This window comes from Anarhichas minor, unplaced genomic scaffold (genome assembly GCF_050575085.1).
Source record: "Anarhichas minor isolate MPS153535 unplaced genomic scaffold, ASM5057508v1 ptg000045l, whole genome shotgun sequence".
Taxonomy (NCBI): domain Eukaryota; kingdom Metazoa; phylum Chordata; class Actinopteri; order Perciformes; family Anarhichadidae; genus Anarhichas; species Anarhichas minor.
In genome coordinates this window covers 2727515-2788462 of record NW_027466491.1, presented here as the reverse complement: position 1 = coordinate 2788462, position 60948 = coordinate 2727515, and the positions used below count along the sequence as shown (strand labels likewise).

General features: G+C 41.2%; 1 protein-coding gene across 1 annotated transcript; it reads right to left on the bottom strand.

Annotated features, from left to right (window-relative positions):
- Positions 1-1840: 1840 nt before the first annotated feature.
- On the bottom strand, positions 1841-34250 carry pdzrn4 (PDZ domain containing ring finger 4). The gene is made up of 9 exons (XM_076111816.1): positions 34182-34250; positions 14514-14785; positions 13558-13660; positions 8611-8709; positions 7087-7149; positions 4892-4993; positions 4588-4704; positions 3049-4098; positions 1841-2413 (listed from the first exon to the last, which is right to left on the bottom strand). The coding sequence occupies exons 1-9, from the start codon at positions 34248-34250 to the stop codon at positions 1841-1843; spliced, it is 2448 nt and encodes an 815-aa protein (XP_075967931.1).
- Between the last annotated feature and the right edge of the window lie 26698 nt (positions 34251-60948).

Genomic DNA, 60948 nt, shown 5'->3' with positions numbered 1-60948 from the left:
TTTCTTTATAATCACTCACAAACAGAATCCATGTTTTTTAGAGTGTAGCTGATTGCACAGTATCGATCAGTGGCAGCACTTATGTAGATCTTCCTGCATTATGCAGCTTAGATAAATAACCTGGCCGCTTCTTCTCGTGTATTCCTAGCCGGACACCACACACACACACACACATATGGTCAGATGTGTTGTTCTCTGCAGGAGACAATACATTTTCTTCAGAAAGAGCATGTTTTATTATAGATATAGTGTTGCTGTTGTGCCTCTCACAGCAGTGTAAACTGCTGGCCCCCGCATGCATAATGCATGGTGACTGAGCCACATTTAAACTGAATTACTGAAAACTTTGGAGCTCTGTGTGTTTGACTCTAAGCACTGGGGAGGATAGCAGAAACATGAAACTGATAGTGTCAGGTAAGTTTTTTTGTATTTTCACAGAAAATGTGTCTTTGGCATTGAAAAGGCTGAATAAAAAAAATGTTTGAATAAGATTTCACAGGCTCTCTTAAGCACAGTGGTAGGGCTAAACATCAGCATGACAATGCTTGCAAGCGGGTGTTTAGCAGGTGTAATGCTTCCCAGCTTGGACCAATTACAAGTTTGACCTGATGATGTTGGAAAGGCACTAAATTTCTTTGCAATCCATCCACTAGTTGTTGAAATATTTAAGTCCAGGGGATGAAAAACAAATGTCATTGTGAAGATTTATATAGATATGAAAAAAGACAAAATTATGAAAAAGATGTTTTTTTCTTCATCTTTTTTATCATTAGTTTTATTACAAATACCACCATCAACAAATACTGAACTCAAGGCCTCTTCAATGAACTTTACAGTGAAAAGCAGCAGGTTTGAGTTGATACATTTCCTGGACTTCCCTATGAAGGGTAGCTGCTTAATGTGAAACATTTATCAGACGCACCATACAAATTCATTTACAATAAATAGAAATAACGGTAAAGAATATAAATATGAATCTATTTAACATTTTAAACATAATTCACGCATTTATGGTTTAGTAAGGGTTCAGGGTCGACTCGAGGGTTTTGACTGAGGTAAAACTGTTTCAAAAAGCCTTCCCAGCTCATGAATAATATGAGATTTCGAGATAGCATAATTATATTTTCAGTGCTTTCAATTTTTCAGATGACTGACTCAACAGACGTTATCAACACAATGAAAGAAGTGTTTTATGAGATGAGTTCAGTGATTTCACAAAGTTTCTAATTTCTCTTGTGTTGGTCTGGCATACAGTACAATCAAATAGTGTCAACTCTGATCTTGATGGTTTGGTGATACATAACATAAATAAGATAGCACAAATAAATGTTGACAGAAAATTTGACATTCAGTGTAAAAAAATGCTTACAAAAAGTTTAGCGTTTACAAAGTGTGAAAAATATTGTATTTTCCCCCCGATTATAAAAAAATGCCACTTTGAACGAGGCAAGTGAAGTTGCTTCATATGCAATGAAACAAGAATATGGAGTACGGAGAGACAATACATGAACATGAAGTACATGAAGTTATCGTGTTGGTTCAGCACTTTTTTCTGTGAATCAGTTTGAACCAATATGCTACCAAAAGCATCTCCTATCAAAAGCCAGTGCATTACCAAAAAGTTTTGAATGGCTGAGATCTTGTAATGATAGAGTATTACAATTCAAAACATTCTTGAAGTGATAGTTACAAAGTTGCCTTGGGAATGCTACAGAAGTCCTCCAGCAGTGACATTAATCAAATTTCACAAACAGACAATTCTTTATTACATAAAGCAGTAGTTCCTGAAATGCAGGTTCAGTGTTCAGTACTTAGAAATATGCAGTGCTGCTTGTGTCCGCTAGACAGTTGTGACAGATAGGAAAGCGTTATGTACTTTGGAGCCCTCTGGGACTCGAGCCCCATGGCTCATCAGCTCCTGGATGGTCATCCAGTTATCCAGGATCTTTTTGTTTCGTTTCTTCATCATCTTTTTGTGACTGAGCTCCAAGATATTGACCTCCTTCCTGCCCTCAGCTCCACTGGCTGGCCCCTCCTTTAGACACTCGAGGCGGCTCTTTTGCATGAACTCCCTCCTCTTTCTTTGCTCCCTGGCCCGAGCCAAGTGCTGCTTCCTCTCCTCTTTGCTCCAGTAGCGGCCCATCTTCATCTCACTCATAGCATCGTCATCTGTGGTCATGCCTCCGCTCCTCTCTTCTCTGATCCTTAGCGCCCGCTCCCTCAGAATGCGGTCGCGAGCAGGCCTCCGGGCCACGTAGCGCGTGCCGTCAGCCCGAACTTTGACCTTCCACTCTAAACGGGGTTCCCCAGGGCGTCCCGTCCGGTGAACGGGATCTCGACAGACACTGAGCAGACTCAGCTGACTCTGGGAATACTCCAGGGATGAGTGCTGCTGTAGCAGCTGCATGTAGCTCTGCAACAGAGAGAACATTGTTAGCAGGGCATTGTCTTCAGATGTGCCTCTCTCAAAGGCATATCAGCATTAAGCTTAGTTTATACTCGGCATAATCAAGCCAGCGCTACGTAATCAAGGTCTGGCGCATTGTGCGGGTAGGCCCCGCCCCGCAAGTGGTCGTGGCGCTTCACTGATAAAAACACTATTTACATGTCCAGGGATTATACAAAATAGGTCAATTCGTTTTAGAAGCAGGAGGTCTTAAAACGCTTCATTTGAGTATATATTTTGCCAGCCAAATCAACCCTTGTTTCTTTATAATCTATGTAATACTTGACTTGTTTCTTTACAGGGCTTGTACAAAGGCAATAAAGTATTCCATAAATATGAGATAGAAATTGACAGATAATTACAATCCCTCCTCGGCATTGTGGAGGTTGGTTTTTGGCTTTTTTGCCGATTACACCTACAGTCTATGGGCAAATCTATGAGTTACAATCGTTGTCTTTTTGATTCTTCACAGTTCATTTTGTTTGTACGCCCTCTGGTGTTTCGGAGAATAATGCAGCGCATAGAGTAGACACGGCTTTGTTCATGCTCGGAGCTCCAAACAAAGCTTAAGGGTTGACACATCTCTTCTTGATCAAACCTACCTGAAGTTGCCTGGATCCTCCCTGGCCTTGATAGGGGGTTGTCTGATAACAACCATAGGGAAGCCCCCTCCTCAAATCTCTGCTCATTCCTTTTTTCTCACACCTCTCATCGTCTGCAGGCAGGGAAGGGTCTGACTCAGACCGGGAAGGGTTGCTCTGGTCTGGGCTGCTGGAGATAACAGGGCCTGGCTCTGCCGGTCGGCTACGACAGGGTGTACTCAGGGGATTGGGGATAGGGATGGGGCTGTAGGGTGTGGAGGAAGCCAGTCTTAGGTTTTTCTGGTTGGTGATGCTGATGCGTCTATTCAGAGAATGATCAGGAGATCTCTCCATTCCTAGCGGTGTCGACCGCGCACTCTCCGCTGTGTTGTAGGCACTGGAGCTGTCCTTTTCCCGAATCCTGTCGCTGTCCGATCGCTCAGGGTATTCATGGATGTCGGCCAACCTGCCTTGTCGCTTGTTTCCGTCTTTGGGGCTTTGTCCTGGTGACGCGGGTTGTGAGGGGTCCAGCTGGTGGGCCTGGCGGAGCTGATGCGCCTGCATGATGCTCTGGCACTCAAGCTCAATGCTGCACAGTTCCTCATTTAGCATCCTCAACTCCTGCTCCACTCCGCCAACACAATCTACGCCATCTTCTTCCACTCCTTGCTCAGTGACACTACACTCTATGCTGTGTCGAATGGAGTACACCCCACACTCGCCTCCATTCCGGATTTGACACTTGAGCTCCAGAAGTTGCTGAAAGCGATTCTCAGAACCTAAAACCCCTCCGCCACCATTGCGAATACTGATTACCCCTTCATGGCCTTGGCCTTTGGACAATGTCCTCGGACCCTGGGTGTCCTGTGGCACTACAGTCCCTCGTCTTGAGTGTGGATGCTCTACCCGCCAGCGCTCCCTCAGGCATTGGGCTGGGCTCCTCCTGTGGAGTCTAGCCAACAGTGGTTGGTGATCTGGACTGTCTGTACTGTGACCAAACCCACTGTCTTTGTCTTGATTGTTGGAGGAGCACGTGGCTGTGTCTGTTGTCATATCTTCTTCAGCTAGATGCTGGTGCATGAAGAGAAATAAAAACAGTAAGTCCCCCTTAACGGCACTTGAATTCATGCAAGAACTTATGTTTGTTGCAGATCATGATGTTACAAAGTGCATCGTGAGGGGAGAATGATAAGCCAAGTGTCCCTTGGAATTACATTCATAATGGACAATTCTTACCATTTACATCCAATGCCAATGCAGTAAGTAGTGTGCCCTATATGTAGAGAGCCTGAAAGTCGCGTTGTGAATGTCAGGGTGGTTGATGGGCGTGTAAGCACGTCTGATTTTCATGCTGGAGACCAGAGTTTGTGTCTTGTCATAGACCTGCAGTTGACACTTGCCATTTTGCTTACCGTAACTAACCCAACCTAGTAGCCCAACCGTAATCATGCTTTTTTTTAAGCTGGCACTGGATTTAAAAAACTTCATGACTGAATGTGATCCAGTTGTGTATAATTTTGTCTCCAATTTTGATGCATTTCTCTCAGCTTACGCCCTCACCTCATCTCCCCTGTCAAAGTTACATTCCTTCTTTTTCCTCCTCTCCTCCAGGATTTCCATCTTCAGCTCCTCCACAAGCTCCTGTTGCTCGTCATCCAGCCATACCTCCTCCTCCAGCTGAAATCACAACATCTTGTCAGAAACCTGTCTTTTGCCGTGTGTGTTTGTGTGTTTGTGTGTATAGAAAGAAACTCCAGAAAACCTTGCTGACAGCTCGAAGGAAAGCAGAATGCACTTAGACAGCTATTTGACATGACATAGGATTTCAAGAAAGGGCTGGGAGTGTAGGTGTGTGAGTGTTTACCTGGATTTCTGGTCTTGTCACCAGTAGTATGATGCTCCTTGCTTCTTCACTTGACAACAAGGCAACGGCTTTCTCTCTGTCTTGCACTTCACAGCCATTTATCTGTACATCAAAGACAAGTATAAATGGTCATGTTAAAAGGACTGAACTTTTAGCGAGTCCCAACCACACATCAAAGAAAGGACCTGTCATTTTATCATCATTCATTTAACTGTCATGAATGAAAAGATAAGTGTAATACAACTAGCCCTTGTTCCTTGCAAGACACACCTTGAGAAATCACACATCTCTCCTCTTCCCCTCTTGTTGCTGCCCATTTCCTCCCGTCATTAGTCTCTTTTCACACCCTTCTTTCTCGGATCTCTCCGTCTTTCCCCTTTCCTCCCATCACTTCCTCCTACTCCACACAATCCCTAGGAAAGGCTCCATGCTCGGTAAGGGGAGTCAATTGCAAGTGCGTAGTCCGACCTCACGAGAGTCTGCTGTCAGCGCACATCCAGACACACAATTAACTGTTCTGTGACAGGTGGCGTTCATCTTTTCCTCACTAGAGTAATGGGTCTGTCAGAGGAAGATAATAGGGCCGAGCAGTACAACGGGCCCCGCTCCCCACAATCATTCACACTACCGGGATACAGAAACACTAGTGAGAGAATGGAGGTAATCAGAGTGCCATGTACGATAAATATGGAGGAGAGGTAATGTTGGCACACTGTTGTTCAGACTGGAAGCAAGTTGAGAGGACATGCAGTAAATGTCCATCAAACTATATTTTAGCATTTCAATATTTTTCTCGGAAAATCTACACATATATGCTCAGAGTCATTAAGCTGAACAGTTTAGCTTTACTGCATGATCAAGTTCAACAATATATTTATATTTAATTTGTCTTAGTTTGTGCTATTTATGTTACTTTTGTAATTCTTTATTCAACATATCAGGTACAACTAACATAATGGATGCTCACATAATGATTTTAAATAATATAATAACAAACATGCCGTTGCTATCTAAAGCATGCTTTAAAAACTGTCTTTTCTAACTTGACCAAAATTATGTTTCCATTTTTTAATGTGTAGGTTAAGTGAAGTGCATTGAGTGAACTGAAATTAGAGATATGTTGAGTTTGTCACTGCACATTGTCCTCAGTTATGACCAAATCCACATGGCTCTGTATTACAAGGAGAAGTGCTTGTGTGCTGACCAGGAACTGAAAGACTCGTCAGATGCAAAAAAGGTCTCAAAGCTGTCTCCATAAACTTACAGACAGCATGGCACTAGAGGCTCAAATAGGCTTGCATGTAATAGGTAAGGGCAACAGCCAATCAGACAGAGGGCAGTCAGAGGCAGAAGGTGTTTTTAATGAACCCATTAACTAATAGGGTGAGGTCAGGCCTACAAGTGTGTATCTGCATACACACACACACAAATATGCTCTCAAAAGCAAAAAAAAAGTCATAAATATATAAAAGGGCTGAATTTCACAAATATCAGACATGGCTCACACAACAGAAATGAATATCAAATTGTATAATTAGTAAGGTGAGAGTTGTTTCCACATATGGTTATGTTACAAGAAACAGACAACCTCTCATTAAGTCCTAACGAGGGACTGCTCACCTGTGCGACCTACACCTGGTGCCACTAATTGGTGGCATCAAGAATGCAAAGCCTTACACTTTGTTAACCCTGTATTCCAGTGGGATAACAATGGGCGCTCAAACAATCTTTTATTTGTGGTACACTGGATACACACACACACAATCCAAAGCACAACAATTATTGCAAATAAGGTTGTAACATTTTAACTGTGTGTGTTTTGATAGAACGACGAGGTGTTTTTCGCATGATGATGCAGAGTAAGACTGAGACAGAGCGGAGTGCCAGAGATGATGTACAGCCTGGTGTAACTGTGAATAGGGCTTTAATTTCCCTGCAAAACGAGGTGATTAAATATACATATGTTTGCCAGGACTGGAGACACCTGCTGCTTAGCTATCCTCTAAAAAGGACTGCCCTGCAAGCAGCTTGGAGGACCGAACTAGGCATGTTTGCTCAACACAGACAGATCAAATAGGAAATAATGGGTTTTATTTTTATATATTTTTTTGTTAATGCAGCTGATATCAAATACAGGCACCTGTCATGAGTTCATAATATAACCTGTGTGACTGTACTGCGACGACAATAAGCACCTGTAGAATACGATCTCCTTCCTTGATGCGTCCATCTCTCGCTGCTATGCTATTTGGCTCCACCTGCACAAAAGAACATGAAAATCAATGCTGACAGCCGGTCACTGTGTATTTCTGTTTTCTCCTAAAAACACCACTAATGCACCGCTCCATCACCTCTGCTGTCAGCTAAAACGTCTGTCCTTTTTTTTCATGAAGAAGAGCTTATTTCCTCGTATTTTTCTATAGTAGCTAGTGACTGACACTGACTGAGGTAACATGTAAGTCCTTAACATTATACAAGAGACCATGTGAGTTATAAATAAAAAACTGAAAACAATAAGTCGCAAATGTTTATGGCACAGACATGATTTTATTTTAGTTGAATGAATAAACATCTCGTATTTTTCAAAATGCATCCCGGGTGGATTATGCAGCAACAATACAAGCCCTCAAATTTCATGAACTTTGTTGTTCTTGCATTGAAGATCAAGAGAGATAGCGACATGGGGGGGGGGGGGGATAAACCCTTGTGGAAATAGAGAAAAGAATTAGGCACTTCCTAAAGTTGCTCCGATTCTATCCATTCATACATTTTAATGAGGGAAATTTGCAATTTTATTCTTTTTTTATCAAACATTTTAAAATAGATGCGTGCGTTCGGTCGGTGGGAGACTGTTTTTATAATCTGTTCAGCAGGTTTTATATTAACAATCATTTTCTTTGTCTGGTTCAAGTAGAGCAGGTGAAAACCTAAGAAATAGCTGGCAGAGTTAACAGATTAATTGATATGTAATTCTAAAAAGATTGAAAGAAACTAAATATACTGTAATTCTGTCATTGATATCCCCATAACAGCTCTTACTTTTCACACGCTTGCCTCTTTTGTTAATACTGGGATTGAAACTGCACCTGCAGTGAGATTGAACATTTTAAAGCACTCATAATTTCATCATTCATTCAGTTTGTTTTTCTATGTGGAAAAATCATTTGAATTTGAATAAGAATCTCTGTAATACATCCCATCTTTGTTTCGTGTTCTTGGTATTCAGTGGTGGTACAGTAAATGAGTCATTTAACATACTGTGAGGGGGAAAGTGAAGGTTGCCGCTCAGAGCTAATTAAAAAAACCTTCAATTAAAACAAATCAGAGCAGGAGGAATGAGGAGGAATAAGAATGGCAGGACCGGAATCACATTTCAAACCTGACTTCCTCTTTTGCCATGCATCGCTCATTCAGAGTTGATATTTGACTAGCTAACATGTTTCTCTCCTTCCTCCCTCATTCAGTTCTACTTGCTCTGTGCTTCAGGTTGTAAAGATGGGAATTCAAATGGGATTTCATGCCATCTTTTAATAACTTCCTGCTCCAAAGGAAACTGATCATGGGAACATGTAGCTCTGTCTCTATCAGACCTCATCGGGGAAGTAGGTAATTGCGTAACCAGAAAAAGCAATTACTACTAAACAGTTAAATGTGTTAACACTATTTTTTTACCAATATGTGTAAGTGTAGAACCAAATAACGGGAACATCTGTCCCTACCTGGCTGACATAGATGCCGCTGTCCTCCTCATCGTCGGTCCTGTAGCAAAGTGTCAAGCCAAGCTTCTCCAGGCTGTTCCGCCTGCACAGCTCCACTTCCTGTTTCACACACAAAAAAAACAATACTGTTTTAACCTAGACATGTTTTCCCATGGTGCACCTGTTATGAGTCATTTTTCCCAATGGAAAAAAAAATGGAAAACCCATATTGTTACAAACACAGAGTTTACTCATCTGTTTTGCAGAGCAGCTGAAACAATGCCACCCATGGGAGATGACTTCATTTTTATGCTCTACATCCCCGTCACTAATCACTTTGGGGGGAGGGGAGGGGGGTTCTGCAGTCATAAGTAGTGAGATTGCTTATGGCAAAGATAATCTATGTCAATTTTACTACTGATAATATCCATGCAACCTCAAATGCCTGCCTATCTCTCCCTTTTTTTTATACACTCACACACACTGAAGTAAAAACAAAATAATTATGTATACACTTAAGGTGAAAGTTTAGCAGTTGAATTAAAAATATACTTTTTTTTGGGTGGCATTGTTGCAATATTACATGTTCTTGATTGCCTCAATTTCTCTGTAATTATTTGGAGTCAAGCACTAGACTCTGCTTTTAGCTCTTCTTTGCTCTCCACCAACTCCTGAGGGAACTATCTATATCTTTTGTTGCTTGATGCCAGCTCTGTCAGTTGTTTGTTGGTCCTGAGCAGAGTACAGTGGGTTTATCAGAGCTTACCATGAAAACAGTCGCCTGCTGTGACTGGAAATTAGGTTAAATAGAGCATCGAGAGTGAACCAAAATGGTAAAATGCCCAAAAGCGGGAACCCGCATTGCTATCATTCGAGCTATGTACCAGTCAGGAACGGTTGCCTGCTGCTAGCTGTTGACATTTTTCAAGTAAAAAAAAAAAAAGGAACCAAGTCGATTGTGTAGCACATACACACACAGATTGAGGATTTTAGTTTCAACCTGGTTTAGTCCCTTGGATTCTACTAACTACTAATTAACACCTTAAGTCGCAGTACTCACCGCACTAGAACTCAGCCCAGCACAATGAACATGTACACTTACACAATGGAGGACGACACAGCAAACACACAAACAAAGGCCCCAGCATGTGTTCGGTACATCAATGAAATAGAATCCCGTTCGTATCAAACTGAACCCAGCATGTGTCAACATACAGGGGCAGGTCTTTAATGGCTATAGTAATGGTATCCACTGGCTGGTCCCGTCCCACAGGAAATGTCTCTAAATTTAGCTCGACTCGCTATACTGGCTCCTTCTGATCTCTGCTGTGTGTAAAGGTAATCACATAAAGATAACTCAAGGGGTAATCTTTATTAACCCCATGCTGCCAAATTCATTTCAGTGCTGTGAAGTCGTGAAAGGAGGGGAGTGGGGTAAAATGAGGGATGGGGGCAAGAATTAAGCCCCAGCCCCTATTTTTCTGTCATGGGAAACCTTGATAGCAGAGATTGGCAGGGGAAGTAATTAATTTCCGTGGCATTTAACTCCCTGTGCAGACAGCCCTGACCTTCAAAGGTTGGGTGGGGTGTGAGGAGTTTATAATATTGTTACACCATGTGCTGGTCCTGACTTTCCACACTCCTCGCCAGTTTAGTACACACACTGAGATCAGACGGCACTAACGCCTTTATGTCAGTGCACATTGGGTGGTACGCTGGATAACTGGAGTCAGTTATCGTGCTGTGAAGCCCACTGGTGAAGATGTGTGGAGCCAGGGGTGCTGAAGCTCTATTTGTGATGATTGGATCCTAATCCGTTCAAATTATGGCACAGCTGGCGGAACTAATTTCATGTGGCTTACAATGCATTGTCACAATTGATGGAATTTGTCTTCTAAATTTACAGTATATGGTTTCCCAATTTGAAAAAGGAGAGATCCCATTTACCACATGTTACTAATTTATATAAGAAATGGAGACATGTGACAATAGGTGGCGTGCTGTTTTTCAGAGCCACATTAAACATCTGTTTGTAACATTTCAGTCTCATATGCACTTAACAGTCACTTCAGTTTTCAGTCAAAAGAAATGACTGCCTAATGTTCATTGGCTCATTGCTTCCACATAATGACATCCTTTCAGCTGCCACTATTTTATAATGCTAGTCTTTAAAGTGTAGTGATGATAATTCAGTCAGCCAGGAAAAGCTTACCTATTGATACGGTGCTGTTTTTAGCTTCAATCGGATGTTTCCCTCTACTCCGGTGCTTCTATTCTGTTTGGTAGTACATTGACAACCTCCACACAAACCATTTAGCGGAGGCAGGTCTTTAAAGTGTGGCAAAATAACTCCTGTTAAAAGGGTTATCTTGGATTGGGTTAAAGACTATTGATTTTCAAACGCAGACCTGTGTTAAGAACATGGGGGTGTGGATTTTGTAAGGCATTTATCAAGCAGTAATAAAGATAGTATCGAGTTGCATCATGGTAACTGTGGGATTTTTGGAGCTTGGCCTATACCACAGAGTAAAAGCCTGGATGTCTTGGCCTGTGCTGCATTGATGTCGACCATCCTTCATTTATCTTTTTTTTTAAAACATGGTGGTACGTCTTTCTTCTTTATTCTATCCCCTTTTTTCTACCTGCACTGACGAAGCTGAAAAAGATTCTTTATTTTTGTAGCACCCCTTCCATACCAATATGTTGGGGGTTTTGTGCATTAAAACAACCCAGCCTTTGATGTTTGGTATTGTTGAAAATCAAACAGTTACCAAACAGATACCTGTCTGCTTTCTGGAAGACTGCTGCTGCTTCATTAATCACTGTGTAAACTGATGACCAAACAAAGCATTCATTAAAATATCTGCTATTATTCAACATCATATTCCCTGGTAAGTAGATCTAAATATCCAAAAGGGGGTTGCAACTGTTTATATATGAAATTCAGTATATTCAGTAACTCTGGGCCTTGGGTTTGGAATGGCTTGCTAACAATCAGAGATAAAAAAAAAATGTTGGCTCTGAAACTCATTTGCTGCATCTACTGTCTGCTATATTATACAAAAGTAGCAGGAGCAGTATTATGACAGCAGGAGTACCCATGTGGACAATCCGTTGGAAGTGAAGCCCAACCTGTCAGAAGTAATGTTCCTGGGAATGGCAGCCCTATTCTCTACCATCCAAGAGGAAAGCCATTCGTGTTTCAGTTAGATACACATGGATGGACAGAGGTAAGTGAGGATAGATGATTTGGTGTGTGTACGTCTGGCAGGTGGGGGTTGGGTAGGGACTGTATGTGCGTGTGTTGTAAAGCCAACCTTATTCTGATACTACTGCTATTACTGCACACAAGCCCTCCAACCCCCCATCCCACCCCTGACACACACCGGTGACTATTTCATCCAGATGACGCTATAAGGTAAGGCCACAGCTGGCCGCAGAGGAATCCTAATGACCCACAATGCAGTTCGCTGAACCAGGAAGTGCCCATTAAACCAGGGAGGACCATTGACAGTAGCAAAGGCCACCCATCACTGTCACCTAGCATGGCCTCAAGGTCCACTCTCTGAGTGGCACGATTCATCTGTTACAATGGAGACACTACAGACTGTATGCTAAAGTAAGATGTAAGAAAAGGCTTAACGTTACCTGCTAAACATCAGCCTGTTACAATGTCATCGTAAGCATGTTAGCATGACGACATTAGCGCAAAGAATCGCTAGCATGACTAAAAGGTTTAAATAATCCTGAATAGATGACTCGTCTTCAAAAAAATCTATGTAATTCTGCGCAATATGAACTTGTATTTTAACACATGGTAGTGACATATACTAATAAAATAAAGGTGTATTTGTATTAGAGATACTAGTATTTTGAGTACCGTCTACGATAAACCAGACAAGATAACACTTGTGAAATACACACCATAGATGGCAGATAATTCACCTGCCACAACTGAATATATTCTAGTTGATTTATCTTGGCAAGGTTGATTGACATTCAATAACATTGCTCACCCTAACAAACAATGAGTGCTTGCATTTTACTACATGACATTCACAATTTCTGTTCAGCTCGAAGTGGTTGTCTGAAAAGGGGACACAGATATTTCTGAAGGACGGTGGGACGGTGCATGATGAAAGGGAAATGAACAGCCTGTGACTGAAACACACTCGTGATTCAACAGAGAGGGATTTTCCTTTGGTACGATTAGATGAAGAATGGCCTTCCGTTTTAAACCCAGGGTCTTTGCTGTGCTATGCAGAACAATCTAGCGTAGATGCAGCTTTGACAAGGGACAGTCAATTTCCTTGTACTATTGTGGTAGACAATTTTTCCTGAATTGTTGTGGGACATTGTAAGCATCATACGTCAGGGCGAGCCTTGGATTATCTCCCGGGATTGTTTATTACTGACACAACAGTGGCCTCTTGTCCAACTGCATTCAATCTTGTTGGAATAGCTTGGAAATCCACAAAGTGAGAGATTGCACAAGTGTTGTGCTGCGCACACCCCGTGGCTTCATACGAGTCTGATACAGCATTATCACCATTTAATTCTTCATTTGAAAAATGAATACTCTGCATGTAATTAATAAGCTACCAGTCTGATAAAGACATCTTTTTTCAGCACCCATCAAAATATAATAAAATAAAAGCAACAGAGGAAGGATAATGAATTGTCCAAAATGGAAAGGGTTTGTACTATGGGGAACATACATGTGGTTGGTAAACTCTCATTTTGATAGTTCTGTTTTTTTAATGACTGCATTCATTGGATGGCCAACAGTAGAGAGATGACAGGAGGGGAGATTCATCCTCTGTAGACCAGGAACATTGATTCAGTAACAAAAAAAGTTATCTTGTTCTAGACCAAAGTTGTGGATAGATTGACTTGTTGTATTGTTTCACTACAGTATGAGTACTTTAAAGTACACTCATACAGCAGCAATATACAAAGAAATCTTACCTCGTACTCATACTCTTCAGTCCTCTCCACTTCTGCTGGGATATTGGACAGGTACTCTGGACATTCATAAAAGTCATGCTCCATGGTGTGGATGGAATGACAACTAGAGAGAACGGAGAATAATAGATAGCTATGTTAAAGATCATTAATGTATGTTCCTTTATGCATATGTCTTTGTGGTTCTCATCACTAATTTGGAATAAGCCGCCAATCTATGGAATGGCTTTGGCAGTTTGAGAATGATGCCATCATACCAGTAGGTGCATGTTTTAAATGGCTTCTTTGAGAAAATTAAACCAAAAAATATTGCACAAAACAACATAGCATACCCCTTACATTAAAGTAGTTTTCTTATTTTGCAACAAAACTTTGAAAAGCAATGTAAACATCAACCAATCGCCCCATAAAAGCCATGACCTCTGCAAATTGTCACCATGATAATGACCCCTCCATAATCATTGACCCAGGCTGGCAGATTTGTAGTTTCACAGGACAAATTTATTTCATCTACTGCCCAGCAAAGCCCTATTAATAGCCACTGAATGGACCGAATGCCAGAATGCCCGCTCTATCAGCCCATTGGCTTTTAATCGTCCAGCAAAAGCTCCCATTAAAGAAAATGAATGTAGCACACAGAAGCAATTATTGCATGCGGGTTTGGCTCCGCATAATGATATCACTGGGAAAAAGTACTTAGCTATGCTGGGGGTTTCCACACCATGATACAACTGCTTAATTACTACCATGAAATGAAAGAGAACAAGCCTTGGGGAAGCTTCAGGTACATTTGGGTTGGGAATTTGTTTTTCCTGGTTCCAGCTAACAAAATACGGGGTAATCAATTTCAACCTATCCATTTCATCTCAGTGTGTGTACCATTAACAGTCATGTACCTTTCACCAGATGGATAACTTCTAGCCTTAGCCGTAAACTTCCCTGTGTGTGTTTGCCCTCACCTGTCAGACAACAGGAAGGGACAGATGTCAGGGACGGGAGGAGTAGCCGGCCGAAGCTTCGCCAGCGCCATGATGTGCTCGAAGGTGATGTCCGTTTGTGTGCAAACGTCCACCACACACCCATCCTGTGGCGCGCCGCCGTGGTTATGTGCAACAGCAGCCGTCGCTCTGGTGGGGGTTCGTCGGAGAACCTGGACAACGATGGGGTCTCGCCTGATGGCCTCCACCACTGCCTCCTCATGGTCGACCTTGGAGAAGTTGCGCCCGTTCACCTGGGGGGGGGGGGGGGGGGGGTTGAGGAGACCAAAATCATCAGCTTCATGTTGAATGTTATGGTAAAAAAAGATGCAAACCATAGTCTGAATTCCCTTGTCAGTGACAATAATTACTATTTAAACCATCTCTGAGAAGAGGAGACTCAGTAAAGAGTGAAAGGAGACCTTGTACACTTTCAAAGATCACAGTGCCTTTTATTTTTTTCAAACCCTCATTTATCCAAGGACGATCTGACAGACATGCATACTGTTTCACATTCACACTTGGGAGCCTCGCAGTACTTTTACATGTCTACACAATCAGGTGCTGAACAGCTTCCAGTAAAGAAACTCCAAGTTAAGTGCTTTTTTAAAGGGCACTTTTGCAGTAATTCTTGATGGAAAAATAAAAAAATAAATCTCCCTTGTTTTTACCTTGTCGGTGCACTTTTCCAGCAAGTTCAAACATTTTATCTGCTCCTCATGAATGCGCTTCTCGATCCTTTTGGCTGCTGCCTAATTTACACAGACTGTAGAATGTACTAGATTGCAGCGTTTGCTGAGTGGGAAAAACTCTTTAATGAGCTCATTTCATCTTGTTTTGTTTTCCACCAATTTTCTTCTTCGAATCAATCTAACTCAAATGCATTATTTACACTGTATTCCTACCATTAAGCCCATAAAACGTAGAATAAAAAGAATACTGATTGAAGCAAATGTGGGAAGGAGAAGTGGGGGAAGACAATGATCCATTGGGAACATCAGTTTTAGCAAGCAGCGCCTACTTAATTTGCAAGATCAGGAAAGGTTGTGCCACAAGGGAATCAGTGCAGAAGAGATGTCATACTGACAGCTGTCAATGTGAAAACACTCCCCCACGTGTGTTAATTGTAACCCAATTAGTTTTAACTCTGTATGCCAAGGCTGTGAAGTTCAATTTCAGCCTGAAATTGATTGTTTGCATTGATTTTGGATGTCTGAGTGTGTCAGAGTTTGTCAAGGGCTTAAAATGTTGAAGCATATGCCTAATGTCAGCATCATTATTGGGAGAACAAATTAGAAATATGAAGAGCTACATTCTGAAATGTCTTATAATGTATATTTTAGCATGTCGGAAAGGCTTAGTAGGGGCACGTTGATGGCATTATATGGTTTTCTTCTTGGGATGTCGCATGGGGTATGTAAACAAATTTACTAAATGTTCTAATGGCTTTAGGAACCCATCAGTCCACATCCACCGCCATCTGCAGCTATGATGTCAATTAACTTATGGCTGCATCCAACCTGTGGCCTGATTGTGTTTTTGCCACATAAAAGTTCTCCTCCACACACAGAATTTTATTGTCCCATTTGAACCTATGACCACCTCGGAAAAAGTGCAGAGAAAGTTCCACAACAATGTTGACTTGTAATGAGATCCAGATGGACACATTCATCTCCAATCAGAGAGAATGCTCTGGAAAGCAGGAAGTGATTGTGCGGGTACACCTGCCCGTGTGTTTACCTGCTGTTGTTCCTCCATTCAATCTGCCTGTTGATGAGCTAACTGGGGGCTGATTAATAGCCAGCAGATGTGACAACGACCGGGGATAATGGCTCAAGCGTGCAGGTTGGTTAATGTCTACGTGTTTGTGTGCAACGCGCATTTTGTACATAATATACACATAATTTACAAAAGCATTAAGGATAATTAAACCACAAATGAGGAGATAAAGAGGAGCAGACGAGTTAGAGAAGGGTTTTAAAGCTTTGAGAACAATTGAGATGTGGATTGGGCGAAGTGGTTCACAATCAAAATCATTCACATTTTTCTTTCTTTATGTCCACGTTTAGTATGCTATAAATCGTAATGTAATTACTTCATATTTCTTAGTTGTGTCATTCATTCTATTTTCCCTTTTGATCACACATATTCTGCAATAAACCTTCAGTGACATTGATCCAATATCAAATATTTTCCGTTAGTTTCGTCGAAATATTCTCATCTTCTGTTCTGTGTATAATCTTTTTCTTTGCGGTTTCCTTTGAATATTATTGTTTACCCTTGCAATTACTTCCCCAAAGGGATTCTATTTTGATTTAGTCATAGTATGGGATTTTCAACTCCATCCATGTGTGTGTGTGTGAGTGGGTTAGATGCACGGAAGCTATACGTGTTAGTACAATATCCGTACGGACACATGTAGGTGTGCGGATTCCATCTATATCAAACAGTAATTCCATTTTGATTACAAGTACCCTTTCTCATTTCTCCACTGTGGTCCTGTGACCACGCTGACAGAGAGACAATATCAACTCAATGCATCATCTGATATAAACCATGAAAGCTCCACGAGAACACTAAAAATAGTAGAGATCATGGTAGTCTGCAGGGACGGCTGTCATGAACCAACAATCTAGCGCAGCCTTCATATCCCTCTCAAGTTAAAGGTTACCATTGCCAATAAAAATGGTTCCCAGTAGCCCTAAATCAAAGCTTCTCTTCTCTCCAACCACTCTTCCTTTAAAAGGTCAAAGGTTCAAAGTGGTGTGCCACAGTTTGGGATAGCAGAATATACCATAGCTTATGTGTGTGTATGTTCACTGAATGTAGTGGGTCATCATCGATCTACAACCTTTACTGAAAATGTCATTTGCTTGTTATCGGCCCACTTTGTACTCTGTTTGTTATTACTCCTTGAGACACTTATTGTGTGGTCTTTGTCTTTTTATCCACACTGGTCCGAAAAGGCAGCGACTATAGAAACAGTAAAGTTTGGACCCAGTAAACCGTCAGACCGTCTGACGATGTATTACGACAAATATTCATACAAATTAAAAACCATTTGGCTGCTGAATCTCCAAGAAACGATTTAGCTAAAGTGGGGAAAAGAAGTCCATACAGGGGAGAAACCCTTTAGTTGCTCAGTTTGTGATTAATATTTTATTGTAAAGCAGATACAAAGAGACAAATGAGAAGTCTAATAGGAGTGAGACCACTTAGCTGCTTGGTTTGTGGTAAAACATTTGTTCAGAACAGTTAAATGAGAAGCTCATTCATACAGCAAATGTACTTTTAGTCCTTGCATTTAACTTTTTATGCCGTTTTATCATGTTCCCACTTTTGTTGAAATTAACTGACTTGGATTCTTAAGATTGCCTGTGTCAGATGTTGACATAATTTGCCCTTTCTCAAGTTATAGCTAAATGCTTCTAAGCGTATTCAAATATTTTGGACTATAATCTCTGTACATTGCACATATTCTATTTATACTTTCATACGATCAACTTTTGCACATCCCCTGGACAGCATTTTGCACAAAGATACTACTTTCATTAACAGATATATTGTAACAGACATTTTTTATTGATTTTCATGTTTGTTGTCCTATGCAGGGCTTGCTTTCATTTTTATGTTCTCTTATAGTATGCTTCTGCTTTGTATGCACCAAACAATAAATCAAATTCCTTGTAGGCTGTGTGAAAACCTACTTTGCAATAAACGAGATTCTGATTAAAGGGTGCAGGGGAAACGCAGTATCTACAAAAGAAAATAAACGAATCTATCTCAGAAGCTTAGCTGGCACTTACTGCTTACATTACCCTGCAAACCTAAACTACTGTTTAGACGGATTAGTGTATTTTTCTTTATCTGGATCATGTTTTGAATTTAGCTACCTTGTAATTAATGCGGTATAACAAACTGAAATACTAACATGTTGGATTCATCTAAAATGACTTACAAGAAATAGGTTGGCAAAAGTAAGTACACTCACTTCTAGCTAAAGCTAGCTGTGGCTAACTCACCAAGCCAGCTTTAACGTCGTCTAGTGTTCTTTGCTTTAGCTGTTTGGTCTTTGGAGCCAGAGTTTTTTTGATTTGTAGTTACTGCAAATTTGTACGACATGCTTATTGTCCAGACAACCTGAACTCAGACCACTGTCTCCTCTCTCCCTTTGTCCTGTGAAAAGTCCTGTGCCGTCTTTGATATTCACTTCTTGAAATGGTTCTACAAAGACTTTAAGGTCACACATATAGCAAACGGCGAGTCTCAGCTCCCAGCCAATAATGTCACATTTTGCTGCCTGTGATGCACCAATTACACACATCATTGACTATACGGGTTTACTAGCAGACCGTGGTGTGGAAATGGTTGGTACATGTGTTGAGACGGGGTTGAAAGTAGCACAGTGAAAGCCAATCAGGGCCGGGCCTGCAGGCTTTCAATTTGCTCAAGAGAGGACTCATGTCAACCTTTAAATGTGTCACACAGTTGGATCAGTGGGCCACTAAGATGGCTAAATGTTTCCACTTTTGAATACAAACCGGAGCAATAAGGAAAGCCCAGAGATAAGAGTTTGTGTGTGTGTGTTTGCAGTGCAGAGATAAGAGCGTGATGGAAACCACTCAACCTCACAGCTAAATCTGACAGATACGGTATCATTGTGAGCAAATGGAGGCAGACACACACAAATGTGCACACAGTTTAAACATGACATCAGCTCCCCACAGACTTAAAACAGCTCTACAATGCGGCTGTTTGCATTAGCCATGTTTGACTGAATAATGGCAGTATCTCAGACTGAATAGGCTGACAAAGGCCCACGAAACAATAAGCTGCCGAGAGACCCCCTGCCTATTCAACAACGACCTCGCCTGCCTCCGAGGAAACACAGAGCTCTAGCAGCAAGCTTTCTTCCATAAATCCCATATCGTGGTTTTTGTGAACTTCAGCTCAATACAAGTGAGATTGTTTTGACATTGAAATTGGCATATTGTGATGAGTGAGGAAGCGCAGGTGGCGTGCTCCAATAATCTGTCAAATCTCATTTATTTTACTCCTTTAGCTGCATTGAGATGGTTCAGGAGGTCGCTCTCATGTGGCGAGGGATCACTGTCATAAATGTCTCATTTCAATGATAAAAGTCTCTGACATGCAATATCACCTATGTGCAGCGAATGCAAAGAAGATGATGGTTTCATAGATTTGAGTGGCAGGCTGGGCATCTGGTGGGTCAGGCTCGGTCAACTGCGTCACGCTGATTCTTGCCTTGTGCGGGATGAGAATAACACAATGCTATTGATGCACCCAGGGCGAGCAAGCAAAACAGAATGACAGGGTTGAAATAAACTTTCTAATCTTGATCAGCTGAAGTTCAACATGTAAACCTTTTGCAAATGGTCAATGGACTTAGAGTCAAATCAAGGCAGCTAGTTTGGTTAGCAAGTTGCCCCATTAGTACCTTTCTATGCAGTTAGCGAGCCTGCAGCCAGTTGCTATCCAGGGGGCTAACTTCTGTGTTCCGCTTTGGTTGGATTCGGATACAATATTTGAAATGATCTTAAAACTCAAGTTGATTTGGGAAACTTAAGGATTTGCACTGTCTGCAATTCCCTATGTTAGGACTTCTCACAGGTTATACAAATTTCTCTTTCAGTTACAGAACTTTTGCTTGTTAAGGTTTGCTACTTTTTTGGTAGACTTCAGTGAAGTTTAGTTTCCTTATGACTTTTATATTGAGCTCAGAAGTCAGAAAGTGAAAAAAAAAAAAAACTCAGATAATACCTCTCACTTACTGTACAATTACAGAACCTGCCATTTCAAAGGACATAGAGAATCCTATATATAGGTTTGCGTAAAATTCGCCTGAGAGAGTGGCTAAAAACATGTAATTCACTACAATTATAGGCAATTTCAAGCTGAGTATGATGACTCTGTGGGATAAATGACTGCTGTTATGCGGTGATGTGATCCATTTGAGGAGAGACAAATTGTGTGAGGTAAGGAAAGTTCATCAGTACCCCATTGCAGAAACCTAAATCTGAGTCAGAATTCAACATTTTGACCTCAAGTTACTCTATTAACTTACATTTTCTTCAAAGTTTAACAGTTTAACTTCAGAGAAACCCTGACTCAACTTAAAAGTGCATGAGGAGTTGGTGAGATTTCACATCTGTTTTGCATTTTAAGCCTGATTTGTTCATCTTTCCCAATCAGAAACTGTTCACTATGCATTGTGACGCTCTGCTGTTTTACATTTCTGTATCGCACCAATTAATCAAAGTGACAAGGTATTTAATGAGAGGCAATTAGAGTGTTAACCAAAATGCAAATCAGATTGAGAGAGAGCACGGAAGGGGGTGCTGCGAGAGATGTGTGTTGGTAGTAGTAGTAGTAGTAGTAGTAGTAGTAGCGGCATCGGGTATGCGTACGTGTGTGTTCGAGTGTGTGTGCGATGAGCTATGGCAACGGGTTCAAGGAGATTTCGCTCAGTGCTCCTATTAGAACTCTTATTCACTGGTTTCCTGCCTGTGTTTTTGTGCTCGTCTGCATCCATGATTGCATCTGTGTCCACGCCTGCTAGTGTCTGTACAACTTGTAATGAGTGTCCTTCACAGTTTTTTTTTTTTACAGACATGGGCTCCTGCACAACGGGCAAAAACAACCAATTAGTTCTGCATGGAGAAAGAGCTCACGACAACATGAAACAAATAGCTGCTGTCGGGACGGATGTTAAGTAGCCCGCTCAAGTCAATCCCTTGTACATCACACAGTATCTGTATGCAGTAGATTAGACTGTTTTCTCTTGGAATCGCTCTTCACAGTGCTGGCTTGTTTTTAGCTTTTAGATATTTGCTTCAAAGGGAGCGGTTAAATGTAAAAATGTCTGAACTTTTAGCACAAGAGTGACATGCTTCAAATGTTTTTTTCACAGTCTCGCAGCAACAGCAGAGACCAGTGCTTCCCACATGCCTCTGTTCAACACTATCTGCTAAAATTAACAGGCTGGCGTACTGTCCTTCAACCGGTTATCCTGCATTCAAGCCCCTCATCATGAAGCATCGGCACTGCTGAAGTGTCCTTCAACAAGATCGACTTTGCTGCTCAGCAGCTGATCATACGCTGTTACCTTCCCATGGAGGGCTAAAACAAAAGATTATTTCCTACATTTCCCAGAATCACTTCAGGCAATCCTCATCATAGCCAGAACTCCATTTTGCACCAATAACTCATTTAAAATATCTCATCACTACAACCTCCTTGCGCCAAATCTCCCCCCATAAACTCAAGGTTGGTATCAATGCGGCTGGCAGGGTTTCCTTTTTTTTTTTAAGTTGTGAGAGGAAGCCAAACGAAAGAATGGCTTGCTGTTATCTGGTAAAAGAGAGTGAAATACAACCAACAATCCTTTCTAATTTTCAAAGACCAAAACAATACAAAGACCAACAGAGCGATGAGTCAATCATTCAATAAACCATTCTAGAGGTAGCTCGTCATTTTTCAGCATGCTTGTGAATGGAATTATTGGAATAATGAAACACAAATTTTAGGCATTCCAGTAATGTAGTAATTCTCACTAAATGTCTGCTTGTCTGGATAAAGATGAACTTTAAAGTTGACTTTAAGTAAAATAATACAAAAATATTTGTCAATGTCACAACCCAGTCCTGATGAAACATGATTACTTTCACACCCTATTTTTCATCCAATTTGATTTTCTAATTTATTTATTCTCATTTCTTTAGTGTAATCAATAACAAAATTACTTATATGTCTAACATAATGTGTAATATTAATTATTTTATAATAGCAGTTGGTTATGCCGGGCAACAGGGATTGAACCCACATGCAGACGAGGGAGGCAGCAGGATGACTTCAGTGAATTTATTGGTAAAATAACTTAGGCAGGCAGCTACTGTAAACATACAGATAATAGACGCTCAAACACAAAAGCAGGAAAGCAACAGAGCAACCAGATAAAGGGCCGGTATATACAGTATATGGGGCTGGATCTAATCAGAGGGAAGGAGATGCAGGTGGGTGATTTGGCGATGCAGGTCAGGTGAGGCACAGGGGTTATTGGAGGGCAGGAGGGAGTGGCAGGTTTTGAGAATAAATACAAGGACATGTGAGAGGATTCATATAGTTTCAAGTATTGTTTCTTTTTACCCTTGGATGGAGTACTAATGGTACTAATGTGCCCATTTGACTTCCTCAAAAATATGTCTACTGATGATCATTTATGTAAGCATGCGTATGTCTCCATTGTCTTTAAAATGACTGGAATGAAATTTTTTTAATCTAATAATATTAGTACTTTTATTTCTGTCATCCTCCTTTCTTTGGAGTGACTTTTCTTTGTCTTGCTGTCAAGGGTTTATTTCCTCTTTTGTCTGTCATTCTAACTGCAAGTCAGCCCATTTCATTTAGATTCGATGTGTAAAAACACCGTATATTGCCAAAGCACTCTTAAAACAGACAGTACATCACTTTCTGTTCTATGGGTTTTGTGCATGTCTCGAGAGTTTTCTCCTCTCTAGGTCTTCACATGTCTCTTTTTCCCCACCCCGGTGTGAAACCACCAGCGGTATAAACGTGCGCGCAGACATCAGAGACTGTTGACTTGTGACTGTCATTCCAAGCAGCCATTTCTGATGTAAGTGGGAAGAAATCAAAGGTTATCATCTGTCAGTGAACACATTAAGAACCGTCTCATTTCCTGCTCTTTGTACGACTTCCAAATGCAATGCGGCTTCCTTTCAATTAGGCTTCATGAATACAGATACTTCCCACTGTTACAACCTTGGAATCAAACATGATTTGTCTCGTAGCCTACGTTTTGGAATTACAATATGAGTATGTTTGTGTTTTATTCACAACACAACAGCATATGTGACACTTTCAAGGGAAAAACAGCCTCCCATTGTATCATCACTGAGCTAATCCAAAGCATATGAAGTCCAATTTAAAAAAAAACGGTATACAATAAAAAACCCAATGGCAAAAGTTGAGGAGATTTGCTACACACTGCCTAATTTAATCCACAATTTTACTCAACATCAGTAGCATAGCCTGGCAGTTTTCTTCATTTCCCTTCATAAAACGACAAATTCCTTTTGCCTGGTGGGCTCATACATCATGGCAGGGCCAATGTGTCTGCGTTTAACTAATAGGCTCTGTGTCCTCAAGCAGGCACGGATGGCACGGGTTATGACAAACTGCATCAACAAGACATTCATTACCCTCAACATCCTAGCAACCAAATCACAATTACCCTGATCCAAGAGTGAGCATCCAGCCCCGCTGCCACACTCTTATTCCTCGCACAACATGTCGGCAACGCATAAATTAGCCTTCTTTTGTCACATTGGGGGGTTGGCGGGTATGAGAATTAGCTTAGTTTGTTGTGCTTGTGATGAGTCTGGGTGAACTGATGGCAGATGACTGCCAAACATCTTTCCTGGCAAATCAACAGACACTTTAATTTTTACTCCGCGTGCATCTGTACATGTGTTTGTGTTTGGGGATGTTTTGTGTGTACATTTTACATATATGTATCCTTTATGTGTGCATCCATGCAGATCGTTGTCTTGACTGACTAATGTACTTGGTCTGCGTTGTGCCAGGACTCTATTGTTGCGCCGTGTCCTCCCCACAGTCATTAGATCGCCATTAATCTCTCATCTGCCATTAAAACAACAGCCAGTGAGCTGGGCTGAACAATACAATGGCCCTTCCTCCAGCCCCTCGACACATACTAGCAATGAGTTTGAATTAGGCTCTCGGGGGTCACCGATTAGACCCACATAATTCATCCAGACGGCTGAGTTCACAAAGAGGTTATGTGTTACTCTTCTATATGGGAAAGCTGAACATACATTCCCCATCCAAGCATGTCATCTTTTATTTTTCTGTATTTAGCTAAAAACGAGATTGGTGATGATATTATTCTCAACAATGAAGCGTAGTAGGCGTGAAATACTGTGGCTAATTATTCTGTGCCGTTGACCTCCATTGTTGTCAAAAAAACAACAATAAGCCACAATTTTCATTACCAGGGCACTGTAGTTTATTTTTGAACACCATGCTGCTGCCATAAAAACTCTCCAGTGCACCAAATGTGTTAATGCGCTGCTGAAAATAGTTTCCAACAAATGCAGTACATTCTCCTGTTTGAGTAATGTTAGCTAAAAACTGCAGTGTCCAGCTATATTAGGATATTGTTAGGCCTTTCAGACAAATGAAACTATATATATGTGCCCCCTTTTTTATCTAAAATATTTTCTTTATTGGGAAACAATGGGCATGGGGTTGAGTGTCACAATTTTATATTGTGTATATAATGTCATAGTAAGCATTAAACAATCTATGGTTTAAAGTTATCTTTAGATCATTAATTGAAGGCAGGAATCCTGAGGAAACATTATTGGACTCTGGACTCAAAATCCTTTAGTAATTTAAACCATAAATCAGAGGGATAATGCTAATCTTAAATTTAAATTGAGGAAAGGGGGTATCCTTGCTATACATCTTTGTTATTCACATGAGCATAGTTAGTTCCAGGCAAAAGAGAGCCAGCTCCGGATGCAGGGGCATAATTAGCAAAACATGGTAAAGCTTGGAAAGTGAAAACATTTTACTGGGGAGCAGGAAAATGAAAGATTTATGTGATGCTTTTTGCATAAAATTAAGTATTTCTTTTAAAAAGCCTGGAGTGTGAACTTTACATTTTTTTCCCTCCCCCCCCCCCCCCCCCCACCAAACCTTTTTCATTTTAAAGTGATGCATGTTTATGCTCACTGGAAGCACCTAAGCCATTAGCATTATTCATTACAGGAAGCCTCCGCAGTCCGCCTCTTTGGTGGAGAAGAAAAACGACTTCACACTCCACAAACTGAGCGTGCGAGAAGAGCTCTTCCTTCGATGAAAAATACCTTCATCCAAAAAGCATGGTTGGTTAGTTAAGCGAGAGACACACTGCGGTGCAATTTACCCCTCACATCGACCCGCCACAATCAAGACTTAGACTGTATTCACAGATGAGGTTAAATCTACAATATGACTGAGTGGAACGGCTAATCACCAACGTATTCTCAGTCGGATGATGATTACTGTCTCCGTTCGGGTAATTTTTTGACTATGTCACAGATTGACTCTAAATCAAATCACAGTTTCTCAAAATGGGTCACAGGCCTCATTTGTGTGAGTCTCCACGTAACAAGGCCATGAAGCATGTTGTAATGATGATGGCTGACTGAGAACATATGCCTTCAGGAAGATAAGACTAATTGTTAACTAATAGTGGCCATCTTTTGTATACCCAGATGTTGATATTAGACTCCTAATGCTAGATTTTGTTAAATGTCGACCAGCGCCGACATTTTTTTCAATTCTTGCTTTCTGAGGTACAGGTTTGGAAAAAGGTTGAGGTTAATGAATAAGGTGCACATTATTGGCAATGTGTGAAAGTATAGGCAAACTCCAGTCATGCATAAAATGCAAACTCATAGTTTTTGTGTATGTTATCAAACTTTAACTATAGCTTTGACAGATGTGAAAATCTTCATATGGGTAATTTTGGAAGGCATACACATGTTTTGTCACATATTGTCTTTGGAGACCTTGTTGCACAAAGACGTGGCTTTAAGTTCCTTTGCAAATGATTTCTGTTGGTTGTGCAAAAAGAAGGAACATAGTATTGGTTTGTTCTTTTTTTCCAAACACATATCTCCTGAGGATTTCTGCTTGAACAATTCTCAGCATGAAGTGATTTTTTTTTTTGGGGCATTTTGCTCTGCACTTTAGGGAAAAACACTCAACCCACACCAAGACGGGTGTTGGAGTATAAGAGGATGAGCAGAGGATATCTCTTGACCAACCTTTGTGAAATGTTCAGCCAAGGCATGCAATTCTTCAATTGTCTTAAAAACAACCTTCCTCAAGACACTAATTTGACATTGTACTCGTTGTTTGGAGCCGTTATGCTGCACTGTCTGCACTGTGCTGTGATCTCTGCATTTACAGCCATGAACCATTCATTCATCTACACCGAACAAGATTGAATGAAACTGCACCACAGAATTCATGATCTAATACATTTCCTCAAACTAACAACAACAACAAAGACTTCGGCCGCTCCACATCCTGAGGGCTTTTCCCATATCAACACACGGCTTATGGTTACACCCTGTGCTAAATGCAATAACTCCCCCCCCCCCCCCCCCCCCATGCAGATGGTTTAGTGTTATTCTATCTGTAACTGGACTCGATGCGAGGCTCTGAGTGGGACTAATGACTCCTAGCCCCAAGTTGGTTAAGTGGGAATTCAACACCAGTGGCCTGTTGTAACCTAATCTCTCTTTAGACCACCTGGACCCAGGATCCACCCTGTGGGTTCAGAACACATTTGGCAGTGGCACTGCAACAGTGCATTTTCAAGCATTGAGCTAAAAGCCTTATCAAGACACATACTTTATGCAGAATGATTTAGCTCTACAACATGTTGTAGAGCGGATGTGACATCCATGGCGGTGGCTGTGAGAGAAAACATCATGACCGACAGTACAAGCTGTAAATGTTCACGATTCAGAGCCACTGTTCTTTGAAAGAAGCTGTAACAAATACCCGTCTCCCCCGAATGGTTATGCGTGATGGAGAAATTCTTGGCAAAGAGAAAAAAGAAAAAAGAAAAGGTTTTCTTTTTATAGTTTAACTGACATTTGGTCTCGGATGAGAATTGCACCTTCGCTGCCAAAGAACTCATCCAAAGATCTGACTGAGAGAAATTTTATGCTAATATGGAGGATGTTAGATGTTTTCATGTCTAAGAAGTTGTGTCTTAGCATTTTTTCCCCTGAAACAGCTAAATATCTAGAGGGATATTTTTGTGTGCAGGTGTAGATTTTTGTAGCGCCGTGTTGCAGCAAATGCCTGCAACATATCCATAACGGCTCCAGATGGTTCCTCGTAACATCTGTCTAACCTGACAAAACATAGCCTGCAGCGTGTGGCCATAAGGTGCATTATTGGGTTATTCCGGCACAAGGTTGGCTTCAAACCATATAACCATCATCGGCTGACGGCTAACACACTGAGGCTAGACACAATTAGTGTCCTCCCTGACTGACAGCCTCCGTGTCCTCCATCACTATATCTTTCTTTGCAGGATTTTCCCAGCACGCATGGGAAATTTGGAGCACCAAAGTGTATTAATGAGTCGGGTAGACAGACAGTGACAAACAAGGCAGGAAGACAGACAGGGGCAGTGGAATGGAACAGACTTGAAACTGTGTTTGGCGACTGATAAGTGATGGGAGGAGGAGGAGGGCGAGACATTGTGTTTCGGAAAGGGCGAGGTTAAGAAGGAGAATGGGGGAGTTTAAAGGACTTATTGATGGCTCGTCTTTTCTCGCTCTGGTTCGCTCCCCTCATGCTTTAGCTTACTGTTGCACAATCCTCTCTTTATTTTCTTTCTTCCTCACCTTTCCATTTTTCTCCCACCGCCACCACTCTCTGCCCCCCCTTCTCCCTCTCCCTATACCTCCTATCATCTTGGCCAGGCCACTTGGCCAATTGGTGAGTATGGTAATCAGCTAGAGGCTGATAACAACTGATAAGTCCTCTTGTCAGGCACTGAGAGCTCAAATGACATTTTTACAGAGTCGTAAAAAAAGGAAAACACACCGTAAAGCTGATGAATGGATTCGTGTGATTTTCCTTCCGTGTGGTACATTAATGTACACAGAATGTGCAAATAGGCATATTTACCTCTTTTACAATGCTGTGTAGTTGTGTGTACATGCATCATGTGTGCCTTTTGTGGAGGGGAGACACGAGGGGGGTGGGGGTAGAGGAGTGTCACTCTGCCCACATGGAGGGCTTTCATCCTGGGCTTATCAGAGCCAACGCAGGGGGAGATCGTTGGCTGTTGGAGCGAAGCGGCGACTGTTGCTGTCCCCCCCCCCCCCCTAAAAGCCGGACCCGTCTTCCTCTGACTTTGTGATTCCCCCCCCCCCCCCCCCCCCACACACACACACACACTTGGCAAGAAAAGTGGTGTGTATCTATGTTTTCTTACAGCCAGGCAGACATATACACAAAGAAAGACACCAGCTAGACAGCTAGACATGTACAGAGTGACAAGTTGACTGTCATCATCCCTATCACAAGTAAAAACACGCACAAATGAATTCACAGTAAAAACAAAAATACCACATCAATCCATTCCAACTGTTTCCATATTTTTTATAACAAGTGCACAGACACAACAACACCAGGGTGCTTTTTACCGTGATAACCTGACACTGAAAAATCACCCGTTTCCTGTTGGCCGGCGACCAGGAGACGTGCTACTCACAGCGGCAGTGATGAGGCCATATGCACCTCTAAATCATGCGGTAGCCACCACGCTGTGCTCCGACGAGCAACTATAACCATGATGGAATACACCAGATGATCTGTGTTCAACAGCAGAGTTAATTTACAAAATGCTACGTTAACATTTTTAGTGGGGAAAAGCCATTACCCTAAGTTTATCTTTTAGTACCTCTAAGCTTTAAAAAATGTGAGCGTTAAAGGTTTTTCCTTTTTTTGCAGTAAAATTCATTACCATTATCACAAACTGATTTAAATGCAAGCAATGATGTATGTTTTTAGAAATTTGTTCCATTTTCTGACATGCAATACAAAACTGCATCTCAAAACCACACACGGGTAAAAAGGTCAAACTCACTGACCTGCACAGACAGGAAGACAAGTTGTTGGGCAGAAAAAGGCAGGAAAAAATGGAAAGGTCACTTCATTTTATACTTTCCGAAAAAGCTCGAAAATCCCATCAGAGAAACAGAGACAGGCAGTTCAGGACCAGTGTTGTGCCCCCCCCCCCCCCCCCCCCCGGTAAGAGGACAGCTGATGAATCAGGTGATACCACCTCTGTTCATCCCCTGTTGGTCATCTGTAGCACATTTTATGACCTCAAAATATCATTCAGAGATGAGATCTGGGAGCATTTCTATTGCATTCTAACTTTTGGATCACAGGAATAATCATGCGGTAGCTGCATGATGATGCGGTTTTGTGGATTTTTCCATTTCCACTTCATTTTTCTGCCTTACACGTCTCTCAACCTCTCAGGCTGATGTAACCGATAGCACCGAGATATTCCACATCCTTATCTGGATGAAGTCTAAGGTGACCATATGGAGGTGACGGCTGTGTGGGTCTGACCACAGCTTCCCCTGCTCTGTGTGGCACTCTCTGGACACCATAGGTGGTGGCGGGAGGCGGGCTGACTGTCTAGCCCCCTTCATGCTGTCTAACAGGCTGGACATGTGGCACAGCATCTGTGTCCGGAGGACAGGCTCACACCAAATATTGACCTGGGACACAACCATACACACCCATGAAAGAGGGTGCAATATGTCACAATAATACATAAATATGAAATATGATCCAGACCTGACTGAAAGGCTCTCAACAAGCCATGCTTATGCTTGGTTTGAACCATAATTATTCAGGAATTCTTCCATACCTTACCCTATTACTTAGCAGAAATGCAGGGGAGGATTACACACAGAGCAGTTAGTGGCTCTTGTATTGTGTGATACAACAGTGCTGACTTTGGTATAGCTAAAAGGACAAAACTAATTTGTCCAGTGAGGCTCTGAAGGCCAGAGGCTGTGTCACAATTTAACACAGCCACAAGCAAAATACATGGAATAGCAATTACTAAAGCCAGAATGGGACCCCGCGGTGTGAGTGTGTAGAGATACACACACACACACACACACACACACACACACACACACACACACACACACACACACACACACACACAGTCAGTCACAAATGAAATGTTGAATGTAAATGTCTGACGGAAGTCATAACTCTCTCAGTGGCCGCTGGGCAGCATGGGTTGTGCAGCCAGCGGTCCTGTCAGAATAGTGCGGCTGTGTGAACAGAGATAGCCACTGTGGTGTGGGAGTCACCACGGAAGGCCTGCGGGCTGACAACTGGAATTGGCCTCTGAAATGCTCCGTTACTTTTTCAAAATGGAAAGTGCTGAACAGGTGTGTTCCAAACACTATACATATATTTTTTGGGGGGGAAATCATTACTATAAGTTGAAAATAGCTGCAATCTATTTTGTCATTGTTTCATCCCCAAAAGACATTTTTCCATCTTTAATGAAGAATCACCCGAAAGGACTACTCTAGCTGGCAATAGCCGCTACAGACCAGCCGCCGCTGGGGCGTTATTATGAATCCTACTGATTTTCTTAGCAAGACCCGCCCTGTGTAGCATTGAAGCCCTATGATTGACAGGCGTCCATGCTGTCCGTTTGCCATCAGGATTGTTACATTATTTCAATAAAGAGTCTTATTGGAGAGGGAAAACCGCTCACAGGAACAACAAGCTTGCTCACTGCTTACTGTCAGTGAGCAAGCTTGTTAGATCTCTAAGGGGGCACGCAGTTTATTCAAAAGATATTTGTAACATCAACTCTTGTCTCGTAAGGGTCTTCACTCCATTCTCCTCTGTGGAGCTGTAAATTGGATGGTGCAACATAGCCAATGAGCTACGATTGCTTCCTGCATTTTGGAGCCTCTGTCCCCTAAAAGGTCAGCACTGTCAAGACGTTGTGAAAAACTTGCACTGATTTGCTTTGAGCACCTGGGAGAATCATTTTCAATGCTGGTGTGAGCTAGGCCTTGAAATAGAATTTACATTTTAGCTGCTCTAAAAATTCTGGACAGGAAAGGTCAAACACAGGCAACTGTCTCCCGGAGGTGGAGGTCAAAGCATCAGGACTTGAATTGATGATGCCATCAGATGAGTGAAAATAATGTCAATCTGTTATTCTGAAATGTCTCTAACAAGAAACCACATTGGTCAGGACTCAACGTCCAAGACATAAGGGAGTGAGACAAGAGGGATGCATTACCAAAGTACCTGGACAAACGTCCAAAGCTGAGAGTCAAGTGCCATCTTTTCTATCCCTGCTTCAGCAACACTATCAGCAGCCATTGGTTTTTCACTGGTATAATGAGCAGGTGGTGTCCTATTGTAGCACCGTTGAAAGAACAAAAGCACATTTAGAATATGCAGTGCTGTGCGTGTGCCAAAATAAAGTGAGAGGAGGGGAGAAACAGATTGCTGAGAGAAAAAAGACAGAGGGGGGGAGAGAGACTAATGAAGGTTATGGAGAAGGAGAAAGTATGAAAAAGGAGAGGAGAAGACATGAGTCTGGAATGATAAAAGAGAGGAGTGGCGGAGGGATTGTTGAGGAGTCTCTCTGGATTTGTAGAATCCCCCTCAGCCTCGAGCTTCGGGACAAAGTCACACTGACACACTTACTGAGCTCTCTTTTTCTTTTCTTTTCTTTCTTTCTCTCTTTCTTTTGCACTGGTAATGAGAACCGTAGGTGTTCGCTGACTGTCACATGCTGCAGAGCGCTTAACAGTGCGGGTTTGCTCACACACACACACAGACACACACAATATTCTTGGATGTCTGCCACAGCGCCAGGACACCTACAGTGTGATGCGGAAATAGGAGGAAACCAAGGGTCATTTTTATGTCCTCCACAAAAACACCATGCTTTATGATACAATCATGCATCTGCTATTATACGATGCCAAATTAATATTGCCTGAGTTTTGGATTTTATATATATATAGGCTGTTAGATCTTTTCTTTTCTTTAAGATAAACCAGTGAATACATAGCCTACAGTATGCACGTGGGGCAGCGCACACTCTCCATGTAATTCTTCCAAACTTAAAGGAGACAGTTTTGCTTGCTCTGGCTAAATCTGGTTGTATCTAACTTATGACAAGAAAGTGAATGTGTTTCCCAAAGTGTCAAACTATTCCTTCAAACAATATTATTACATAATATAATTTAATCAGCCACATCCTTTTTTATATGTCAAAACAATTACTTTTTTATTGCTCCCTGTGTTAACATATCTCTTTGTTCTAGCCAGCTTACTCAACTCACCTCGGCGGTATGAAAGGAGCCTAACCTCTTCGGGTTTCCTTTAACTAATAGGCTCATTTTCTTGCACTCCACCCAGGCAGACAACACAGACATCCACCACCATCTCATTATAGCATTGAGGCATTCAGTCAGAGAGCGTAATGAGCTCGAGACTGCAGCGCAGTAAGTAACGTTCATGAAAACAGCGTGGAGCAGCTATTGGGGTTGTGATAATGTATTTCTTACATTTTGCAAAGCCTATAACACAATCATCAACACTGACAACAGCCTTGCAGTCATTGGCCACAATAGGAGTTGATTTCCCACCAGTGTTGTAAATGCACACACTTTTTGACACGACTGCACACATCGGATGGCAGTTTGTGATATGATGCTGGTATGATTCACAAAACAAAACTGACTACCAACAGAACCGTTCGTTCTCATTACGCTGTATCCAGTTTTCGCGCAGTCTGTAACCGAGTAAGATACTAAATGATGAATGAATCCTTGCTGCTGGCCGCGTATTCGCCCGTACTGTACATCAACAACAGAGAAGTACCAGAGCACGTGTTTCCCCACAGTAAGCTCAACACATATCGCTGCCGTAGAAAACATGCACCTGTTTATCTTCCTCTGGATTTGAATTTAGTTCACATTACCAGATGAAACCGTTTTCAGAAAGCAATCAGAGAGAATAAACCCGTAACATCATCTATTTCTAAAAGAATAGCACATTGGAGTTATCTGTTTATCAGTAGATTCACACTTGCTGACACTTCATATCTAATCAACACATTCCAGCCAAGCCCAGTAGTACACGATGACAAGTTAAACATTCATTGTTTTACTCGCTATTATGACAATATGATCGTTTGTGGAGATAATACCGAGAGCTTCAGTCAAAAGATTTCTTCTATTGTTTTTCTGTCTATATCTGAGGGAAATTCTATTAATAAAAGTGCCAAATACCAGAGCCAATCTTTATTTTTATTTTTTTTAAAGCATCAACATCGCAGAAACTTCATAGTATTTATACATGACAGCAGGGTTGAAAAGTGTCACATCAGGTCAGAAGAAACAAAAAAAACCTGTCCAGTTCTGACAGACAACAGAGAGGGAAACAGCAGAACACATTTGCTGGCTGTTCTTTGAACTGTATTGCTTCTAGACAGTCACAGGCAAGAGGAGATGTGATGAATTCCCCCGGAGCCAGCGCGAGAGAAAGAGCTGAACTTGTACTCGCATCTCCTGCTGCTGAGGAGAAATAACTAGCTCCACTCACTTTGAAGGAGAGGAATATACACACACACACACACACACACACACACACACACACACACACACACACACACACACACACACACACACACACACACACTGGCTCTCCGTCTGGCTGCTAGAAAGTAACTAATTTTTGTAGATTTCTCTCATGTCCCTTTTCCATTTTTCTGCTCGTTTCCCCACTCAACCTGCCTAGTGCCTTTTTCAAAATGACTCTGACTTTGCTCAGTTCCTGCTGGTGATTCTGTCTCACTTTCATGCTCAATTCTCAAAATCCTCCCTGCAATGATCATCCTCATTGCCTCTGCTGTCCTTAAGCTCATCACGCTGATGATTCCCACTCATCAACCCCACCGAACCGCCTCCCTCTTTCCTTTTAAGACTCACTTACCTGTGCAATATCATACAGCAGTTTGTAGTGTTCTTCCCGTTTCTGCAAGGTGCACAAATTGCAGCCCATCCTAGTTGTCAGGGAAACCGTGCAGAGTGCCCGCTGGAGTGTGTGCCTTGTCTGCGGTGTGTGGGAGCTCCCCCTGGGGCGAAACACACTCGGGCTCCTCTTCCTTGGCTCCCCCACTCCTCTTTCTCATCCGTGTATCCTCAGAGATCCCCTCTGTTGCTCCAAGCGCAGGAAACTCTCTCTCTCTCTCTCTCTCTCTCTCTCTCTCTCTCTCTCTCTCTCTCTCTCTCTCTCTCTCTCACACACACACACACACACGCCCACTTGTGTCAGCTCACTCCTTCAGTAGAGCTTGTGGCTGTAGTTCCTTTAGTGTGTGTGTGTGTGTGTGTGTGTGTGGGAGGGGGGATGTATCAGTGGTAAGATGAGCAAAAGCACCTGGCTTCTCTTTCCCTATTGCTTGTCACTCCTTCTCTTGATTCTCCCTTGCATGCCTACATACACTCTCTTCTCCACCACCTCCTCTCCCAGTGTGAGCACACACTAGTACGCACACACACTTTTGGCTCATGGAGACACACCTCCTCCTGTGGCAGGCTGCCTACACATGCCTGCTCCTACTCCCGGCTCATGAATAGACGGCGTCCTCATTGGCTGTTTAAGGAAGAAGGGCTGGGAGAAGAGGGAGGGGACTTGTCTTATCTTGGGCATGTTCAGTATCTGAACATCAGTGTTGTAGCTTGCAGGCGATGTGAAGGACGTGCTGTGTCTGTCTGTATTTGTATGGGCAAGAGTGCAGCTGTTTGTTATCTGTGTGTACGCATTCCAGAAACATGCGAAATCCCGATATTTCAATGCAGGACGTTCAATAAAAAAAAAAAAAAAAAACAGGATCCCTGCAGTTAATCAAGTTACTGAGACGGCTATTTGTCTGCGCCCACATTTGACAACTGGATGTGGCATGAAAAAAATCAATCTCATTTGAATTCAATCAGATGGCATTTTGCACTCAGTTGGAGTGTTGGAAGGGTGGTGTTTATTGTCCACCATAGATTTACAGTCAGAGAGTGATAGTCACCGAACAGATACTCCCTCTCTCTGCCGACAGTTAGGCAAGGGCACAGGATTAGGCTGACACACACAGGAAGAAACACAGGCTGGTATTGATTGGCTTCAAATTAGCTTCCAGCCCAACTGGCCCCTCTCCACAGGGGTGGAAGGACAGAGGGGGAGTAAAGGAAAAGGGGAGAGAGGTGGATGGAAGACTCTGGGATGCTGTTAAGATAAACTGAGAGCCCAGTGAAGGTATTACAACCGTGTTACACTAGAAATTATAGCAATTTGATATGGTAAATGTGTTTTGACAGAAGTGCAATGCTGCCCAGATTACCTTTAAATCAGCATAATGTGAAGTTGTCAATGAACATTTGTATGGTTATGTTGAAGAACTGGCAGAACTTGGTTAAAGTTAGGTCTTGGTCCAACATTGAAAAATGGTCAAAGTCAAACTGAAATTTGAATTTTTCACACTTTTTGATACTGCAGCTATTGTACATAATGTTATTAGGCACAATGGATGCCAATAGAGAGTCAATAAGGAGAATTTGTCGTGGTGAACACAAAAAGGTTCAACAGAAACATGTTTTGATAAAACCCCATAAATAGAGGAGGTAAGGGTGGATGGATGGGTCCAACACTTTCACCCAGGAGACCTGTGTTTGTGTACTTTTTTAAACCAAAAGTCAACGTTGAGTTATTTTGAATCAGGCATACATAAGAGTCTTTTTACCCAAACCATGGTCTGAATGTTAAATTGTGTTGGTCATAGCCATTTCATGTATTTCTGTGAGATCCCGTGGGACAAGCACTAATTCCCACTAGACGTTACATTTGGTTCATGTTATTACTCGCTATCTACCCGCTGAGTCAAGTACCCGAGTCAAACTGCAGGATATGCTGGTTTAAAAAACACATGACACGAACCCTGGTCATCAGTGTCAAAGTCTCATACTTCGTACGCCCACCATCTACCTAACTGCCTGGATTTGACTTGCTTCCTGTATAACGAGTTGCAAATGATTCTAATCGAGGCAGCAATTATGTTTCCCCTGAAAACTTAATTTCTATGAGACAATGATGAATATTAATACACTCATGCAGTATAAATTAACATATAGAAGTCTATAATTTGTTCCCCTGGACATGCAAATATCTTGTTTGTGTTCTGTCTCAAACAACAAGATATTTGTTTGTGTTGTGTGTGTGTGTGTGTATATATATATATATATATATATATATATATATATATAGAAAATAGAATAATGCAGCAGTGCATTAGGCTTAAATCAACATCAGCTTAGCTGTGGGGATATATATATATATAATGGAAATGCTCGCATGAATATTACAAAACATATTTTGTCCTTAGAAATGTTCAGTTTGCAAGGACGGCCTTCGACGTCCGTCACAAAGGGAAGCATGGATCTCACTCGCTCAATGCTCAACACTGTGTTTTCTCAACTCAAGTGTTTATGTTCCGTGTATAAGTTTGAGTAATTCTTTCTTGACAAGAGGTTAGTGGTTTACACCTTGGTATCATTCATTTTACAATGACATGCATATGTTTTACTGACCAACAGTAAAAAATCTGTTATCGAACTTCCACCCGGGCTGCATGACGAATAGCCGTCACTGTTAAGACTTCGAGCAGAGAGCACAGATGCGTCATCCTCCTTATCACCAGTCATGCAGGTACAAGGACCATAGTGGTTCAGTCAAGGGCGTCAGAGCAGATCCAGATACAGCCCCCCAGATAACACTTAACCCTTTCTCTCTGACCACTCTCGTCCCTTTCTGATGAGGTCACCGACTTCTCAGGGGTGACATCACCACCCTAATGAATTTTAGGGTTCTTCGATTATTTCCTTTGTTTCTTTTTCTTCTCTTCTGTCAGTCTCTCCCACTCTTTTTCAGCGCTGATGTTTGAAGTCTGAGTATGGGATTAGAAATAACTGGTTGAACTGCTACTGTGACCATCGCTGAAGTCGGATTTGCTGACGGACACAGAGTTAGATGTGTGTCCAGAACACACTCAAAAAATATATATACAGTCTCACCCACATAGACGCAACAAAAACGTGAAATTTTCCATCCTATTCCTCAATTTTTCTCCGAAAGGAAAGGAAATCTGAGATGCAAGGCTTTACTACAGGAGGTGACATCATCATTGTGGTCATTTATGGCCTATCACCATCCTTTTTATTGTTCATATCACCCACTTTCCATCATCTCTACAATGTCTCTCCTTCATTTCATCATCCTGTTCTATTGCCTCTGCGTACATGAGACACTGGACAGATGTCTGGCTCATGTTCTCATATAAAATTGAAGAGACTCGTATAACTTTTAAGAGGTGTGGGATTTGAACCCTGCAGAAATTGTGTGGAGAATATTGCACAAACAAAATGCATTTCATCGTCTTTGATGTCTGACAACTGGACTGGCAATGCAGCAGCAGAGTGGTGTCATACCTGTAAGTTGCACGTTGAATTAATCCTCTGACAGGTGGTTAACTTTAGGGTTGAAGTGGGTTCAAACAGCTGTACTGGTCATTTCATATTTTATGGTAAAGTTCGTCAGTCGGATCTGCCGTCAGTGAAAGGTTAACCAAAAATAGCATGCTGCAGGGGGAAAGTGTTGCACTTCAAAGGAAGCCTGAAACGCCACATTAGCATAATGTCCTATATGGCTGTGATTGAAAGAAAATTGGCCACTCTGCACGTTCCTCTGAAAATAGAAACTTGCTAGGAAAGCTCTGAGCCATTTCAGTCTTGAATCTACAGTAAATCTGAGTATAAACTTTGAAAAAGAAAACTCAGTCAGAGTTTTAGGTATAGCAGGTAATTACAACTGCGTGAATAATTCGCCGAGATGTTCAAAGGCCACAGTACCGTTGGCGACAGACAGAGCAGTGCATCATGGGTAGAGAGTGGATCTAATCAGGAACAATGATCACGCATTCGGTCCGTGCTCTTAGGCCTGCCTTGCAAAATACCAACAAACTGCTGTTAAATAAGTTACCAGTGGAAACTTCTTTCACAAAGTTGCCTCGAACACCTCAATGGGGACACATCCCGGACACGAAAAACAACATGAGCGCAGGCAGACTAAAAACACCTCCAGGACTCATACATCTCGGTTTTATGATGATCTGATGCAATGTCTTTTATGATTTTTTTGGTCTCGGTTGTTGATGTTCAAAACAGCACCGGATTCTACTTCAAAGAAGTTGGAAACAGGGCTGGAAGCACATTTTGTCTAGTCAAATTAGCTGGTTTCACTTGCATTTGGCTGTTGTGAAAAGATGAAATCAATTCTCAACCACTTGTGGTGATAACGTTTGCTTCGAATGTGACTTTTAGATGTCACGTCATGTATGGAAAGATCAATACAAAACGGCAACATTTCTGCTCGCGTAGACAGCTGGGCGTCTCAAAGCCAATGGCGGGAGAAGAGCCTGAGGGCGACTCAATAGCCATAACCCATACATTATTTAACACTCTGAACCATTCATCTAGGTGAAAACATGATTAGAGTGCTACTTACAGAACGCAGCTAAAGGCCGAGGGGAAATGATGGTACGTGATGGTAATTGAAAAGCGGCATCCTTTTCTGTTTTTTGTTCTAGTAATTACATTGTAACTATTCATTACTGTCTAATTACTTTGCAGGAGGCCAGCATTCAGATCCAATCCTCATAATGACTGTCTGTCCTCCACTCATTGTCTCCTGATCCCAATTGTTGAAGCAAAACGACTGACTCTGTAAAAAAAAAAGAGCCCGAGTGACTCCAGTCATTTAATTATCAAATAATGAGCCGAGTTAAAAGAGAAACAAAAGGCGGTCAAGCCCACAAAAGTAAAGGAAAGACAAAACTGGGATCTATTCAACAAAACACAGAGGGACCTTTTGTTCATAATTTTCAGACTGCTAGTTGGGCAAAAATCATTCATTAGTGAGTTGTCGTAGAAACACGCTTTTTTAATGTCCAATCTTAGTTATGTCTCCTTTGAGCAGCCGGGCAAAGCGAGGTAGACGCATGCACACAAATTCACACATATACACAAACAGACAAAGTGTGCGATAATGAAACCGCTCAGAGCTCGGCATCAGATGAACCGTGGCAGCCATTAAAACAAGTCAAATCACTGTTGAATCAGTCGCTAACACTTTCTTTGTCCCTGCTTCATTGAACAAGGCTATTTAGAAAAGCAAATGGAAACGTTTCTTGAACCGCTGTGACCACACACCCTGGGGCTGCGTTTTCCCCCTTCCTTGCTCACTATTCAATATCGCAACTTAACCACCACACAGTGCAGCATCACCGGGGGCAATATGAGACCCTGACAGTCTCTTTACTCAATAAGCTAGCAGCCAAACTGGCGTCTGACCAGCTGACCTCACACCACGTTCGCTGAGCAGGGTCAAGTAGCCCATAAGGACGGAGTTGTCCTCGGGCACTGGGACACAAGTTCAGATTTCCCTCCACAGATTTTCTTTGACTATTGAACACCTTGAATGCACTCAAAATTTAACTTTGAAGCATTAAAGACCTTTGTTCAACTGAAAGTAATTTTACCTGTTGAAAGAAGTGGCAGAATAAGATGAAAACAAGATTTCTAAGTTTAACTAGTCTGAACTGGTTTGTACCTTATATTTGGTTTTGGGCGTGGCTCAAGGGCTGGCAATGGCTTTCCAACACTTGGGTTCAAACTGAAATACTTGGGTTCAAACTGAAATATCGCAAACACTATTAGATGGATTACCATGAAATTTGGTACAGACATCCTAGGTGACCATAGGATGAATCCTAACGACTTTCTTGATCATGCGACTTTTCCTCAAGTGCCACAAGCCGGTCAACCTTTTCACTTATCCATTGAAATATCTCATCTACTTGTTAAACAAAATTCTGTCGAGGTTCATGGTCCCCGGGGGATGAATCCTACTGACTTTAATGACCCACAATCTTCCTCTGGATCCCAAACATGGCTTGATATATTCACAAATTGATGTTGATAAACGTCTCCACAACTATTGGACATATTGAATTGAAATTTGGTACAGATTTTGATATCTTCCTCAAGATGAATTTTGGTGAGACAAAAACTTTTTTGCCCTAATTGTGCACAATCAGGTCAGAAAATGTATTTATCTATTACTTTGGTGTGAGATTTGTTTTAATTATTTTGACAAAAAACAATCAGCCTCAGCCGTACTTTGTGTTTGGTGCTAATTTTCAAATGTTGCTAACAAGCTTAACTAACTAAAATTGGGAAACTGTCAAACATAAGATGTGCCAAACATTAGTATGCTTCACATAGCAGCTACAGCGTGTGTGACTCTTAGTCTGGTTGTCTTTGATCACTTATTTGATTACATCTGAACCAACTGGAGCTCATCTGTCACACAGCTGAGTCTCAGGTTCCACCCATGACCAACATGTGTGTATGTGTGCATAAAAGAGAGAGAGAGACAGTGCCTAGCCTTAGGTGTCAATATACACGGATACCCCTTCTGCTAACACATACATTTACACAAGAGTGTTGCTGGGCTCTGGGCCTGACCCTGATGTGTTAACCCAATAGCATAGCTCCAATAAAACTGATTAAAGAAGTCTTCCCCTGCTGCTCCCAGGTCCTGCTGCTGGACTAATGGCACAAGTGGGCCTCTTAATCTTTCCACAACATCTGTGCCAGTATTGAACCATAAGAATGGATGGAGCACCCGGGCTGAGGGAGCACCACAAGCAACCCGAGGGAGGGAGCAAGATAGATAAAAGAGATAGGTAGATGGACACGGAGGATATAGACCAGTAGATACTTGGATCTGTCCGTCTTATTCTAGTTTCAAATTCTTCATCTGAATGATGTCCCTCCACTCGATGCAGAGCGAGGGAAGACCAGGCCAGCTGTTCCTCCATTGTCCAGTAGCTTAACAGGATTACAGGAGGGCACAAGGCCAGCCTCTTCCACACACACACACACACACACTCACATGCAGACACTGCAAGACTTAACCTCAAACTTCAAAGGCGAGAAGCACAAGGACACATCATACCTTGGCTTAGCGGATAAGGGATGGAGCCATGCTTGACCAAGCATACAGATATTGTGTTATTGGGGTGCTCAGTGTTACAAAAAATGGTGTAAATAAAAGAATACCACATTGCAAAAAATATACATTGAATTCTGTCATTCAACCCTGGGTTCAGTATCATATCTGCATATTGTTATTGAAGAAGTGAAAGGGAACCTGGGATTTACTGAGTATCTTGTGCCACCTTGAGATTGCTGTCTATCTTGAAAAATCATTGTCAGGCATAGCAGATCACTCTACAGTACACAAGTACCAAGTTACTGCCATTTGGTTTAACACAATATACTCACATACAATATAGCACACAGGGTTACAGAAAAGAGTTATAAAGTGCTTCAAATGAAAGGACAATGCTTACGATGTTCACCATCTAAGTTCAGGATGTTAGTATTCTAACATTTCATCATGAACACTAAACACAAAGTACAGCTGAGGCTGACGGCCGTTTATGCACGTATTTTGGTCATACTTTTTTTTTAAATCAAATTTTTGACGGGTCTATAGAGCTAGATGAAAATTCAGGGGATCAAGTTATTACAATTCATCCTCAGTGGGATATGAGTGTCTGTACCAAATGTCATGGCAATCCATCCAATAGTTGTCGAGACGTTTCACTGAAAAAACATGAATGTCAACCTCATGGCGGTGCCTGAGGAAAAGTCAGCAGATCACCAAAGTTACTAGGATTCGTTCTTTGAGTACTATGTATATATTTTCAAAAATCCATGTCAAATCATCCAATAGTTAGGTTATTTCTGTCTGTACCAAAGTGGTGGACCCACCGTTTGAGTCCGACCGACTGACATTGCTATCCATTGAGCCACGCCTCTATCATGGCTACAAATACATTGTCAGGACTAGATAAACCACTAAAGTACTTGTTAAGTCATGTAGTTACTAGGTCTCGCATTTCTTAGAAGTAGTACAGGTACTTCATTATTTCGTCTGAATAAGCTTAATCTACAACTTTAGTGGTTCTCTCTGACATGAATGCACAAACCTCTATTCTTTCTTTTCCCCCTTTCTCTCTTTCTCTGTTCTTTGTGTTTTCCCAGAAGTCTTGCCCGTCTGAAGCACTTTTGATCTGTATCACTCGCTCAGTTTGGTTTTGAAAAGACCCACTATGCTCTTAATTGCACTCAATTCACTCAATTCTGCCTGAGGGCGTAAAAATCTAACTTCTTTCTTCACTCAGACTTACCCCAAAATTGATTGTCCAATTTGTGCTGTAACTCGAATATTGCTTAAAATATATGATATCAACTATGTGAAATTGTTGTCTTTTGTCAACCAAGACCTTGATGTTAAGCAAAAATAACATATCCTAATTATCTTGATGCTATTAATTATTATTTTATGACTGGGAGGCAAAAGATTTCTCTTTTGAAAACTATTCAACAGTCATACTCTCTTTCTGCCTCCCACTCATCCTGCTTTTTCATCTTTCGCATGCACATCCTCCCATGGTGGAGAATAGCCCTTTCGATTTTTATCAGTGCACCGGCTGGGTTTAAAAGGGCTTCCCTGTTGTGAATTAATGTGGCCTTAATCTGGCCCCCCACACACAGTGATAAAGTGGTGTAAGAGACAGAGCGTGTTCGGTCAGGGGACACAAGATTAGTCATACGCCACTGAGCTCGAAGTGGGGCCCGAGATGTCGCGTGCCGACTCACTTCCAGGTTCCAGCTGCTGGTTCCCCCTTTCCTGTCTAATCCAAACTGAGGACGAGCTACTGCCTGCCAGGAAGATAAGGAAGTGTTCATTGTCTCCCCGATCCTCCTTATGTCTGTATATTACGGTGCTTCTTGGGTCAATGTGCCAACCTGAGGTGTGGTCCGAGCAGAAAAACACTGGGAACAATGGCTCCATCCGCACCAGCAAAGAAAACTTGCAATTAGCCTTTTCTTGGTTCCTGGAGAAATGCTCGAATTATGTCTGTCTTTCATTTACTTACACACAAATGTTTTGTCAATTGGGATAGGAGCCCACATCAAGTTTATATTTGAATACCTTGTGTGAGCTGCATTACGTCCATAACAACAGGGGCCCCAAGCCCATGTGTAGTGAATAAGCACACAGTATTGATTCAGGGCCCTCTGTGGCTAAGGGTGTGGCTCGCTAACTGGCAGTGGTTGGCCTTACAGTCAATATGTTCAATAAAGTGCAGATTGTAGAACATACAGTAATTTGGAAAAACCCCAAGTAACACAGATCTATATTGCGTAAATCTATACAGCATGTCTGCAGAGGATTTCTATTACGCAGACATAAATGTCTATCTTAACAAATCATTTGTTGAGTTGAGCCAGTGAAGTGCATAGTTTTAGTTTACATTACAGCAGTTTAATTCATTTTGACCTGCAGAATCAATATATTCTTACCATTCCTTCTACAATTTAGGAGCAATGTCTGACAAGACGTACACGTCTTATTCAAAATGCTACATATACTGTATGTTTTGAAGGTTAAAATGTGAAATGTAAATTATGCGTAATACCTTTGCTCCACTTGCTTGTAAGGATTGGTGCATTCACAGAAAAACCTTTGCTCTTTTGTTCACATCAAGGACATTGTTCCAATTTGAGGTTGGTAAGTAGCAGGCCTTTAGTCCTGAGTGTAATTTTTGACCTGCAAATTTACCTCATAGCCTTGTAAGATCAATTCATTGTAGCAGAGAATAAGATAAAGGTCACTACAATCATGAAATAGACATTTTATTTATATGGCGGTCTGTAGTTCTGTGATGGAAGGAATAGCAAAATGAAATAGACACGATTTCAAAAAATGTACTTAATGAATTATGTATAATGCGGTTACTCCTCAAGGTAAAATTAATTGTATCTTCAGGTGGTAAGATGGTGTTATTGGTGAAAGAAAAAGTTCAGGTTGTTGTTGCTTCACAATGACTGTAATAAAATCAACGGATAAACAAATCTAAGCAGCCCCGCATCACACTGATCTGTTACCCGATCCATCCCACAGTGCTTTTTGTTTTATGTGCTGCATCTGTTGGAGAGCCACAGGGCGTCTGGGTCGACAAATGTTCCCTGTTGCTGTTGCTTTCTTTTTAATGCTCACAATATTGCCAGATATTTTGAGACAGCATGTCTCCAAAATGATCCACACACAAATAAATGTGATTGATTGCTTGATTGACTGGGCGTGCCTTTAGCACCCTGCTGGTCCCAATCTTCGCCAAAAGTGACCAATAAAATATTTACTGTCCCCACGATGGCCATACAACAAAGGAAAAAAATGGCTTTACGAGGAGAAGATGGCCCATCACAGTCCAATTGGTTGGGTTCATTTCATTCTGCAATATATAGTATTTATGTGTGATAAGAAAATATTTTGATCTTAAAAGCTCAAAATTACCAACATGAGCAGTAAGATTCACTTACAAGCCTGTAATAGTTTTGTCAGAAGTCATGTTTTAAATGTTTTATTTCAGGACGAACCTCGAATATTTCATATGACACGAATACAATCAGTAAAATTCTAAATTAGGCAAAAAGACAAAAAGCATGACACCAAATAAGCAAGGTCTGTGTTTTGTAAGTAACAAATAAAATGCTGAATAGTAACCATCTGTTTAGCATTGACATATAGGTCATTTCATAGATTATAGACTACATGTTACATGGTTCAAAACAGACTGAACACAGACGGTTTGGTACACACTCACTCGCTCTGTTATGACCCCAGAGGTCAAAGGGATGCAAGTATCAGATAGCCCGAGTCTTTACAATGCTAATGAGAATTGTGGAGGGCCCCTTTTTCATAGTAGGCTGTTGGGTACGACAACACACACACACACAATTTTGTTGATCAGTGAGGATATTTTATTGGCTAAATTTGTTCCCTGACCCCTAACCCTGAACCCAAGCCCTAACTTAAACTAGCCATTTAAAAAAGCAAGGGCCAGTGAAAAATGATTTAATTCACTTCTTAGGTCATTACCTCTGGCGACTTACGCCGAAAACACACCACAGCAGCGGAGATGTGCATCTTGCTGCGAGCTGCCGTGCGATGTCTACGGGCCGCTGCGGCAGCTGCTCCGACCTAGAGCGAGCTGCGGCTGTTTGATTCTGCGGCATAGTGAGGCCAAACGTTGGCACCAATGTCAAGGCAGCTTGTTATTGGTAGGCGCAAATTCACAGGTCAAAGTTCACGCGACACAAAAGATTTCCAGTGATTTATGGCTGGGGTGGCCAGGCCTTAACACGATAGTTCTCACAAGGATAGAGATACAAGAACATCACAGTTCACAGCTCTCTTTTCACCTTATAAATCTCGATCTTTTTCTAATCCTGCAGCAGCCTTGTCAGTTGTTTATGATCCAATATCAAGCCATTCTTTTTACAGCCACCGTGGACAGGGGAAAAGCACAGAAGGTCAGTGTGGCTTTTTATTGGGACATAGCAATAGTGAAAGTCTAATAATGCTGCCAAAAGCATTGCATAGGACTTCAAACTGCTTGTTAAAGACGTATCAGCCAGTCAGACATGTCTATGATTGGTCACATATTCATCAATTAACACATGCACAAGATGTGCCATATGTTTTAATCAAATCAACCTCATTTATAAATAGCGGGGGGGCCTGGCACTAGCGCCACATTTGTTACCTCCATCGCTTGACTTGACGTGGTGCCGTGGTTGTCATAGCAACCATGCAATATGACAGAGCCGATGACAGAGGAGCGCTAAGCAAAGATTTGTCACTGAAATAGCCTCATATGGTGGAAGCCACGCTATAATGATGTGTGTACCTGTCTGTGTGGGTTGCACGGATGATGAAGCAACACACTTCTTCTTCTGCTGCTGCTGCTCCTGCTGCGTCCACAGAAAAGCCAAATCAGTTTGGTTTGATTTGACCTGGGAGTTCTCCGGACCACAAACATGACAAAGAGGCGATGTCAAGTGTGTTTGGACAGTATGTCATATATCGATGGCAGATGAATAAGGTTGCTCTATGTAGCTGTACCTGACTGAAAGTCAGTGTCACCGGAGTAAAAGTAACCTGCACAAAGACTTCTTGCAACATTAAAGCGCATTTCTTCATTTGATGCTGTAAATCTCTGCATGTTGCTGATGTCTTTCCAATCAAAATCCCTCTGATTTAAGGAGAACGTCAGAAAAAAATCCATACTCAATCTGTAATTATGTCCCCCTTGCAATATGCAGTGTAGCACAAAAGGCATTAACTTCATACTCCAGCAGTCCGAGAAATCCACCGTCCCTCTGGTCCTCTGCATGCCCTGTTGACTTGTCAGTAAGCTATGCTATTGTTGTTCTCTTTTCCAACGGAGAATAGTGAGCAATACTTAACAAATAATCAGAAAGCCAAACCATATAAGAAAGGAAGCATTTTGGAATTGACACCATAGATGGAAAAATCGTGGATAAATGTTAGTTTGTTTGCTAATTTAGCAATGCAACTGCCAACGTGTGCAAACGAGTTTTAGGATTAGGCAACACGTTCTCATCACATACCGTTGCTTGGTCAATACGCCACTACAGTCTACAGTACATACATGGTTAGACATGACATTAGAGTGGAAAAGACAAAACTTCACAACAACACTGAAAGTCCTGTGTTTGTTTGACCCATCCACCTCCAATCCCTCACACTGTGTGTGTTTTATTTTGATATTCATACAATGTTTTTCACACTCCCGGGGCATTTTCTCTGAGCGTCTAATGATGATGCATGATTTTACACTGTAGTTACTTGAAAGCCTGGTGCTACAGGAGGCATGACCAAGCCTCAGTATTTGACGCCCTGGGAATGAGAACGAGGCTATAGGGGTTGTTTTCAAACTTCTTTGTCAGTTGAAATTCCTTCAAACTCTTTTTTTTTAAATTCAAAGCCTAACTCTGGTTTCAATTCTTATCTAATTTATAAGTTGGACTTCATAAAGCACCAGGAAAGGAAAATAAGATTGGAGATAGGGGTGCAGCAGATCCTGTGTTTGTGAAAGGCTTTCTCATTCGTCAGTTTAATCTGCAACTCTCTTGCCATGAAGAAGCACCGTCTTCTTTGTTGACCTATTAGTGGTCAATTCATCAGAACGGAGCATAAGGGCATGTTAGGGTCACCCTGTGTCCCAGTGGGGGTCCTCTTTGGTCAAAAAGATCAAAATGGTTAAGAGGCTTAATCTCATGAGAGGGAAGCTTGTTTAGTGGATCCACGATGCCAGAAGGTCAGGAACGTGTCAGAGTTCAAAAGGCAACTTTCTTTTTCAGTGTAATTTCTCCTTCTTCTAAGACCTGTTACAAAGAATCTCACCAGGTGAAATGTTTTAATGAAACAATGAGATATTGGTCAGCTTTCAAACCTCTCGTCATCAATCGTGGATTTATTACTGTTTTTCCATTTTGTACAACTCTACTGTGTTGGAGCAACAGTGGTGCGATGCAGTACGTTTTCTTCCCAAAATTTCTATACATTTCAGCCGGTACAAAAACTCTAGAAGTGTGCTGCTTAACACATCCAAACACATTTGACATTGCCTTTTCACAGTGCAGCTCGAGCACAGTATGTGCATGTGAAGGAATATTTGAGCGAGCTCTGACTCATCTCGCCCCTTTCACTCCTGATATTACCACATAATACTGCGGTGAGAAATTGCTTTTTGATTGCTTTTGATTGTCATGCATTTCATAGCGGTTTAACAGAGATAAGAAAGAAGGAAACATAGGAATATCTGTGTGAGCAATATGATGCAGGTAATTGAAAAACAGGTTTAAAATATTTGAAGCAACCAGATAAGAAATTATAAAGTTGGTCCAACCACATTGCTGAGTATATATGTTATTTGTGTGGTTACTTGATCTGAAAGGCCATGTTTGGGTTTTATGATAATTTCAGCTCGGTGTGGGCTCGCAGCATCCATGAGTGTCTTCAAGTGCTGCACTGGCAACCAAGACCACTCAAAGCTTTTAGCGCATGTAGGATAAAAATACGAAGAGCTCTACTAAAGGTCCCCGCATCCAATCATAGTCATGGCTTGATGTAACAGGTCTTAATTGCAGACTATTAGGTGCATTTAACAGGCCACTTCTATGGTCAGGTCTCTTTGCTTCCCCAGCCATTACAACCTCACATTTTCCAAGCATCCATCCATTTCTCAGGAAACTGTTGCAGCATCATAACACACACACAAACACAGACAGAGAGAGAGACCACAAATGTAGTAATGTAATCCTGCCGCTGTGGAGTGGAAAGGGAATATGACAGACACACTTGCTAGTGACAGCTGTGGATGTGTCTTTGATCAAAGCTATAGGCTGATAAAGCAGACTAACTGTATTAAAGCATGATCCCAGACTCATGCAAAGATTTCTGGGCTATGCCCCGGATCTCCACTAACCTTCCAACCACCCTAGATTATCTTATTAGTTATAACTTGATGCAGCATGTGGACGTCGTAACTCCAGCCAACTAATTCTCCAACAGGAAACGCACCACGAGGTAGAAAGTCAGGAATTAATTGTCATTTTTATTACGACTACTTGCCATGCTTCAAGTAGACACCTTACTCAGGGCCCGATCAGTCAGAGAGCATTTTGCCATTTTGTTATCAGATCACATCATTTATTGTTGCTAGGCAACCACCAAATGAGTGCGAACATTATCCTCTTATAAAAATAGATTGTTAAAGAATGCATTAGAGATTTCATTCTGTTGTTCAGCATTAACACATCAGGTGCCGTGACTTTAACCGTTGTATACATTGTATTTGTCAAAAAACGCATTTCTTAGCATGCATGTGGAATCACCAGAGTAAATGTACTTCTGTGGTGAAACACTTATGGTTACAAATCTATCGAAGGCAGTTATGCCATTTCCGCTCTGTAAGACTGTATAGTTATCACCCACTGTGTTCGGTTTTCTGGTGAATGATGTCTGAACAAAGGGTTAGTGCAATGGCAAATGCCTTGACCATTAAAATCTTGATTTAAAAGGTTATATGATGTACTCAACCTTACTGGCCACTATGGTCAACATAATAGCCAGTCTGTGGGCGGTGTGCATGGAAACTATAAAAGGAAAAGTACTGCAGAAAAAGAGAGGAGACGTAAAAAAGTAGTGTATGAAAAAGAAAAAAAGAGAGAAAGATCCATTGATCAAAAGACAGGGTTGGCTTGTCCCGCTCTGGGTGAGACAAATAGCAGTGGCTCTGTCAGTATCAACTACAGTGTATATATGGTGTGCCTATCTGTGCCCGTCATGCTCCCCGGCTTCCAATGCATGACAATTATCTTGCTCCAGACTGTGTGGACAATAAAAAAACAAGGTTACATGAAGATGACACCCTGCCAGTGTTGTAGAACAAAACTTTAGCTGTCAACAAGTGATTTGTGCCAGCAACACTTCTTGAGATTACCTGATCATTTGATGTAAGAGTGATTCTAGTATGGGCATCCTGCTTGCTTGTGCATATTATCTCTTCATGTCTAACATCTGTTAAACGATATGAGAGCTGTATGAAAGGCGTTCGGGACTATTTAGCACAATTGTGGTTCAAAAACCACTGAAATCTTGGTTTCAATTCTTAAGAAGTTCTCTATAAAAGTTCATATTCATGAGCGACGGAAGTAGAAATTTGTGAAAAACATCCTTATGGTAATTATTATTCAGAGTTTAAAGGGCCATTCACACCAAGAACGCTAACTTTAATGACAGTGAAGGACAATAAAGGACTTGATTTTCATTCTCACCTTTGTAAACGGAAAATAAAATAGTTGTAAGCTACTTAATCAAATCAATAGCATATAGCTCTCTCTCTCTCTCTCTGCCTACTGTGCAGCACAGTCGTGGCTACTTCAAATACTTTATAGAATAAACTATCAACGTTTTTTCACGTCGGTACCACCCAGCGCTGCAAATTGGCTCATGCCCCCGGTACTCGCCCGATGCAACACATTAATAATCTGATTATTAATTGATTATTGATCATAAGGAGGCAAAATTCTCTACAATTCAGCTGCCGTTTTGACTTGTAAATTTCGGACGGATTTTGATTGGTTGTCAGTGTTTCTATCGTTCTGAACGATATCTTTAGCCACCGTCGTTGTTCGCCCTTAACACTCATAAACTCAGCTAATCAGTTTCATCACAGCTATGTAGATGTGGTCCCATCACAGAGCTGGCATTATGACCAAACAATGCCATGACTGTCATCCCACTGATTCAAATGTTGCTAAACGCTCATTGGTATATACGGCAGTACGTGACATCACCTTTTTCAAAATGAGCCGCGCCCACCTGAAACCAGTGACAAATAAAACTGAAAAACATTCACACCGTCAAGTGAAAAAACCCAAAACGGTTTCAACTTTGTTAGCATGTTCCTGGTCTTGTAGAACCTCATTGATCATAGTGAGAAGGTGATTGAGAAAAAAGGTTTTCAGGTTCTTTAAGCTCCACCACTAACACATGTCAATGCAAAAGCACTTTGTCCTGCAGATGAGCAACTGTCAAATATAAAATCAGAAAGAACCTTCAATAACAAATAATAGGGTTGCTCCAATTATTCCCTTCATGGTGTCTAATATGGATTCATGGCTTTGGTCAGAAGGCTTTGTATCCTTCAGGTCATAAACTGGGAGTCCAGAGAGGTCAGATGAACACTGAGGTCCCCTCGAAACACACATCCCTTTGTGCTCATCGTCATCTTTATATGCATAATGTTGCAAGATGTTTTCTTTGAAGTCATATTTTGTAACTTATTTGAATGAACAAACAATTTCAGAGATTGCAAAAAGAAAACCTCTGATAACGTGTTCAGTAGCTGTGTTGAAAACTCTTCAAAGCTGTGAAAGAATTGGACTGTTTCGCAATTACAAAAGCTTCACAGGCCACACAGCAGGATATGAGAAATGAGATATTGGATTTTCCACACCGATTAAAAAAAGAGCATAATAAATGGATTTGTTGTGTTATTTACCACGTTTTACGACTTCAATATTTTTCACTTTTACACTTAGAGCACCCATTTATTCCTCTTGTTAGCCAAATACAAATTGGAGAGGATCATTTAAGTGGCAACATCAATTTCAATTACCGATTTTAATTGTCTGCAATTGGTTTCTCCTCCATCTCACAAACAATAAAAAATAAAACAGGGCTTCATTAACTTCCTCACACCAGCACCAACCCACACAGACACACACATTTGATTTACACACACTTTTACATGCAGAGACACACCACAGGAATGATATAAGCTTACAAATGAATGTAATTATTACAAATATGAAATAATCCAAAGCAATTTGTAAGCATTCATGAGATGCTTACGCCAATTAAACAACACGGTAGGATTCAGAGGGTATTGTTCAGTGTCTGAGTGGAAGGTAAACTTCACAATCACCATTAAAGAGCTACAAACGAAATTACAGAAGTAATTAATGGCTAAATGTGTTGTGGAAATAGTGCGACATTTTGAAAATATGCTTAGTCACTCTCAAGATTGATATTGCTCTGATTTGCCAGCAGCCCATTAGCCCAGCTAACAAAATTCAGCTACCAGCACCTCTAAAGCCCACAAATTAACATGATACAAGGTTGTTTATTGTGTTAAATATCTTTTTAATGAAACAGTAATTGTTTTTTGTACTGATTAAACAGGTACAACTTGCTAATTAGCAAGCTTAAGTAGTGGTTTTGTTTTGGTGGCAAACTAAGCTAACCAGCTGCTTGCTAAACCTTCATATTTTGAAAAGACCTATCCTCTCATAACTCTCAGCAAAAATGCATATTTCCCAAAATGTCTAACTTTTATTTTAAACTGCAGTATCTTTCTGCAAAGTGTGTAAGAGTGTATAAGTATTTTGAATAGTAATACTATATCTCATTAAGAGGTACCAGCACGTCTGATTGTATTGGTTATATATTCCCTACGTAGGCTATAATGACTCAAAGTATTAAATTATGTAGTGAAGTATAGTGCACGCATATAATTCAAAGGGCACTGAAATGAATAATGAGTGAACCAAAACACAGATTTCTAACATGTGGCTTTAATGTATTATCTTGAATCATTTTTCAATATTTTTTCGTCAAGTTAATCTTAAAAGCTTTTTTTTTTTTTTTTTGCACCACAGAGTTGAGATTTTATTTGAAAATTTAGTCCATTTAGAAATCTAGTAATTATGTGAACATGTATTATTCCCTTCAACACATTTTGACAGCACTTAGTAACCTTCATCTCCTCACTTATCTTGGGATACACTGTAGCAGCACAAAAGGCACATCCCTCTAACATTTAAAAATGTTAGAGTGAAATATGTATAAACTCACATATTCAAATCACTGTTTACATATAGGGCACATAGGGGAAACTGCTGGTACACACACACACTCAGTGATCGATACCACAGCCAGCCGCTGTGGTATCGGGTCTGCAGGTTTGAAGGTAACCTTGTTTGAGGATTCAGCTATGGAGCTGCGGAGGGTGATAGAGATTTGTGTTCTTTGTTTCGCTACCATCCTTGCAGTGAAGACCTGTTGACCCTTCCGTTCAGCTGCTGATTATCTTTTCACTGGCAGAGAAAAATATGTTTCTCATTACAAGCATTGCAGATTGATTGTGGTCTTCTTGCTTCAGCGCCGTGTGTCTGATTGGCCTGCGTTGGAGATAATTGCAAGTCTCGTTGTCTGAGAAACTGGTTTCGCAGGCTTGTCGGGCTGGCTGCCCAACACCACAGCCCAGTACTTTCATCCGTCTCAGGGTATTCAGGTCACAGTGTTATTCCTCACTGCACATGCAAATATGCTCCTCTGAACAGCACTTGCTATGTTTAGTCGAGGCAAGGGTTTCAAAAATAACAGTCATTATAGAATAAAAGGTTGTACGGTGTTTCTCATATAAATTGACTGGCTGCCGGCTGCTTCAATGCCGTGATCAACAACCGCTGTCTTTTCTGTTTTAATCTCTTCACTCTTCCACTTATCTACTCTGTTACTCAGTATTATGTTAGAGTTGCCTCTTTTTGTTTTAAAAACAATCTCAGCATTCTGTAGTTCAGCTTTGAACCTACCCTACTGTAGTTTCACAACATTGGTGTACTGTATCAGTTATTGCATGTCTGTCGGCCCTGGTAGAGGGATCCATCTGTTGCTTTTCATGCGTGTCTTCCTTTCTTTTCTTTTCCTCACTCAAATTGAGGGTCTTAGGATAGAGGGTGTTGTATACTGTACAGATTGTAAAGCCCCTTGGGACAAATTTGTGATTTGTCGTATTGGTTTCCATAAATGAAATGGACTCGACTGGTTTTTGTTCAACATCAGTGCACCCATAACAAAACATCTGTCTGAATCCTGTCTTGTAAGGGAAGCTTTCTAAAAAAAAAATGTCATAGCTTCCTGACGTTTCATTTTTTTTCCAGGCTGTTTAGTCCAGATGCTTCCTCTAATTAAGAACCGTTTCAAAAAGCTCCAGATGCACTGCAACTGCTTTGTACCTATCAGCAGCCAAAATGTGATTCCATCAGCCATGAGCCATGTTAGATTTTCAGTGACAAGCTCAGCACACAGAATTTGGCAGATAACCCCATTATCTGCAAACAGAAATCTTCCAAATTATGTGTGACAATGTGTTGGGAATAAGCAGCAAGATGAAGCAATCCGTGAAGTGTGCAAGATTGTGTTTGCTACGCTGTAAATTGGGGATAAATAATGCTTTTGTGTATTTTACCATCCTTCCTTTAAAGCTTTTAACCTTTCAAATCTATTGAAGAAGGATGGATCATTCCAGGTCTCCAACAACTGCAAACAACCATAATTACTCATTATTGTTTGTTGTACTACAGACTCAGATGTGATTGGGGTCATTCTAAAGGTTAAAGGTCACTAAATAATCTTCATGCTCCGCTGGTATTTCTGCATCCTTTTCACACCAAAAGGGTATCTTTCGTCAGGGAGAAACACGCAACTTTAAATCAAAAAGTAATTTCAAATGGGATTGCATAACGGCACAACAAAAAGAAACATCTGTCAAAAGCTTATTCTCTCATTGCCCTCCATTTATTATTAAAAGTATACAAATAGGGGTTTAACAGATTCCAACTCCGCAACAATGCTACGACAATGTTAAATCTTAGTTTATAATACCCCAAAACCCCCAAAAGACAAGCAACCCCTTTAGGGACGCTAACATGAATCTAATAGTGGAAGCTAATGGGGTTCCAAATAAAGAATAAAGATAAGAAAACAGCTAACATCAGAGCAATACTGTAATACTATCTGTCAATGGGACACAAACACTGGTCTCCCATCTGAACACCATGTGTTCGTTTGACCAATTCATCCACCCTGAACTATGCACACTTTCTCGCTTAATATACTACGTCGACTGTCTGTTGTTCAATTCAAATCAATCTATTTTTGTATAGCCCAAAATCACAAATTTGCCTCAGAGGGCTTTACAATCTGTACACATACGACATCCTCTGTCCCGGAACCCTCAAAGATCAGAAAGAAAAACCTAGAAGATCACATGTTTAAATCACTGACCTTCATCTCCTCCAACAATTTTAGTTCCCCCTGCTCTTTGAGTCTTTTGCATTAAGGCTACAGTAATGTTTCACTGTCTGACCCTGTTACCCTAAAGCCCCTGCCCTCTGACCTTTCACCATATCCTGACGTTCTCGCACACCCTGAGGTCACGCCCTCTGTCCATGATTGTCACTAACCTTTTTCATGGAAAGGAAACCATGTACTGGTGACAAGAGGGTGACAAGCTCCACTTGTTAACCTTCATTCATTTAGCTGGTTTTGTTATAGTGAAAAGTAATAGTGATCGCTTGCATGTTGTTTTGAGTGTATATTTCATTGTTTTTCTGTTTCTTTCTGTGGTCATCACAGCGTGGTGCCCTGTACATTTTAAGAAGTGTAAGAAATGGGCTCTGAAATCAAAACTGACAAAAGGTGTCTGGAATCGATGGGTGAAGCCTCACTGTGCAAGGGGTTAATGGTTTTTTGAGACAGAAGATTGTACGTTTCTGTTTTTTTGGGATTTACTTTGCTCGTGCTGGACAGCAAAACAGGGGAGAATGACAGGAGGAGACAAAAACATGGTGTCATGTGAACCCAATCATGGACCAAGCTCAAACAAATTGAAGCACACCACACAGTATGTGGCTTTGTGAGATGACCCATGAGTGGGATGGTGTAATTTGAAGAGATTTGTTCCAAAACAAGACATTTTAGTCGAGCTAGAGTCTCCTCTGAAAAGTAACTGATTTGACACAGAATTGGTCTCAATTTAAGGTCAGATGAACTTTGGCTCTTGTTTGACAAAAACAGAACATGTGTACAGTATGGATATTTAGATAGATATTTAGCCAAATTTAAACTGCATTAATTAACTTAAGCTCTTCATTTCCTATTTTTTTCCAGGGTAAATGGAAAAAAATGTGTCCTTGTCAAGTGTTCGTAAGACATTAAATCCCTACTTGCTCACACACTTCACAAATCGAATAAAGTCTTTGACAACTTGCTTCATACAATCTTTTATCCCAAAAGATTGATTCAAAAGTAGAACTGTATTTAAGTCGTCAAAGAAAAGGCTTACTCCTTCAAACAGATAGTAGCAACTAATCAGCTCTCACACAGGAGCTCTGGCGACATCAGCAGGGAGCGAGCTTAGAGAATCAGCTAATTTGGGTAATGTTTGTTCGGGAACAATGGAAAGAGGGGCTTCACTGTGTCATCCGTCAATGACTAATGCAAGGCTGTGGAATCATTTCTATTGGGAATTGATAGGACATGGTTCCTTTTGTCCGAGAGGCATTCTTTACAATAAGGTGGTGATGTCATACTGGGTGCATGCTCATCAAACCTGTCCAACCCGCTTCCTCCATGCATTCGTCTTCTCCATCCTCCCTGAAAGTAATGGAGCGCTGGCAATCTCACAAGTCTTTTTCAACTCTAGGCTAAACGAGCAGATTGAGTATTTTTGAATAGAAAAGCTACTTTAGTTTATATTTCTATATCAGCAGTGGGTACAACGACCCATTTCAAAAGAGTTGCTCTTTGTGACAAGAGCATGATCACCTGCAGTTCTTCTCAGCTCTTAGCATCTTTTAATAATGTGATTAAAACATGTTTTTTTTATGTAAGAATGAATGTTGAACAACCTAAATGTAATCACAAAGAATGTTCCAGATGTGTATGTGTTGACAGAAAATAGTGTTTGGAGTGTAGAAATAACATTTAGTCAGTGCCGACCACCCCCGCTGAGTTCTCTAATGTAGGTCTTGACTTAACTTTCTTCACCTTATAGCAGCCCATCCCTCACAACGACAAGCACAAACAGAGCACAGATGTTTCTACAACCAGTTTGCGGGGGTGTCATTAAATAAGTGACGTTATTGCATGGCGGGAGCACAGTAAGCATCCTCATGTGGAGTGAAACTGGCAGTCTTGTCTTGGAGGTTGGTATAGGAACTTACTAAAAAGCAAACCGAGCATCTGCTATGCTGTTCATTTTAGCACCCAACTGTGGCACAGTCTGCAGCCTAACTCTCCTGAGGCTCTTACAACTGACAGATGGCAGCAAAGGAATCAGTCTATTTCTGTGTGCGTGTGTGTGTGTGTGTGTACTGTGTCGCCTGCATCCACATATGTGCAAACACATTTGTGTACTTGCGTTTGCATCCCTATGTTGTGTATTTGACAAATGGTCCCTGCGAAGCTGAAATGTCTCTGCTTTGATATGTGACTGGTTCTCTCCAGGTGTTAAGATGCCACCTCAGGAGTGCAGACGGAGCTGAAACTTGGAGATAAACACTGCTGAACTGTGGATGAAAACAGATGTTTGGTTTGATGATTTTGAATATTATCATGGATTGTGAAGCCATGAGCAGTGTGTATTTACGAAATGCTTTTGTGTGAACAGCATGCAACATATTTTTTTATGAGAATTGAATAATATTATAATACTTCTAAGGTTTGCAAATTTGCGTGTAATACTAAACTACACCAGCTTCCTCTAAATTGCAGGAGAACCGTTTCAGCTTTTCAGGAATTAAACAAATGCAGGTTAAAGATTTCACCAAGGGGAAAGCACATTAGAAAACTGCAGATTTCGTCTTTCAGCAGCGACCCAGAGCCATATCCATCAGCATTTTTCACTGACGTAGCATAATTTGATGCCTGTCTTGCTCTTAGCAAGGGCCGATCATTAAAAATGCATCTGTCTCAATTAAGGTAATAACACAATCTTTACAACACAAGGTATTTTTAGTATTTACCCATATGTGTGTGGGTGAAGCTGCAAAAAATGTTCATCACAGGTGTTCAGCATGTTGCTTTCTAGAGCTTTTATGTGATCATAATAGAGTCTGAACTAGGCTAACTTAGAGACACTCCACTGATTGTAGGCTAATGTTAAAGTCAATTTACTATAGTCACAGGGTATACTACACAGCTTGTGGAAACAATGTATGTTATCACTTTAATTTGTCCATTACTTTAGTTTTTTAGTTTTTGTTCAAATACCTGTAAAACTAACGACTCATTCCCATCAGCCTCAGCTGTACTTTGTATTTAGTGCTAATTAGCAAACGTGTACATGCTACATGCTACATGCTAACATGCTAAACTAAGATGATAAACAACATGCCTGCTAAACATTCGCATGTTAGCATCATCACTCTGAGTCGGTTAGCATGTTGATGATAGCATTTGGCATCAGCAGAACAGCCCCACAGAACTGCTTGCATGGCTGTAGACTGTTGTGCAACTTTAACTTGTGGGTGAATGTTGGACTAGAATTTCATTTCCATATGGGAGTACAGAATTTTGATACATTTCTGTGAAATGATGCCCGATACCTTCAAAAGGACACCATTTGGCCATACAAGGGCATTGCCTTTATGTCATTTGTTGGATTTTGCAGAACCTTTACAATACAACCATAATACTCACACATTACATTTATCAGCCCAAGCAGGATATCACAACCGTTTGCCATCAGTGTCACAGACTCATACAAAGAAGGGGGACCATTGTTAAAGCTTACAATGTGACACGTTTGTTACAATTTGGCCCACACAGGGAAGTCATAATTTATAAGGAGTGACATTTTTACTGCTGTGTTGTTTTTTCAGTGCAAATAAAATTTTATGACTGACAGAGGATAAAATTTCTTGTCGGACAGTGTCTGCTGCGTACAGATGCGTGTAACACAAGGAGATACACTGGATCTGTGACCTTACTTAACAACCCAACACCACCAGTGACTGTTTATGTAAGCGCTGTGTTGCCAATAGGTGCAGCCACAGTGACCGGCTCTGAGCATGCGGCACCTGAAGCAATCTGCTAGCCTTACTGACACCAGCCTCAGATGATGCGAGAGGCTGTGCGTGAAAAAGATTGAATGTGCGGTAGCTTGCTGTCAGAGAGAAAAGGCAAATTCCCCAAAATAATTGCCTTTAATCTGACAAAGGTCTATGCAACACCCTCAGCTATGCATAGACAAAACACAGACAGACACCACAGAGGGACCATATTGCTGTACATCTGTTCCCACTTCAGATTCAGATGAAGACAATGGTATTTGAAAAAGCCATTTGAAGTTGACATTTCCGTCGTGGCTCACAGACAGACGTCTTTCAGCAGAAGAAGGGGGATTTGAACAGGATATGTTTGTTGGGTGTAGCTCAGCAATCATACTTTAATTCTATAGAGATGTTCTTAAACTTTAACTTTCAGTTCTACTTTCCATGTCATCTCCTCCCTGTTGGAGAAATCGTCCCTGTGAATAATGATGGTGAGTCCCACCATCATTCTGAGGGTGTGAGGAGGGATGAAGGAGAGGATTTTGCCTCAAGGGCACTGAGTGATGCCACATCATTTTGTGGCGTCTATCTTCTTTCCGTCTCTCAGTATCTAAGTTTTTTTTTTTTTTTTCTAACAGCTTGTTTCCTGTCTATCTCTGTTTCCCTCCCTCCAGCCTTTCCTTCCTGAAAGCACAGGTATCACATTCCTCTTTCATAAGGCCGACATCCATCCTTCACTGCATGGCCTCCTGTGTGACAGCTGAGAGCGCACTTCACTAATGGCTAAAGCCCTTCTTTCCTGTCTACACCAGATACAAGGGCAGCTTTTTAAGCTAAGCAGATATGTAACAGTACAAAATGCATGCATGTTAGCCATTTAACATATAGGCTCTAATCTTACATTCTTTTTCGTCTTGCTCTAGAAATTGAGAGTATTCAACACCAAAGAGCTTCAAGAACATGGACACTTCACTATCATCAATTCTTCATTTCTTGACAATCTTTCCTTGAAATCTTCTGTCTAGAATGTTCTTTTTCACGTGTTCATATCATTTAACAACTAAATAGTTTTTTAGATGCATACTTTGCATTAAAAGTGAAGCACTTCCAATGTAGCCCTTCTCCTTTGTCTGTACCAGAAATGACATGTTCACTTCTATGAATTATGAATAAATAGTTTAGCAGTGATTTTACTTGTAAGGAAAATATGATATACTGAGATTGATTACAAGAAGAGTGACGACTCATTTGGCCTGTGTGCTTTTTACCTGATTGACTAGATAATTATGAATACTGGAGACTGATTCCGAGCAATTAGAGGTACAGACTACCTTGTACTGCTTCATCCTCTTCAGTCATTAAGGATGGATTAAATCAAATCATGGATAGCGGAGTGATAATATGTCATATAAGCTCTGTATGTTTCCCAAAGTCTACAGCCATGCTGGCTGCTCTGTGAGACTGTTCTTAGGCACTATGGTGCATTGAGCTAAATGCTCACAATGACAATGCTAACATGCTTCTGTTTAGCAGGTATGATGTTTAGCGTGTGAGCATCCAAGTACAGCTGAGTATTCTCATATACTGGATAAATAGAAATTCTGACCTATACATCGTCTTGGAACCATGAATGCTTTGACAAGATTCTCTGCCAATCCATAAGTGAAAACTTTGACCTGGGCGCTAGATGCAAGGTCAGAGTACGTCATTAGGGTTCAACCTCTGGGGACCACTGATCGACTAAATTCTTTGGCGATTCTTAAATAGTTGAGACATTTCACTAAAAACATGTCTGGCACTAGAGGAGAAGGCAGGGGATCACTAAAGTAATTATGAATTACCACCTGTGAAAAATGAATGTCTGTATTAAATCTCACGGCAATCTATCCAATAGTTGCTGTTGAGATATTTCAGTCTGGATTGACATTGCCATCCCTAGAGCTGTATCATTCCTGTGGCTAAAAAACTTTGATGTATATGTATATATATATATATATGAAAGAGAGAAAAATATTTTTTTGTTATACACCATCGTAATGTAAGTGAAATATTTTATCCATAAAAGAATAAAAGTAGCCCAGCTGTGGAACGTGCCCCTTGCACTTTCTGTTTACCAATGCTGCTACAGAAGTCAAACAATGACAGCTGCTGTGGCATGTTTTGTATGGACTGCCCATTTCCCAATTTCAGCAATCACACTGAATGAACATCCCCTAAACAAAAGCTGAAAAGCTATTTAATGCAATAAAGGTCCCTGGCTCTGTAGACATACTGCTGTTAATCTTTAATTGGACTCAAAGAGGATT

Excerpts from the sequence above, each read along its gene's own strand:
- pdzrn4 (XM_076111816.1), bottom strand. The coding sequence starts at position 34,250 with ATGGGCTGCAATTTGTGCACCTTGCAGAAACGGGAAGAACACTACAAA. Across the intron at positions 13,661-14,513 it reads CCCTTCCTGTTGTCTGACAG|TTGTCATTCCATCCACACCA; the intron begins GTGAGGGCAAAC and ends CGTTCTCTCTAG. Across the intron at positions 4,705-4,891 it reads TGACAAGACCAGAAATCCAG|CTGGAGGAGGAGGTATGGCT; the intron begins GTAAACACTCAC and ends TTGTGATTTCAG.